At 45.3% G+C, this 72,089-nt stretch overlaps 1 protein-coding gene across 1 annotated transcript in view; it reads left to right on the top strand.

Moving 5' to 3' along the window:
* The window catches only part of PPP1R15B (protein phosphatase 1 regulatory subunit 15B), a 13,947-nt gene extending 12,249 nt beyond the window's left edge, over nt 1–1,698 (top strand). Inside the window, exon 2 of the mRNA XM_077295050.1 lies at nt 1–1,698. This exon is cut by the window's left edge and continues 248 nt beyond it. The gene's annotated coding sequence lies outside the window, so the exon portion shown is untranslated.
* Nucleotides 1,699–72,089: the final 70,391 nt, after the last annotated feature.

Below are 72,089 nucleotides of genomic sequence, written 5' to 3'. Positions count from 1 at the left end.
AGTTCGATACTCTCTCCCTTCTTATCCTACAGAGAGGGGGACGGAGACCCCGGGAAACTACCATTACTGCAACCCAAGCCTATGCCAGGATGAACTGAACGCCCATTGCTGCTTCTAATCTCCCATACCCTCGCTTTGCTTCAAGCCTCCAGAATGACCTAATGAGGCCGTTTTAATTTCCAGACCTCTTTTTTACTAAGAGCATACTCTAGGTCACGGACCCGAATATCCTCAATTCTCATTATTTGCTCATCTAAACATTGTATGGATTCTGGAAGAAAGAACTTGACTAATTAATTTTCCGATCAGTGCTGCTTTTGATTTTAACATTGGGTGTAGGAATGGAATCCTTGTGCTAATCACTATTTCTTTATCTGTTTTATCTCTATGGGTCAGTATTTAGCCTCCTCTTTTTCAGCAGAACTTTGATTTGAACAGTACAGACATTTTTCTGTTGCTTCCTTAAGAATAAACATAGTTCCTGTGTTCAGCCCTGAATGCAAAAAGACGACAAACCTGCTTTTATTTGCAATGCAAATATCTATAGCAATTGTGGCAGGAAGCAAGGCCCATATCATGAAGATTCCTGAAATTATGTACTATGCAAAAATCTTCCCAACATGTTTTTTTTCCTCACGTAAAGCATCATTCTGATTAGCTCCTCACTTTATGCCATTTTTTCATCTTTTCAATTCGGACACATCTTGCTTTTGTTCCATTTTTTTTTTTTTTTTTTAAAGGGAGACAAATTTTGATTGTGGTTTTGTATTGGACTTGTTCTACAAAACACATTTTTTATAGCTGGTTTGGCTTTGCATTCCCACACGTGGCAGCTGTCGGAAATTGCCATTAGCGAAACTGCATGTTTATAATGGGATAAATTCACTTTTTTAAATGACTGCATGCCGTATGTCCATTAACCCTATACAGTGTGGGCCCGCTTGATCAAGGTGTAGTCGTCATCTTTTATGTAAAATACCTTGAAATGGTGCAAAAATAAAATAAAAACTTTTGGCTTTCTTACCCCAGCTTGCCAAAATGGGCAAAGCTTGGCTGAGACATGGTGAAGCCTGCCCAGGGAATTTAAGAAAATTCACCGTTTTAGTGGCATAAAATACCCTGGATATCTTCTCCAGTCACTGTTGGAGGCGCACAGCAGCTGTAAGATGCGCCTAATTCAATGATAAAAGCCTCTTTAATGAATTGGGTGCATGTACTCAAGCAGTGCCTTCGTTAAGATGGGCGTTTTGTACAAAATGTTAGCCTTTATGAATTGGGCCCTACACGTTTCAGTGTGCCCTGGCTGATCTGTATGCTGTGCTGGAGTTGGGACCATCAACTACTGATTGTTCCTCTCTCCCTCTTCTTGGACATCAGGAGAAATTCCAGATTTAAAAAAAAAAAAAAAAATACATTTAACAATAAAAACCTACTTTAGCCAGTAGGTAATTTCCTGATGTCACATTCCCTTTAAGACCTGTTTTCGATATGGAGGTAACAATGTGGCACTAGTAATGCATCTGGCTGGCAGTGATTTTTACTACTCTATAAAAAGTATACCTGAATGTCGTTACTCATGAATGGACCTTTAATTATCATTTTTAATTTTCAACGACACCTATCAAATAATGGAATGTCATGTGTCACCATATACATTAATTCTGTTTTGAGCCATAAACCCATCCCACAAAAAAAGAACATGGCAAAAAAATTGAATTTATTTTTATATTAGCTGTGGTTAATCAAGAGTGACTATTTAATTTAAAAGATCTATTTCTTTGTACAAAAAAATAATCTGTTAATTTTAATAAACATCTGCAAGAGTTTAACTATGTGATTGGTTTACTGTGAATTGCAATTGAATGTACCAAAAAGGCATTCTGGATAGAGGAGCGACTGCTGTGATATTACATCATGGTGGTCTTGAATCCAGCCTGACCCCACCTGAAAGCGGCACATCCATTAAAGGTCTGCTGTCCTCTATTAGCCGCCTGCAAAGATGATATGTGAGTTGGCTTAGTGAGGTCCAAAACACAGGACTGATCTTCCGAGGTGGAACAAATTAATACAATGACATTTGCTATCAACTGGCTTCTTAACAATTGAACACCTTGCACATTTTAAAGGGGGTTGTCCAGTTTATCTTTATTTTAACAAAAATCGTCGGAGACAGAATTTTGTGGCTCTTGCTAATATGTACAATTTTTTACTGCAGCTAAAATGTTGTAGATAAAAGTGCTGGTCCTCCCATAGATGAAATTACTTCTATTTCATCAGAAACTTTTCCTAATCTGATGTTCACACTACACAACATTGCAGAACCAAATAAATACCACCGAATCGCCCACATTGCCCCCATTAGCTTCAGCAAAATGGTAGGAACAATTTCAGCAACATTCTCTAAAAACTTTGGGATCATATTGCGTGTCTATAATTTTGGCTGGTAAATATCTGTTGTGGAGTAACTGTCCCATTTCTGCCGCTGGTTAGCAGCAGGACTGTAACATTAATCCATGTTTGCTATTTTATTTTTTTTAATATGTATTATAATATTCTAAACTATAAAATTAAGTGTAACTTTTAATTATATTTTTTCATCAGCCAATGGACACTGCCATTTTTATTTATTGATATGTGTCCGAGTATGACAAAGAAAACAAATATGGCAGACACAGGCAATATGATAGTAGGGTCCGTCTCTGACCCCTATCTCCTGTGCTTTGGCCGCATCAGCTGAGAACTATGCATGGGTCACAGCTGTGGAGGGAGAATAAGACTTCATTTTATTGCAGCACATTTTCTAAACCTCCCTCTCAGTGAAGCTTGGTGTTCAGCGGTGACAGCAGGTCCTGGCACCAGGGCAGCCTGGCATTGTACTACTGATGCCAGGCTGCCTGACCTGTTTTCACTGCTGGAAGAAATCACCTTTGCGGATTTGGAGCACCGATTTGCTCTTATCGCAAATTACAGCACTTGGAGCGCAGCAGTGAAATCGTTGCCATCTGCTGCACTCTGTAAGTAGCGATGAGTGGCAGCTGTGGAGCGATGTACTGAAGGAGGAGTGATGTACTGCAGTAGGGGACTCCAGTGTTCTATTCTGCAGGTGGGACGGGAAAGAGGAGCGATGTACTGCAGGAGGGGACTGCAGTGTTATATTCTGCATGGTGAGTGCGGGAGCGATGTTTTGCAGGTGGGATGGGAAGGAGAAGCGATGTACTGCAGAAGGGACTCCAGCGTTATACTGTGGGGAAGAGCAATGTACTGCAGGGGACTCCAATGTTATATTGCAGAAGGGAGGAGCGATGTATTATAGGAGGGACGTTGTATTGCTGATAATTTTCCTCACTGATAATTTGATACGACCTGCATGAACATCAGCTCTCATTTACACTACCGTTTAAAAGTTTAGGGTCACTCAGAAATGTTTTTTTTTTTTAACAATGCAACCATTTTTTATTCCATACATCCATGGTTGTCCATCAAATCCTGGTAGATGGCCAAAATGCAATGTCCTCAGTCCACAAGTTCGTAGTCTGAGATCAGTAGTTCTACTGGCTCCGTACCAGGCCATATCCACTGCCTCTCAACTTTTGGTATCTCCAGCTGGCATAGTGTGCAGTCACAGCCTATGTTCCTCCAGATGATGGATATCATGAACTACGGCAAGAAAATGCTAGATTAAAAGGAGAAATAGAAAACCTAAAGAGCCAGACACCACCCCTAACACAGGGGGACCCAGGGAAGGAGATAGGTGAAGACACAATGAGAGCTAACCGCCACACCACCACTAACTTAAATAACTGCCTAAATATTGAGAGCAAAATAGAAAATAACCAAGAACCACAGGATGGGCCAGACCCAAGCACCAAACAAACCCCAAGTCTAGAACAACAGCAGACCACAACAGGACAGAGCAACAAGAAGAACGCAAACAGAAGCTCCCATAGGAGCAGCCAACCAACATGTCCTGATTATAGACTCCAACGGAAAATACCTCAATACAAGGCGACTCTTCCCAGGAAAAAGGGTCTCCAAAATCCGCTGCTCAACTATAGAACAAGCAAATGCCGTAATTGACAATCCATATTTCACCAACCCAAACCACATCATCATACATACAGGCACCAACAATCTCCAGGACCAACACCAGCAGGTAGCAGGGCAATTGTGTCAGCTAGCGTAGACCACACAACAGAAGTTCCCCGGCAGCAAGATCATCCTGTCATCTCTGCTGCCAAGAAAAGATTCCTTCCAATACATCATCCAAGATGTCAACAGAGAACTAGTAGCCAAGATCACTACGATGCTAGACATCACCCTGGCACAACATCCTGTCATAAACCTCCACCACCTGTATGATGACAAACATCTCAACAACCAAGGAGTCAGTTTTCTTGCCAAAGAACTTAAAGACATTGTGCTCAACAGAGTCCCTGGACCAAGAACCCATACAAACCGAAAACCTATAGAAAGAGCACCAACTAACAGTCCTAAAACAGAATATGCTCAACAAACTGGAAACTGCAACCTGTATGCAAAACCAGTCTATGAGATACACAAACCATGGAAGACACCACCCTCCCCACACAGAGTGAAACAGGGCAGTGAGCTGGCAGAAATAAAGACCATGATCAGCTCCATATGCAAGAAACTCACGCGACTGGACCAACTGCCTACAACAAGGTCACCAGTCAGCAACCCAAGACAGGGGTGTCAAACTGCATTCCTCGAGGGCCACAAACAGGTCATGTTTTCAGGATTTCCTTAGCATTCCACAAGGTGCTGGAATCATTCTGTGCAGGTGATTAAATTATCACCTGTGCAATACAAGGAATTCCTGAAAACATGACCTGTTTGCGGCCCTCGAGGAATGCAGTTTGACACCTCTGACCCAAGATGTCCTATGCAGGACAGCCCATTACAAGGTATACAGCTACACAATGTCAACCCTAATCATCAGTAGCTGGAACATCCAGCGCCTGAACACCTCAGCCTTCGGATACTAGACAAACGACCCAGACTTTAACCAAAGACTGAAAGACATTGATATACAGATCCTCCATGAAACATGGACTAAGGCCAATAATGAATCCTATGTCCCCACCGGATACAGGGAATTCTATGTCTTCGCCCTGAAAAACAACATCAAACAGGGCCAGAGCTCAGGAGGAATATTAGTATGGTACAAAGAAGAGCTCCATGAACATATCAGAGCAGTGAAGAGAGGAGACGGCTACATCTGGATAAGAATAAGCCGCTCCATCATCACATCCGGGGCCAACATCTACCTCTGTGCAGTGTACGTAGCTCCTCCAGAGTCTCCATACTTCAACCCAGACAGCTTTGAGTCCCTAAAGACTGAAGCTGCCCATTTCCAGACTCTTGGCAACGATCTCATCTACGGAGACCTCAACGCAAGAACGGGATGAGAAAGAGACTACCTGACCACTGATGGAAACATCTATATACTTGGAGCAGATACCGACTGTGACAACCCCGTGCACACCGACAGGAACAGCTATGATTGCACAGTTAATAAAAGCGGCAGAACCCTGTTGAACCTATGCCGAAGCCTTGGACTTCGTATCCTCAATGGCCGCACCAAGGGAGACTCACTGGGAAGATATACCCTAAACTCCCATGTGGGCAGCAGTGTGATAGACTATGCCATCACAGATATGGACCCTACAAATATTGGCGCCCTTATAGTCACCCCACAAACACATCTGTCAGACCATAACCAACTGCTCCTATACATCAAATCCACAAAGAAATCACCCTCACAAACCTCGCAAAAGACCGGCCTCTTTAGCCTGCCACCATCCTTCAAATGGTCCAAGATGTCAGCCCCAAAATACAAAGATGCCATCAATAGACTAGATATCAAGGAGAAGCTCCAATGCTTCCATAATAACGTGTATGAACTTAACCCAGAAGGAGTACACCTAGCGGGAAGAGACCTCAACGACATTCTATATGCCATGGCAGAAATGTCTGACCTGAAAAGAAGCATCAACAAGAGACCGAGTAAACAATATCCCAACAACTGGTTTGACAAAATGCAAGACCATACGGAAGGCCCTAAGAATGGCCTCAAATAAAAAACACAGACCCAACAACCCCACTCTGAGAGAAGCCTACCACACCGTACAACGAAATTACAAAGCCATCCTCAGAAAGAAAAAGCAAAACGACATCTCTACCAAACTCCTCCAACTCCAAGATGCCCTTGAAGACAACAAATTTTGGGAACTGTGGAATCACCTTGGATCCAATCAGAAAAGCAACAGCCTCCACATCCAGAGCGGCAACATCTGGCTCCAGTACTTCAAGGACCTTTACAATGACATCCCAAGTGAAGACCTGAACCTGGCACAAAAAGAGCTTGTGAAAAAACTGAAAGATATGGAGGAAAAGTTCAAAGATTTCCAAAATCCTCTGGATACACCAATCACACTGACAGAAATAACAGAAAGGATCACACAGATAAAAGGTAAAAAAGCCAGCAGTCCAGATGGGATCCTCCCAGAAATGCTGAAATACAGCCCTCCAGACATCCAGGCTGCGATAACAAAACTATTTAATATTGTACTGAAGGCCGGCTGCTTCCCCAAAAACTGGAACCAAGGCCTCATAACCCCTATACACAAAAATGGGGACAAGTACGACCCAGCAAACTACCGAGGGATATGTGACAGCAGCAACCTTGGTAAACTCTTCAACTGCATCCTGAACAAGAGGATCCTCGCCGAGCACAACGTCCTCAGCAAGAGCCAAGCAGGGTTCATGCCAAACCACCACACCACTGACCACATCTACACTCTGCACAGCCTCATCAAGAGCCACGTCCACAATACAAAGAACGGGAAGATATACACTTGTTTTGTGGACTTCAAGAAGGCCTTCGACTCAGTGTGGCACCCAGGACTATTCCTAAAACTGCTGGGGAGCGGAATAGGAGGCAAAACATGACGTCATCCGAAGCTCCTACACTGAGAACAGTTGCAGTGTGAAGGTCAATATAAGGAGGATGGCCTATTTCCAACAGAGTCGAGGAATGAGACAGGGCTGCAGCCTCAGTCCAACGCTCTTTAACATCTACATCAATGAGCTGGCAGTGGCCCTAGAGTCCTCCTCAGCACCAGGACTCACCCTCCATGACACCCAGGTGAAATTTCTGCTGTATGCAGATGACCTTGTGCTGTTATCACCAATTGAGAAAGTTCTCCAACATCATCTGAAAATCCTAGAGACCTTCAGCAGCACATAGGCACTGCCAATCAACGAGAAAAAAACTAATATCATGGTGTTCCAGAAAAGAAAACAGAAACCCACTGGCCATCCTACCTTTATGATAGACAACCGTCCACTTACAGAAACCAACATGTACACCTACCTGGGCCTAGAACTCAGCCAGTCAGGGAGCTTAAAGCAAGCCATAGAGTTACTAAAAGACAAGGCATCCAAAGCCTTCTATGCCATCAGATGGCGTCTGTACCATCTCAAGGCACCAGTAACCGTCTGGCTAAAAATCTTTTTTTTTTTTTTTTAATTCGTTTATTAAACATAAAAAAAAAACAAGCACACATTGGCATATAACCACATCCTGCATACAAAATGATCATGTTCAGGTTCAGGTTCCATGATCGGTTCAGGATTATACGTGTATACACAGGTATGGTCATGAATAACACAGAATGATACAATAAATTAGATAGGAAAAACTAAAGTTACAACTAAACAACAACCACCTAGCTGCCGAGAACCAACAACCAAATTATTGATGTCCCTTATACTGGAATAAAGTGTGAATCAATGTACTCTATACCACCGCTAATAAATGATATCAGACCACTGCATTTGTTAGTATAGTAAGATGTGATGAATTCCATGCGTCCCATATTTTATTAAACCTCCCCAGGCATCCCCTATTCTGATAAAAGGTCCGCTCATAGGGTATAATGGAATTAACAAGCTCAATCCAGGCTCTACAAGATGGATTCAAACCACTCATCCACCGCAGAGCCAAAATCTTTCTAGCCAAAAAAAGTGTCTCTCGCAGAAATTTTTTTTCGTAATGCCCCCATGTTTCTTCCTCCAGAACACCAAACAAACACACTAATGGATTTAGAGGAACTGGAATATGTATGAGGGAGGTCAACAACGAGATTACTTCGTTCCAATAGGATGATATAACTGGACATCCCCACACCATATGTATGAAATCTGCATCTATTGTATGGCTAAAAATCTTTGACTCCATCATTGCCCCAATCCTTCTGTACGGTAGTGAGGTCTGGGGCCCAGTCTCATACCCAAACTGGTCAAAGTGGGACGCTGGGCCGACAGAAATATTCCACCTAGAGTTCGGCAAGCATCTTCTCCAAGTCCATCGGAGCACATCAAATAGCGCCTGCCGAGCAGAGCTGGGCAGATTCCCACTACACATCGCAATAAAGAAGAAGGCACTGTCATTCAAGGCTCATCTACAAAGTAGCAGTCCCAGCTCCTACCATCACAAAACCTTCCTACACCAGGAAGCCCCAGGAAGCCTCCCAAGAAAAAGTACCCAAAGCCAGTCTGACCAAGCCATCAACCTACATGGCCTGACAAAAGGTGAAATCCAGAAGATGGTACACAAAGTCAAAGAGGAATATCTCAGCATCTGGAGGAACGACATAAACAAATACAAGAAACTGACAATATACCAGAATCTACAGAGGGAGTACAAACTGGCCCCATATCTAGAGAAACTAGAAAACTCCAAAGATCGACAGATCCTGAGCCGGTACAGACTGAGCGCCCACAGCCTACTCATCGAATCCGGGCGGCACCGACAGAACTACAAGCTCAGATAGAGCAGACTCTGCCAGCAGTGCCCCCAGGAGGCCGTGGAGGATGAGGCCCACTTCCTGCTGAGGTGCCCCAAATACTCCGCAGTGAGGGACACTCACTTCAAGAGACTGTCTGATCTCCTCCCAGACTTCACCTCCATGGAGGAGGAAGAGAAACTGCCGATAATACTGGGGGAAGAGGAAAGTGCAGTGGCCGTAGCAGCGGAATATGTCAGTGCCTGCCACAGACTAAGAGGAGCCTGATATGTCATGGACTCCTGTACCCCAACACTGGACATATCCCTATCCCCCGACTAAAGAGCCTGATATGTCATGGACTCCTATACCCCACCCTGGAAACATCCCCTATCCTCTAACAGGAGTCTGATATATCCTGGACCTCTATATGCCTCCCTCCCCCACCCCCCGTATTTTTACCATATGCTTTGGCAATGCTAACATGTTCTTAGTCCTGCCAATAAAGCTCACTTGAAAATTGAATTGACCAAAGCTCATGAATACCCCTCCAGCCAACAATCCATCTCCAAAACTTCATAGTCCATCCATTCATCCCAGCTCAGATCTTCTCATATTGAAGTCACTCCAACAATTGCCTGATTCAACCCATGTGCCTTTTTTCTCCCTCCCCCTTAAACATTTTCGTTAGTTCACAGAACAAAGCATATTCCATCACCTGAGGCTGTTGTGAGACCCCCTGTGGCGACGACTCCCCTGGTTCTACTATCTCCATCCACACGATGGGCCTAGGCTGGTAGAACAATGGATTGATAGGATTGCTTTACATTTACCCTTAGCAACCTACTGTCTAACCTAAAGCTGGAGTTAAGGTACCGTTACACTAAACGACTTACCAACGATCACGACCAGCGATACGACCTGGCCGTGATCGTTGGTAAGTCGTTGTGTGGTCGCTAGGGAGCTGTCACACAGACAGCTCTCTCCAGCGACCAACGATCAGGGGAACGACTTTGGCATCGTTGAAACTGTCTTCAACGATGCCGAAGTCCCCCTGCAGCACCCGGGTAACCAGGGTAAACATCGGGTTACTAAGTGCAGAGCCGCGCTTAGTAACCCGATATTTACCCTGGTTACCATTGTAAAAGTAAAAAAAAAAACACTACATATTCACATTCTGATGTCTGTCACGTCCCCCGGCATCCACAGGGTTAAAACTGCTTTCGGCAGGAGCGCTGGTAATGCACGCGCTGCTGCCGAGAGCTTCCCTGCACTGAATGTGTCAGCGCCGGCCGTAAAGCAGAGCACAGTGGTGACGTCACCGCTGTGCTCTGCTTTACGGCCGGCGCTGACACAGTCAACCCTGTGGACGCCGGGGGATGTGACAGACATCAGAATGTGAGTAGGTACTGTTTTTTTTTTTTTACTTTTACAATGGTAACCAGGGTAAATATCGGGTTACTAAGCGCGGCCTTGCACTTAGTAACCCGATATTTACCCTGGTTACAAGTGAACACATCGCTGGATCGGCGTCACACACGCCGATCCAACGATGACAGCGGGTGATCAGCGACCAAAAAAATGGTCCTGATCATTCCCATCGACCAACGATCTCCCAGCAGGGGCCTGATCGTTGGTCGCTGTCACACATAACGAGATCGTTAGCGGGATCGTTGCTTACGTCACCAAAAGCATGACGTTGCAACGATATCGTTAACGATATCATTATGTGTGACTCAGCCTTTACACTAAACGACTTACCAACGATCACGACCAGCGATACGACCTGGCCGTGATCGTTGGTAAGTCGTTGTGTGGTCGCTGGGGAGCTGTCACACAGACAGCTCTCTCCAGCGACCAACGATCAGGGGAACGACTTCGGCATCGTTGAAACTGTCTTCAACGATGCCGAAGTCTCCCTGCAGCACCTGTTGTGAATTTGCTTTTTGCTCCCTCTAGTGGTTACTAGTTTTTTGACTCTGGTTTTTCTGTCATTCCTTTTATCCGCACCTGGGTCGTTAGTTAGGGGTGTTGCTATATAAGCTCCCTGGACCTTCAGTTCAATGCCTGGCAACGTAGTTATCAGAGCTAGTCTGCTGTGCTCTTGTCTACTGATCCTGGTTCCAGTTATATCAGCTAAGTCTGCCTTTTGCTTTTTGCTATTTGTTTTGGTTTTGTATTTTTGTCCAGCTTGTTCCTAATCTATATCCTGACCTTTGCTGGAAGCTCTAGGGTGCTGGTGTTCTCCCCCCGGACCGTTAGACGGTTCGGGGGTTCTTGAATTTCCAGTGTGGATTTTGATAGGGTTTTTGTTGACCATATAAGTTACCTTTCTTTATTCTGCTATCAGTAAGCGGGCCTCTCTGTGCTAAACCTGGTTCATTTCTGTGTTTGTCATTTCCTCTTACCTCACCGTCATTATTTGTGGGGGGCTTCTATCCAGCTTTGGGGTCCCCTTCTCTGGAGGCAAGAAAGGTCTTTGTTTTCCTCTACTAGGGGTAGCTAGATTCTCCGGCTGGCGCGTGTCATCTAGAATCAACGTAGGAATGATCCCCGGCTACTTCTAGTGTTTGCGTTAGGAGTAGATATATGGTCAACCCAGTTACCACTGCCCTATGAGCTGGATTTTTGTATTCTGCAGACTTCCACGTTCCTCTGAGACCCTCGCCATTGGGGTCATAACAGTTTGCCAGGCCAGTATTAAATGTTTAATGCATTGCAGAAGAGGGATTATAAGAAAGAAGATTCTGAGTTTTTTTTTTTTTTTCTTCTTCCCCTTTACCTCAGAGTGGCTATGCTTGCTGCAGACATGAATGTCCAGACCTTGATTACAAGTGTGGATCAGCTGGCTACTCGTGTGCAGGGCATACAAGACTATGTTATCAGAAATCCTAGGTCAGAACCTAAAATACCGATTCCTGAACTGTTTTCCGGAGACAGGTTTAAGTTTAGGAATTTCGTGAATAATTGTAAATTGTTTTTGTCCCTGAGACCCTGTTCATCTGGAGATTCTGCTCAGCAAGTAAAAATTTTTATTTCGTTCTTACGGGGCGACCCTCAGGATTGGGCTTTTTCGCTGGCGCCAGGAGATCCGGCATTGGCTGATCTTGATGCGTTTTTTCTGGCGCTCGGTTTACTTTATGAGGAACCCAATCTTGAGATTCAGGCAGAAAAGGCCTTGCTGGCTATGTCTCAGGGGCAGGACGAGGCTGAAGTGTATTGCCAAAAATTTCGGAAATGGTCCGTGCTGACACATTGGAACGAGTGTGCACTGGCCGCTAATTTTAGAAATGGCCTTTCTGAAGCCATTAAGAATGTTATGGTGGGTTTTCCCATTCCCACAGGTCTGAATGATACCATGGCACTGGCTATTCAAATTGACCGGCGGTTGCGGGAGCGCAAAACCGCAAATTCCCTCATGGTGTTGTCTGAACAGACACCTAATTCGGTGCAATGTGATAGAAAAACCGCAAATTCCCTCATGGTGTTGTCTGAACAGACACCTGATTTAATGCAATGTGATAGAATCCTGACTAGAAATGAGCGGAAAATTCATAGACGCCGGAATGGCTTGTGCTACTACTGTGGTGATTCTACACATGTTATCTCAGCATGCTCTAAACGTATAGCTAAGGTTGTTAGTCCTGTCACCGTTGGTAATTTGCAACCTAAATTTATTCTGTCTGTAACTTTGATTTGCTCACTGTCATCTTATCCTGTCATGGCGTTTGTAGATTCAGGTGCTGCCCTGAGTCTCATGGATCTTTCATTTGCTAAGCGCTGTGGTTTTACTCTTGAACCATTAGAAAATCCTATTCCTCTTAGGGGTATTGATGCTACACCATTGGCAGCAAATAAACCGCAGTATTGGACACAGGTTACCATGTGCATGACTCCTGAACACCGCGAGGTGATACGTTTCCTGGTTTTACATAAAATGCATGATTTGGTTGTTTTAGGGCTGCCATGGTTACAGACCCATAATCCAGTCCTGGACTGGAAGGCTATGTCAGTCTCAAGTTGGGGCTGTCGTGGTATTCATGGGGATTCTCTGCCTTTTTCTATTGCTTCTTCTACGCCTTCGGAAGTTCCGGAGTATTTGTCTGATTATCAGGATGTCTTCAGTGAGTCTGAGTCCAGTGCACTGCCTCCTCATAGGGACTGTGACTGTGCTATAGATTTGATCCCAGGCAGTAAATTTCCTAAGGGAAGACTGTTTAATCTGTCGGTACCTGAACATACCGCTATGCGTTCATATATCAAGGAGTCTCTGGAGAAAGGACATATTCGTCCGTCTTCTTCCCCTCTTGGTGCGGGATTCTTTTTTGTGGCAAAAAAGGACGGATCTTTGAGACCTTGTATTGATTATCGGCTTTTAAATAAGATCACTGTCAAATTTCAGTATCCTTTACCGCTGTTGTCTGACTTGTTTGCCCGGATTAAAGGTGCCAAGTGGTTCACCAAGATAGACCTTCGTGGTGCGTACAACCTTGTGCGCATTAAGCAAGGTGATGAATGGAAAACCGCATTCAATACGCCCGAAGGTCATTTTGAGTACTTGGTGATGCCTTTTGGGCTCTCCAATGCGCCTTCAGTTTTTCAGTCCTTTATGCATGACATTTTCCGGAAGTATCTGGATAAATTTTTGATTGTTTATCTGGATGATATTTTGGTTTTTTCTGATAATTGGGATTCGCATGTGGAGCAGGTCAGGTTGGTCTTTAAAATTTTGCGTGAAAATTCTTTGTTTGTCAAGGGCTCAAAGTGTCTCTTTGGTGTGCAGAAGGTTCCCTTTTTGGGGTTCATTTTTTCCCCTTCTGCTGTGGAGATGGACCCAGTCAAGGTCCGAGCTATTCTTGATTGGACTCAGCCCTCGTCAGTTAAGAGTCTTCAGAAGTTCTTGGGCTTCGCTAACTTCTACCGTCGTTTTATCGCTAATTTTTCTAGCATTGTGAAACCTTTGACGGATATGACCAAGAAGGGCTCCGATGTAGCTAACTGGGCTCCTGCTGCCGTGGAGGCTTTCCAGGAGTTGAAACGCCGGTTTACTTCGGCGCCTGTTTTGTGCCAGCCTGACGTCTCACTTCCCTTTCAGGTTGAGGTGGATGCTTCGGAGATTGGGGCAGGGGCCGTTTTGTCGCAGAGAGGCCCTGGTTGCTCTGTTATGAAACCTTGTGCCTTTTTCTCTAGGAAGTTTTCGCCTGCCGAGCGAAATTATGATGTGGGCAATCAGGAGTTGTTGGCCATGAAATGGGCATTTGAGGAGTGGCGTCATTGGCTCGAGGGTGCTAAGCATCGTGTGGTGGTCTTGACTGATCACAAAAATCTGATGTATCTCGAGTCTGCTAAACGCCTTAATCCGAGACAGGCCCGCTGGTCATTGTTTTTCTCCCGCTTTGATTTTGTTGTCTCGTATTTACCAGGTTCTAAGAATGTGAAGGCCGATGCTCTTTCTAGGAGCTTTGTGCCTGATGCTCCTGGAGTCGCTGATCCTGTTGGTATTCTTAAAGATGGAGTTATCTTGTCAGCTATTTCTCCAGATCTGCGACGTGTGTTGCAGAGATTTCAGGCTGATAGGCCTGAGTCTTGTCCACCTGACAGACTGTTTGTCCCGGATAAGTGGACCAGCAGAGTCATTTCCGAGGTTCATTCCTCGGTGTTGGCAGGTCACCCGGGAATTTTTGGCACCAGAGATCTGGTGGCCAGGTCCTTTTGGTGGCCTTCCTTGTCAAGGGATGTGCGGTCATTTGTGCAGTCCTGTGGGACTTGTGCTCGAGCTAAGCCTTGCTGTTCTCGTGCCAGCGGTTTGCTCTTGCCCTTGCCTGTCCCGAAGAGACCTTGGACACATATCTCCATGGATTTCATTTCTGATCTTCCGCTATCTCAGGGCATGTCCGTTATCTGGGTGATATGTGATCGCTTCTCCAAGATGGTCCATTTGGTTCCTTTGCCTAAGCTGCCTTCCTCTTCCGATCTGGTTCCTGTGTTTTTCCAGAACGTGGTTCGTTTGCACGGTATCCCTGAGAATATTGTGTCAGACAGAGGATCCCAGTTCGTTTCCAGGTTCTGGCGATCCTTTTGTAGTAGGATGGGCATTGATTTGTCGTTTTCGTCTGCTTTCCATCCTCAGACTAATGGACAGACGGAGCGAACCAATCAGACTTTGGAGGCTTATTTGAGGTGTTTTGTCTCTGCTGATCAGGACGATTGGGTGACATTCTTGCCGTTGGCTGAGTTTGCCCTTAATAATCGGGCTAGTTCCGCCACCTTGGTTTCGCCTTTTTTCTGCAACTCTGGTTTCCATCCTCGCTTTTCTTCGGGTCATGTGGAGCCTTCTGACTGTCCTGGGGTGGATTCTGTGGTGGATAGGTTGCAGCAGATCTGGAATCATGTGGTGGACAACTTGAAGTTGTCACAGGAGAAGGCTCAGCGCTTTGCCAACCGCCGCCGCGGTGTGGGTCCCCGACTACGCGTTGGGGATTTGGTATGGCTTTCTTCCCGCTTTGTTCCTATGAAGGTCTCCTCTCCCAAATTTAAACCTCGTTTTATTGGGCCTTACAAGATATTGGAAATCCTTAATCCTGTATCTTTTCGTCTGGATCTTCCTGTGTTGTTTGCTATTCACAATGTATTTCATAGGTCCTTGTTGCGGCGGTACATTGTGCCTGTAGTTCCTTCTGCTGAGCCTCCTGCTCCGGTGTTGGTTGAGGGCGAGTTGGAGTACGTGGTGGAGAAGATCTTGGATTCTCGCCTCTCCAGGCGGAGGCTTCAGTACCTGGTCAAGTGGAAGGGCTATGGTCAGGAGGATAATTCCTGGGTGGTCGCCTCTGATGTTCATGCGGCCGATTTAGTTCGTGCCTTTCATGCCGCTCATCCTGATCGCCCTGGTGGTCGTGGTGAGGGTTCGGTGACCCCTCACTAAGGGGGGGGTACTGTTGTGAATTTGCTTTTTGCTCCCTCTAGTGGTTACTAGTTTTTTGACTCTGGTTTTTCTGTCATTCCTTTTATCCGCACCTGGGTCGTTAGTTAGGGGTGTTGCTATATAAGCTCCCTGGACCTTCAGTTCAATGCCTGGCAACGTAGTTATCAGAGCTAGTCTGCTGTGCTCTTGTCTACTGATCCTGGTTCCAGTTATATCAGCTAAGTCTGCCTTTTGCTTTTTGCTATTTGTTTTGGTTTTGTATTTTTGTCCAGCTTGTTCCTAATCTATATCCTGACCTTTGCTGGAAGCTCTAGGGTGCTGGTGTTCTCCCCCCGGACCGTTAGACGGTTCGGGGGTTCTTGAATTTCCAGTGTGGATTTTGATAGGGTTTTTGTTGACCATATAAGTTACCTTTCTTTATTCTGCTATCAGTAAGCGGGCCTCTCTGTGCTAAACCTGGTTCATTTCTGTGTTTGTCATTTCCTCTTACCTCACCGTCATTATTTGTGGGGGGCTTCTATCCAGCTTTGGGGTCCCCTTCTCTGGAGGCAAGAAAGGTCTTTGTTTTCCTCTACTAGGGGTAGCTAGATTCTCCGGCTGGCGCGTGTCATCTAGAATCAACGTAGGAATGATCCCCGGCTACTTCTAGTGTTTGCGTTAGGAGTAGATATATGGTCAACCCAGTTACCACTGCCCTATGAGCTGGATTTTTGTATTCTGCAGACTTCCACGTTCCTCTGAGACCCTCGCCATTGGGGTCATAACAAGCACCCGGGTAACCAGGGTAAACATCGGGTTACTAAGTGCAGGGCCATGCTTAGTAACCCGATATTTACCCTGGTTACCATTGTAAAAGTAAAAAAAAAAACACTACATACTCACATTCTGATGTCTGTCACGTCCCCCGCCGGCGTCCACAGGGTTAAAACTGCTTTTGGCAGGAGCGCTGCTAATATGCATGCGCTGCTGCCGAGAGCTTCCCTGCACTGAATGTGTCAGCGCCGGCAGTAACAGCGGTGACGTCACTGCTGTGCTCTGCTTTACGGCCGGCGCTGACACAGTCAGTGCAGGGAAGCTCTCGGCAGCAGCGCATGCACATTAGCAGCGCTCTTGCAGAAAGCAGTTTTAACCCTGTGGACACCGGGGGACGTGATAGACATCAGAATGTGAGTATGTACTGTTTTTTTTTAACTTTTACAATGGTAACCAGGGTAAATGTTGGGTTACTAAGCGCAGCCCTGCGCTTAGTAACCCGATATTTACCCTGGTTACAAGTGAACACATCGCTGGATCGGCGTCACACACGCCGATCCAGCGATGACAGCGGGTGATCAGCGACCAAAAAAAGGTCCTGATCATTCCCATCGACCAACGATCTCCCAGCAGGGGCCTGATCGTTGGTCGCTGTCACACATAACGAGATCGTTAGCGGGATCGTTGCTAAGTCACCAAAAGCGTGACGTTGCAACGATATCGTTAACGATATCGTTATGTGTGACTCAGCCTTTAGCTATACATAAGATCTAGCCTGCTCCTCTTCCTCTGCTTACTGTCAGTTTATGTAAACATTGATTCCTGAGGATGAACTGACGAGCAAGCAAATATTGAATAAAACACAACAAAACCGGTGCTCAATGCTGGAAAAAGTCTCATCTCTACGTCCATTTTTCCTATAGTCTTTAGTAAGTGGCCATATCCTCATCCTTATTTTTGAAAGAAAAGCACAGTTTTTTCCAATGAAGCTAACATTAAATGATTCAGAAATACACTCTATAGATTGTTAATGTGGTAAATGACTATTCTAGCTGCAACCGTCTGGTTTGTAATGCAATATCTTCATAGTTGTATAGAGGCCCATTTCGAACAACCATCACTCCAGTGTTCTTATGGTACTCTGTTTGCTAACTGTGTAAGAAGGCTAATGGATGGTTAGAATACCCTTATGCAAGTATGTTAACACAGCTGAAAACAGTTTGGCTGATTAGAGAACTTATAAACCTGACCTTCCTTTGAGCTAGTTGAGAATCTGGAGCATTAGCGTATGTGCACACGTTGCGGATTTGGCCCTGCAGATCTGCAGCAGTTTTCCATGCGTTGTACATGTAAACGTATGGAAAACCAAATCCGCAGTGCACATGCTGCGGAAAATTAAGAGCGAAAAAGCTGCGGTTTATTTTCCGCAGCATGTCAATTCTTTGTATGGATTCCGCAGCGTTTTACACCTGTTCCATAAATGGAATCCGCAGGTGTAAAAATGCAGGTGAAAACCGCACAAAATCCACGGTGAATCCACAGGTAAAACGCGGGGCATTTTATCTGCGGATTCTGTAGAATCCGCACGGAAAAATCCACAATGGAATCCGCAACGTGTGCACATACCCTTACATTTGTTGGTTCCATTAAACTCTCAAAATGGCCAGAAAAAAAGAACTTTCATGTGAAACACGACAGTCTATTCTTCTTCTTAGAAATGAAGGCTATTCCATGAGAGAAATTGCCAAGAAACTGAAGATTTCCTACAACGGTGTGTACTACTCCCCTCAGGAGAGCAGAAACAGGCTCTAACTGGTGATGAGCGAGTGTACTCGTTGCTCGGGTTTTCCCGAGCACGCTCGGGTGATCTTCGAGTATTTGTTATTGCTTGGAGATATAGTTTTCATCGCCTCAGTTGCATAATTTACGGCTTCCAGATACGCTGAATACATGTGGGAATTCCCTAAACAACAGGCATTCCTCACATGTATTCAGCGTATCTGGAAGCCGTAAATCATGCAAATGAGGCGATGAAAATTATATCTCCGAGCAATAACAAATACTCGGAGATCACCCGAGCGTGCTCAGGAAAACCCGAGCAACGAGTACACTCGCTGATCACTGCTCTAACCAGAGTAGAAAGAAGTGGGAGGCCCCACTGTACAAGTGAGCAACAAAACAAGTACATTAGTCTGTAGTTTGAGAAATCGACGCCTCACAGGTCCTCAACTGGCAGCTTCATTAAATAGTACACGCAAAACGCCAGTGTCAACGTCTAGAGTGAAGAGGAGACTCCGGGATGCTGGCCTTCAGGGCAGAGTGGCAAAGAAAAAGCCATATCTGAGACTGGCTTATAAAAGGAAAAGATTAATATAGGCAAAAAAGAACACAGACATCGGACAGAGGAAGATTGGAAAAAAGTGTTATAGACAGACGAATCCAAGTTGGAGTCAGAAGAACATTTGTGAGATGCAGAACAACTGAAAAGATGCTGGAAGAGTGCCTGACGCCATCTGTCAAGCATGGTGGAGGTAATGTGATGGTCTGGGGTTGCTTTGGTGCTGGTAAAGTGGGAGATTTCTACAAAGTAAAAGGGATTTTGAATAAGGAAGGCTATCAATCCATTTTGCAACGCCATGCCATACCCTGTGGACAGCGCTTGATTGGAGCCAATTTCATCCTACAACAGGACAATGACCCTAAGCACACCTCCAAATTATGCAAGAACTATTTAGGGAAGAAGCAGGCGGCAGGTATTCTATCTGTAAAGGAGTGGCCAGTGCAGTCACCAGATCTCAACCCCATTGAGCTGTTGTGGAAGCAGCTTGACCGTATGGTACGCAAAAAGAGCCCATCAAGCCAAACCAACTTGTGGGAGGGGCTTCTGGAAGCATGGGGTGAAATTTCTCCAGATTACCTCATCAAATTAGCTGCTAGAATGCCAAAGGTCTGCAATGCTGTAATTGCTGCAAAGGGAGCATTCTTTGACGAAAGTAAAGTTTGAAGGAGAAAATTATTATTTCAAATAAAAATCTTTTTTTCAAACCTTGTCAATGTCTGGACTAGATTTTCAATTCAATTGGCAACTCCTTTGATTAATAAAAGTATGAGTTTTCATGGAAAACACAAAATTGTCTGGGTGACCCTAAACTTTTGAACGGTAGTGTATACCCTGCGACGCACGAATGGGTCATCATGGCAGGCGGGTGTCTGCTATAGGCCTCTGTCCCTGCTATTTATCACTCTCCTGTGAAGCTTATTCACTGCCTGCTTCATTCAAGACTGACTTGTCCTATATATTGAAGTATACACTCACTGGCCACTTTATTAGGTACACCATGCTAGTAACGGGTTGGACCCCTTTTGCCTTCAGAACTGCCTCAATTCTTCGTGGCATAGATTCAACAAGGTGCTGGAAGCATTCCTCAGAGATTTTGGTCCATATTGACATGATGGCATCACACAGTTGCCGCAGATTTGTCGGCTGCACATCCCTGATGCGAATCTCCCGTTCCACCACATCCCAAAGATTTCATGTTGTTTACGCCAAATTCTGACCCTACCATCCGAATGTTGCAGCAGAAATCGAGACTCATCAGACCAAGCAACGTTTTTCCAATCTTCTACTGTCCAATTTCGATGAGCTTGTGCAAATTGTAGCCTCAGTTTCCTGTTCTTAGCTGAAAGGAGTGGTACCCGGTGTGGTCTTCTGCTGCTGTAGCCCATCTGCCTCAAAGTTCGACGCACTGTGCGTTCAGAGATGCTCTTAGGCCTACCTTGGTTGTAACGGGTGGCGATTTGAGTCACTGTTGCCCTTCTATCAGCTCGAACCAGTCTGCCCATTCTCCTCTGACCTCTGGCATCAACAAGGCATTTCCGCCCACAGAACTGCCGCTCACTGGATTTTTTTTCTTTTTCGGACCATTCTCTGTAAACCCTAGAGTTGTGCGTGAAAATCCCAGTAGATCAGCAGTTTCTGAAATACTCAGACCAGCCCTTCTGGCGCCAACAACCATGCCACGTTCAAAGGCACTCAAATCACCTTTCTTCCCCATACTGATGCTCGGTTTGAACTGCAGGAGATTGTCTTGACCATGTCTACATGCCTAAATGCACTGAGTTGCCGCCATGTGATTGGCTGATTAGAAATTAAGTGTTAACAAGAAGTTGGACAGGTGTACCTAATAAAGTGGCCAGTGAGTGTATAAAACAAATTAAGATGAATAAAAGTTCAGGTCCCAAAGGGACTAAAAAATGAAAGTAAAAAAATTGCTAAATTTGGATTCAAACCTGCATTAAAAATGAATAAATTGAAAACATAAAGTAGACATACTAAGGACTGTCAAATTGTAATATAAATAGAAAAATAATCAAAATGACAATTGTTTAGTTTTTTTAATCTCCGGAGGAAATACAGCCGACGATCGTTTCGTGCTTACATTGCGCTTCAACAGGTCATGATTGGGTTGTCATTATGATTTAAAAAAGAAAACACAGTAATTTAACAATAAATCGCTTCACCCAATCACTAGCCATGAGTGGAGAAAAAGATTTGGTGTTATCTATATATATAATTGTCTAAGGGTTTTTCTGTCTGTCTGTCTGTCTGTCTGTCCTGGAAATCCCGCGTCTTTGATTGGTCGAGGCCGCCAGGCCTCGACCAATCAGCGACGGGCACAGCATGGCGACGATGATGTCATAAAGGTTGCCTCGACCAATCAGCGACGGGCACAGTCTGCCGCGAATTCGCCTCGACCAATCAGCGACGGGCACAGCATGGCGACAATGATGTCATAAAGGTTGCCTCGACCAATCAGCGACGGGCACAGTCTGCCGCGAATTCGCCTCGACCAATCAGTATCGACGTAGATGTCATAATGGTTGCCATGGCGACGATGATGTCATAAAGGTTGCCTCGACCAATCAGCGACGGGCACAGTCTACCGCGAATTCTGGAATCATCATTGTCCATATACTACGGGGACATGCATATTCTAGAATACCCGATGCGTTAGAATCGGGCCACAGTCTAGTCATTCATATTCTTTGAAAAAGGCCAAGAAAGCAAAAAGTCTGTCAGGGTATGTAAACTTTTGAGCACAACTGTATCACAGCGGTTCTCCCAGCCTCCAACTGAAGAATGTGGGATACAGCTCTTGTCAGTTGAGACACAGATTTCAGGAGCTGTATGTCTTCAGTCTGCAGCCCATACTGACATGTGGCTTGGATGGACTGAAGCTTGATTACACTGTGTTCCAAATTATTATGCAAATTGGATTTAAGTGTCATAAAGATTTAATTGTTTTGTTTTTCAAATAAACTCGTGGATGGTATTGTGTCTCAGGGCTCAATGGATCACTGAAATCAATCTTAAATCAATCTTAAACATGTGATAATTCGTTTTCCAGGTGATTCTAATTAAAGGAAAACTACTTAAAAATGATGTTCCACATTATTAAGCAGGCCACAGGTTTCAAGCAATATGGGAAATAAAAAGGATCTCTCTGCTGCTGAAAAGCGTTAAATAGTGCAATGCCTTGGACAAGGTATGAAAAAATTTGATATTTCACGAAAACTTAAAAGTGATCATCCAACTGTGAAGAGATTTGTGACTGAAACAGAGCACAGACAGAGTTCATGCAGATAAAGGCATAATGAGGAAGGTTTCTGCCAGACAAATTCATTGGATTAAGAGACAATACCATTACAAAGCAGCAAACAGTTATTTGAAGCTGCTGGTGCCTCTGGAGTCCCTCGAACCTCAAGGTATAGGATCCTTCAAAGGCTTGCTGTGGTGCATAAACCTACTATTCAGCCACCCCAAAACAGTATTCACAAGCAGAAACGGTTGCAGTGGGCCCAGACATACATGAAGACTAATTTTCAAACAGTCTTGTTTACTGAGGAGGGTCGAGCAACCCTGGATGGTCCAGATGGATAGAGTAGTGGATGGTTGGTGGATGGTCACCATGTCCCAACAAGGCTGTGACGTCAGCAAGGAGGTGGAGGAGTCATGTTTTGGGCCGGAATCATGTGGAAACAGCTGGTAGGGCCCTTTAAGGTTCCTGAAGGTGTGAAAATGACCTCTGCAAAGTATATAGAGTTTCTGACTGACAACTTTCTTCCATGGTCTAAAAAGCAGAAACGTGCCATCAGGAGCAAATGATCTTCATGCATGACAATGCACCATCTCATGCTGCAATGAATACCTCATTGGCTGCTATGGGCATAAAAGGAGATAAACTCAGGGTGTGGCCACCATCTTCCCCTGACCTCAACCCTATAGAGAACCTTTGGATTATCATCAAGAAAAAGGTCTATTTGAGGGTGGGAGGCAGTTCACATCAAAACAGCAGCTCTGGGAGGCTATTCTGACTTCATGCAAAGAAATACAAGCAGAAACTCTCCAAAAACTCACAAGTTCAATGGATGCAAGAATTGTGAAGGTGATATCAAAGAAGGGGTCCTATGTTAACATGTAACTTGGCCTGTTAGGATGTTTTGGAGTTAAATAGCTTTTTTTGTTCAAATGTGACCTCCTAATGCTGCAAATTCCACAAATGAGCATTTTCAGTTCTTTAAAACATATCAAATGTTTAGACATTCTACTGTTCCTAATAATTTGGAACAATACATTTTGAGTTTTTATTCATTTTGGAGAATATATTGTTATCGATGGGAGGTTTCTTCAATAAAATTCAATGTATACTCTAACGGGTGATTACTTTTATTAGACTGACTGTCATTTGCACTGACCATTTAGAAAAATCCGAGAAAAATATCATTTGCGTAATAATTTGGAATATGGTGTATATCAGGGACTTCATTTTATCTCATTCTTCAAGAACCCCTTTAAGTGAAGTGCAAGTTCCACCACATTGCATTCCAACACAATGTGCATGACCGCGAGTAAGATAAAACATAAAGCGACGTCAGCGCATACTGACATCATGGTCCGGAACAGAATTACTGTGCAGCTAGCCAAATATAAAGCTTGGTGTGTGTTCCATCACACTGTTACTGCGTTCCACCATCACACATAGAGGAACGGCGCCATTATGGAGAACAATACTGTAGAATCACAAATGAGTAATTACATTTCAAATACCAGTGTAGAGAACAATAATAGTAACATATAGAATCTATGATATATGATTATACTGTGTCTATGCCAATTGATAAAAAAAAGGTCTGATCAATAGGATCATTATTAGCCCCAAAAGACCATCTCATAAACCATCACTGGTCTTCAATAGGTTGAAGTATTTAACAGAAGATAAATCAGTAAGATTTTTTAAGAATCGGGAGCTTTACATTGTGACTTGTTCAATTTTACTTACATTGATCCTCTGGCTGGTTTGTCATATCTTTTTGCTTTGAGGACCACGTTGGTGTGTTTACACCAATTTTTGCTCATAATATTTCCCTATACATTATCTTGTTATATTTAATGATGCATCTGTTTTTGATAAATAGAGTTAGTTGTTTTTAGTTTTGTTTTCCTATTCTACTCAGATTACTAACATACATGCGTAGAATTCCATTGTTAAAGGTAATTTGTTATTAAAGATGTGGTCATTAAACCACCACCAGGATGCTATAAATACCTTTGTAGACACCTTACTACTTTTACAAGGGTGCAGAAATAGATGTTATATAACCACTTTATGTATAGACATCTGGGAGGTGCTGCACTAATGCTTTGTCACTGTCTCCTTGATGTTAGCGCACTCGCTTTGCCTTGATTGACAGCTTGGCATAGCTAACTTCAAACATCATCAATTTAGGTGTAGTAGGAATGTTAAGAGCGAGAGAAATACATTTACAGGGGGTCTGTGATCTCCCTTTCAGTTGTTTTTCTATGACACCTGGTAGAAAAATCTTTATAATTTATTTACTATGTGAGTAAGGCCCATACATATCAATCTGCATGTAATGACAAAAGTATAAAGGACAGGAGGACTCCTTTTTTCCCCAAAGACAATACTTACTGTACATAGGTTTAAAGGAAATCTGTCAGTTGCTTCATGCTGCCAAAACCATGCACAATCAAGCACAATTGCAGCAAGGTATCTCTTTTTCTGAAAAGCGCTGACATTTCAGGGAAACATAGTTTAAAGACCCTCAGCCCGGCCTCTCCTTGCATTGCTCTATATGATTTCTGTTTCAGCTTTCTCAATTTCTGGAACACAATAGAGAAATAGAATTCAAAATGCAGGTGTGAACAGAACGGGCAAAGTGGAACAGGACTCGCTGGAAGCCAAAGAATCAGGAGTGAAGACAAACACAGGAGCTGGAGATTAAGTAGACCAGGAATTGCTGCAACATAAGGCAACATGTTCAGGTTCAGTTCGTTATGCTTGCAACAGATGAAGGGTTAAATAGGATGTAAATGTGGGTGGTAGAAGCAGGAGTTTGCAGAGATAATTGCAGTGTAATGTAAATTGTCTCTAGATAACACTTCATGATGCTCACAGCAGACGATGGGTTAAGATGCAGGTCTGAGGCCCAGTAGATGCAGGTTGTAGAAACCTTGGGAGTTTGTAAAGAGGCATCTTGTGAAACCTGATGTGGATCACTGCAAAGGATGGCGGCCATAGTGGAAGTGATCTGATCCTGTCTCTGGAGTCGAGATAGTTGCATAAAAGGGCCCCTACCGGACGAGTCTGCAACAGAAGAAAAAGGATGCTTTATATGAAATCGCTTGAGCATTAATGTCCTTTTTGGGCACACAGCATCTTCCTTGAGACTGGTTCTCTTCTAGCACAGGAGCATCTAGTGGTTCAGCTCATGGGGGAGCAAAACATCTGAATGGGCCCCTAACTGGTAAATTTGATTACAACTATGGTGGCAGCGTTGGACTGGAGCACCTTGGGCTCTCCAGAGAAAGTCATTCTTGGGGCCCACTATGTAGCTACATAGAAATAAATACAAGACCACCAGTTGTTTGGTAAAACACGCTAATATCAGGTTACAATATAAAATAGTACACTTCCTAATATAGAAACAGCTGGAGCCCACATTTTGGTGCAGACTCAATGATGAATGTCCCCTGATGTATATTAACCACAAAACCAATGTTTTATAGCACCAGCGCTGTGGATTTGACATGAACTATTTGTCAATTCATGCTGCGGATATTCACCACCAGTTTCAGCCCGTGCAATACAAAGGATCAGGTTAGTGGTAAAGGTGCACCATTGTGTAGTAGTAAGCACAGCAATATCTGCACAATATCTGTGTGAATATTACCACTGTTAACTTGCTGTGGGATTTTCATTGTATAAATTCTGCAGCAAATACATTATGTGAATGTGCCCATTAATAGTGATGGGGGCCCTACATCGCTTACGTATGGCGTTATTAGACATCGAAAAAGAGCATTCCCTCACATCCCCCCATACACTTTTTTACAGAAATCTCTCTGCCAGCTATAAGGCCATAATTTTTATGAAGAGCCTCATTTACTTAGTAGTGTGGGAAAAAAACTTTAGTCAGTCAGGGGTGATACAGGGAGAGGGGCTCATTCAGCCAGGGGTGATACAGGGAGAGGGGATTTAGTCATAGAATGATAGAGTTGGAAGGGACCACCTGGGTCATCTGGTCCAACCCCCTGCTCAAAGCAGAATTCACTAAATCATCACAGACAGATGTCTGCCCAGCCTCTGTTTGAAAACTTCCATTGAAGGAGAACTCACCACCTCTCGTGGCAGCCTGTTCCACTCATTGATCACCCTAACTGTCAAAAGGTTTTTTCTAATATCTAATCTCCTCCCATTCAGTTTCATCCCATTGCTACTAGTCTTCCCTTGTGCAAATGAGTCAGGGGTGATAAAGGGAGAGGGGACATAGTCAGTCAGGGGTGATACAGGAGGTGGGGGCGATACAGGGAAAGGGGGCTCAGTCAGTCAGGGTGATAGAGGGAGAAGGGATTCAGTCAATCAGGGGTGATACAGAGGGAGGGGGTACAGTCAGGGGTGATACAGCAAGAAGGGTTCATTCAGTCAGGGGTGATACAGGGGACGGGGACTGAGTTGGGTGATACAGGGAGAGGGGGCTCATTCAGTCAGGGGTGATACAGGGAGAGGGGCTTAGTCAGTCAGGGGTGATAAAGGGATTGGGGGCTTTGTCAATTTGGGTGATATAGGGAGAGGGGGCTCACTCAGCGCTGATACAGGGAGAGGGGGCTGTCAGTCAGGGGTGATACAGGGATAGGGGTTTCTGTCAGTTTGGGTGATACAGGGAGGAAGGGCTCAGTCAGGGGCAGTCAATCAGCGGTAATACAGGGATAGGGGCTTAGTCAGTTAGGGGTGATACAGGGGATAAGGGACTCAGTAAGTCAGGAGTGATAGAAGAAATGAGAGAATGGGGCCTTCGTTCATCACTAAGTGACTAAGCCCCCCTCTGTCACCCATGACTAAAGCCCCCTCCATTTTTAGTCACTCACTGTTAGGTTTGGCAGGAGGCCCTCAGTTGTTATATGTGATGCTGAGGTAGTCGGGTACGTAGATCAGACTCACTTTTGTTCTGCACCACCAAGGAGCGGTGTATCTCCCTCTTTTCCTTACAGTGTGCAGTGATGCGGGGGAGGAGAGAGGAGTACTCTATAAATCACAGCATGGCTCTTTACTTGAGCTGTGCTGTACAGCAGAGGAGAAGACACGAACAAGACTAAATCTTATTGGCCACAGCGCAGCCAATCAATGTTAGATTTATCAACAGCAGCACCGCTCTCCCTGCTGGTTGAATGCAGGGAAGAGCACTGAGCGGTGACATGAAGACATCAGGATGGAACAGCGCTCTGTTATATACAAGTAGTGAGCCGCAGCCTGCAGCAGGCGAGCGTGTCAGCTGTGATGCGAGTGGAGCGCCCCCACACCGCCGCAGGGCCGAGGGGTACCCGGAGCCGGGCCTCTGGGATCTCAGTCCTGGGGTTGTCACGGTGGCTAGACCCGGTCCGTGGCCCTGTCTGTCAGTGGGGGACGTCCGTTGCAAATAGGTACTGTTAGCGGTGGTATAGCGGTGCAGTTGTGGGGTGCAGGTCGCGGTAAATAACGAGGACACCAGGTTGCAGTCTCTTTACCTCTTTACTGGAGATCTCTCGGTCCTCAGTCCAGAATCCGGTCCACCAGGCTGCGCAAGTCCGGCCGGTCCAATGGCACTTCCAGAGTTCTCCTCACAAGTGGAAATCAGTGCCTTCCTTCTTAGCGCTTTGTGTTGTAGTCCTTCCCTGCTGTGCTTACGGAAAGTACCCCACAACTGTTGTGTCTGTTTCTTAAGTTCCCTCACAACTCGATTAACTGATCTTCTGCTAATCTTCCGTCCCTTCCTGATGTTACAGTAAGAACGGCACCCGTTTGTCAGGTAGGCCTGGAGTTCTTCCGGGACCCTAGAGACGCCCCCTCTCCCGCAATTGCCCCCCAAGACTTCATAGGTGATATGTGGTAGACAGCCCGCCTGAGACTGACTGTCCTGCCGCTGTTTGGAGTATGGCTTAAAGCTGTATCTTATTCCACTCCCTCGGCGTTCCGGCCACCGGTAATGTGCCTCAGCAAGGTGCTGCCTCTTTCAACAAAACCCCTGCTGGTATTCTCCTTCTGCTTGATTTCGTTTCTCACTCAGCACAATCTATCTCGCTTCTAATCCTTTCTTAGGGCACCGCCGCTATTCTGAGCAGGCACGGTCCCGTTACGTTCTTTCAATGCCAAGCCTCTGCCAGGATCCCACCCCTGGCAGAGACCCTACTGTCTCTTCCTCCACAACACCCTCTCTCACTAGGTGTTGCTTCGTTTGATCCAGTCAGCTTTCTCTACTAACTTCCTGCCTGACCCCCAGTTTACCCACTATGGTGGGGAGTGGCCTAATGAATAGCACCCTTAGCTCCCCCCGGAGGCCCAGCTGTGAAACATATTGGTGTCTGTGATACCTGATTGGAGGAACTCCTTCAGTGCCATCGAACGCACCATGGCTCCCCTTAGTGGCGGAGCCACAGTACTGCAACGACCAGGACTCTGGGGCGCTGCACTCCCCCCTGGTTAAACACAGTACTCCGGGACTGGGAAGAAAACAACAATACAGGTTAGCAAAAAGACATACAAATTTGTTGAGTGCAAAACAATAAGCATACTTGAACAGGCTTCCCTTTATGGGAGGTGAGGACACTTGAACGTTACAAACCATAATCAAATATCATAGCAACAGGCTACAATTAACTCTCATTACCCAACCGGGTATTCTACTAAGTGCAAATGCTGGAACAATAAATTAACATTGCCTTTAAGAAACATACACTCTTAGTTTATCAAAGGCCTTCCTATAATCACATTACAGGGCAAGGTAACTTCACATTCTCCTACTTTGAACCTGCAGGACCGCCTGTCCCTATGGCACCAGACCTACTGCCTCTCCTTTCTTTTACAGGACCGCCCCGTTCAGCCAGGGCCTACTGCCTTTCTCTACTATACATGGTATAGACATAACATTCCTTTCAATTTGAGAGCATGGAGCACACTCTGCTTGGCTCCTATAAGGACTCACTCACTAACCCCTACGGGTCTACTTTCTGTCCTTAGTAACGAACTAACTTTCTATGGGGACGCAGGGTTTACCTTCTATCCTCACCTTCGTTATTACTTCTTTACTTTCAGTTAAACGGAACTCTACATCTACCCCTACGGGCTTTCTACATCTTTCTCTTCAAAGAACATTATCTAGGTTTCACATTTTAAACAAATTAAACACACATAACTTTTCCATGAAAAACAGTTACATTTCCTTCAAAGCATTATCTTGACATTACTGTTCTAAAACAGTATCACTTTCAAGTTCAATTCTAACCTCCCCTTTAAGAGGAGATCAAGTCTTTCTGAGGTAGCTCTTCTTCTCAGCCTACCAGTCCATGCAAAGGCTCCGGAATGGTATCTTCGCAAAATGTCTTTAAACAAAACCAGTAGGAAGCGCCTTTAATAAGGTGCAAACTATATACAGGAAGTTTGTATCATGCATTGTTCATGATTCAGCAGTTTTTATAACATTGTGGAACACAAAGCAAAAATGAAAGTGAAAGCAAAAATAAAAAGCAATAGGGATCCCGGGTAAACAAAGGGATCCCTTTAAGAGTTAACCCAGGACGGGTTTTAGCAGCAAAACAGCAAGGAAATAAACAGTTAACTATTTACAGTTTCAGGTTTCCGAGGCTTAGTTGGACGGCTTCCAGGGCAGCACCTGGCACTTAACCCTTCTTGGCCTGGGCAAAGTGAGGTCCAGGGTTACACCCAGTGCTGGACAAACGCCGTTAATCCGTCTTTCATGTACGATTAAATCATGCGCAGCGATGGAGGTCTGCGCAGCTTGAGTATGGGCATCTGCTGCAGCAGAGGTAGCGGCTGCTGCAAGATCAGTCACTGGAACGGAGTCAGCAGCTGTGGCACTAGCAGTCGCTGAGGTGGTGTCGGTCGTCAGGGCAGGGTGGCTCTTCCTACCTGCTTCAGATGCGGTTCCTCCGGTGCCGGTCTGCTCCGCCTCCGCTGGGGTCTGGAACGCTGGCTGCGGGGCCTTGTTCTGCGACGCTGTCATCTCTGCTTGCAGCACCTCGCTTTCCGGCAGGGCCTTGCTTTCCAGCTTCGGAGCGCTGGGACTTCTTCCCTGCTCCGGACCAGATGAGGCTGCCGACAGATGTCCGGTGAGGCTCCTGATGATGGCCTTCTTCCACCCGGCCTCGGTGCTCAGCTGCGTCCGCCGGGGTCGGTCGCTGAGCTCGTCCACTCCGGCCTGCAGGAATTCAGCATCAGCGGTGGAGGCCTGGTTGCGGTGCCCCCCCGGGTGGCTGGGGGAGTCCTCTGCTCCGACCCCACGCTCCGGCTCCGGGCGGCTCGCCATGGCGTCCTCCATGTCGCTCGCTCCTTCTTCCTGGTCCTTTTCCCGCTCTCTCCTTCGTGGGCGGTTTCGTTTTCTCTGTCTCTGCCCACCATTGAGGATCAGGAGGCGGATCTCGGCTGCTGACGGACACGTCCTCAAGGGGCCGAGATATTTAGACTGGGCGGCCATTGTCTTTCGCGCTCTTCAGCTTGTTCACGCCCACTTCCACGCCCTTCTTCTTCTCCTGCGCTCTCCTTAGCGCTGTAATGGCGGCGGTTTTGGCGGGAACTTCTGGCGGCAAGTGGCAACACACAGTCCTTGTAATAAAGCACAGTCCAAGCACGATAAATCACAGTTCCAAGGCACACATGACCTGATTCTTCAGGCTTAAGTAGATCCTGTTCGTGACGCCAAGATTTGGAGCGCCCCCACACCGCCGCAGGGCCGAGGGGTACCCGGAGCCGGGCCTCTGGGATCTCAGTCCTGGGGTTGTCACGGTGGCTAGACCCGGTCCGTGGCCCTGTCTGTCAGTGGGGGACGTCCGTTGCAAATAGGTACTGTTAGCGGTGGTATAGCGGTGCAGTTGTGGGGTGCAGGTCGCGGTAAATAACGAGGACACCAGGTTGCAGTCTCTTTACCTCTTTACTGGAGATCTCTCGGTCCTCAGTCCAGAATCCGGTCCACCAGGCTGCGCAAGTCCGGCCGGTCCAATGGCACTTCCAGAGTTCTCCTCACAAGTGGAAATCAGTGCCTTCCTTCTTAGCGCTTTGTGTTGTAGTCCTTCCCTGCTGTGCTTACGGAAAGTACCCCACAACTGTTGTGTCTGTTTCTTAAGTTCCCTCACAACTCGATTAACTGATCTTCTGCTAATCTTCCGTCCCTTCCTGATGTTACAGTAAGAACGGCACCCGTTTGTCAGGTAGGCCTGGAGTTCTTCCGGGACCCTAGAGACGCCCCTCTCCCGCAATTGCCCCCCAAGACTTCATAGGTGATATGTGGTAGACAGCCCGCCTGAGACTGACTGTCCTGCCGCTGTTTGGAGTATGGCTTAAAGCTGTATCTTATTCCACTCCCTCGGCGTTCCGGCCACCGGTAATGCGCCTCAGCAAGGTGCTGCCTCTTTCAACAAAACCCCTGCTGGTATTCTCCTTCTGCTTGATTTCGTTTCTCACTCAGCACAATCTATCTCGCTTCTAATCCTTTCTTAGGGCACCGCCGCTATTCTGAGCAGGCACGGTCCCGTTACGTTCTTTCAATGCCAAGCCTCTGCCAGGATCCCACCCCTGGCAGAGACCCTACTGTCTCTTCCTCCACAACACCCTCTCTCACTAGGTGTTGCTTCGTTCGATCCAGTCAGCTTTCTCTACTAACTTCCTGCCTGACCCCCAGTTTACCCACTATGGTGGGGAGTGGCCTAATGAATAGCACCCTTAGCTCCCCCCGGAGGCCCAGCTGTGAAACATATTGGTGTCTGTGATACCTGATTGGAGGAACTCCTTCAGTGCCATCGAACGCACCATGGCTCCCCTTAGTGGCGGAGCCACAGTACTGCAACGACCAGGACTCTGGGGCGCTGCACGAGCACTCCTCTCCCTGATTGTACATGGCTGGGAGGAGTCATGTGTACTGCTTGCCGCTCCTCCCAGCGTGAGACAAACAGGGAGAGCACTGCGCGCATCACAGCAGACTGCGGATCACTATTTGTATATAACAGAGCAATGTTCCATCCTGATGTCTTTTTGTGTCACCGCTACTCTCAGACAACTGGGAAAGCAGTGTATGCGTGATCGTTGACACACTTCGTCATGCCAGCAGGTACCAGTGGCTGGGCCCACCGGAGAATCCTTCGGTCCTCCAGTGGGCCAGTCCGACCCTGTTTGCAATGCAACAGATTACCTGTTACGGCACAGAGGGAGGATAACTATTCAGGATAGTGGTTCATTCTGATGGTGCTGCTGTTAGCTGTAAAATCATCTGGGTGTCTTCACTGTGTGCAGGGCATCATGAAAACTGAAGATCAACAAAGGATTTTGGGTCGCAATGTAGTGCCTAGAGTCAGAAAACTGTCTTTGTGTCCTAGGTCTTGGGTCATGGGTCTTCCAGCAGTGCAATGACCCCAAACATTTTTCAAGAAGTACCAAGAAATAGATGGAAACAAAGCGCTGGAGAGTTCTGAAGTGGCCAGGAATTATACTGGATCTAAATCCCATTGAACACCTGTGGAGAGATCTTAACATTTCTGTTGTCAGAAGACACCCTTCAAATATGAGAGACCTGGAGTTGTTTGCAAAGAAGAGTGGTCCAAAATTCCAGTTGAGAGGTGTAAGAAGCTTGTTAGTGATTATCGAAAGCGATTGATTGCAGTTATTAATACCAAAGGGTGTGCAACAAAATATTAAGTTCAGGGTGCCAACAATTTTGTCTAGCTCATTTCTGGGGTTTAGTTTGACATTATCTCCAATTTGCCATTTTTTCCTGTTTTGTTGTGTTGTTCCAATACATACAAAGGGAATAAACATGCAGTGTATGAGACAGCAATCAAAATAAAAATTATAGGGACTAAAGTGAAAAAATAAAAAAGTAAAATAACATGTAAAAAGGTAGAAAAAAAACACTAAAAAGTGTACACAAATCACAAACATTTGGTTTGCCACTCAAACCACAGCATTTGTGATAAAAGAAAAATAAACCAAAAAAGTACACATAATTGATATCGCTGAGTCCGGAAACTATTTTAGAAAAATCTAGCTCCAAAAGTCAAATAGTGCTCCTTCCTAGTTAGCCCTGACGTGTGGCCTAAGGCCGGCGTCACACTCAGCGTAGGGAAATACAGTCCGTATTTTACATGTGTAATACGCAGAAATTATCTCAAAACAGTGATCCGTATGTCATCCGTAGGCAGGGTGTAGGCAGGGCCGCCATCAGGGCATTACAGCCATGACTGGCATACGGGGCCCGGTGGGCAGAGGGGACCTGCATCAGGCCCCGTCTCATCTGCTCACCGGGCCCCCCCTGCAGGCGCTGCGGCACGCTATTGACGTGCGGGCCCGCACCCGCACGTCAATAGTTAACAGCCGCCAGCCAGTCGGAGGCTGGCAGCTGAGTTGAGCCGCAGTGTGCATGTCGCCGGCGTCTGACATCATTGTCAGCCGCCGGCGAGTGCGTGCTTCACCTGCGTGGAGGGAGTGAGCTTCGCCCGCCGCAGGAGCACGGCCAGGTAAAAACTCGTGGTTTTTTTTTTTTTTGAGAGCGGCGATCCAGGGGGCCCCGGGGCACAATGCTGGACACGCTGGGGCAGAGATGGTGGACACAGGGGCAGAATGCTGGACACGCTGGGGCAGAGGTGGTGGACTGTTGTGAATTCTGCTCTTGGGCTCCCTCCGGTGGTTGTTAGTGGTAGTGCAGTGGTGTCTGGATTATAGGCCAGGGCAGGTGTTTCTGCTTATTGCAGCTCTATTAGGTATTTAGGTTTGTAGGATCCATCAATCCCTGCCAGTTGTCCATTGTATCTTGGAGGGATTGCATCTCTGTCTGGCTCCACTGCCCTGCTGTCATTTCAGCTAAGATAAGTGCCTTGTTTTGGTTCTCTGTAGCACGCATGCAGTGTGCTTTTATGTGCAGTGCAATCTATTGTGTTTTTGTCCAGCTTGACTTGTTTGGATTTTTCTGTCATGCTGGTTTCTCTGGAGATGCAGATATACATCCTATGTCTTTAGTTAGATGTAGTATATAGTATTTTCTGCTGTGGAATTTTCTAGCGTTTTAATACTGACCGCTTAGAACTCTGTCCTATCCTTTCTATCTAGCTAGAAGGGCCTCTTTTGCTAAACTCTGTTTTTTCTGCCTGTGTACGTATTTCCTCTTAAACTCACAGTCAATATTTGTGGGGGGCTGCCTATCCTTTGGGGCTCTGCTCTGAGGCAAGATAGGATTTCCCATTTCCATCTTTAGGGGTATTTAGTCCTCCGGCTGTGTCGAGGTGTCTAGGCCTGGTTAGGTACATCCCACGGCTACTTCTAGTTGCGGTGTCAGTATTAGGATTGCGGTCAGTACAGGTACCACCTACTCCAGAGATAGTCTCATGCGGCTCCAGGGTCACCGGATCATAACAGTACAACTGGCCAACAATGAGTTAAATGCATCTCAGAAGAAGGGAAGAAAAGTCCTGAGCCATTTTTTTTTCTGCAGTCTGTTTTGTCTTTCCTTCCCTCTTTTCCTCTGGGTGACTGAGGAGCTGTGTGCTAGCATGGATGTTCAGGGATTAGCTTCTCGTGTAGACCAACTAGCTGCTAGGGTACAGGGTATTTCCGATTATATTGTTCAGACTCCGGTTTTAGAACCTAAGATTCCTACTCCTGAGTTACTTTTTGGGGACAGGTCTAAATGTTTGAGTTTTAAAAATAACTGTAAACTGTTTTTTGCTCTGAAACCTCGTTCTTCTGGTGATCCCATTCAGCAGGTTAAAATAGTCATCTCCCTGCTGCGTGGCGATCCTCAGGATTGGGCATTTTCCCTGGAATCTGGGAATCCTGCCTTGCTTAATGTAGAAGCCTTCTTTCAGGCTCTAGGGTTATTATATGATGAACCAAATTCTGTGGATCATGCTGAGAAGACCTTGTTGACCCTGTTTCAGGGTCAAGAAGCGGCAGAATTGTATTGTCAGAAATTTAGAAAATGGTCTGTGCTGACTAAATGGAATGAGGATGCTTTGGCGGCAATTTTCAGAAAGGGTCTTTTTGAATCTGTTAAAGATGTTATGGTGGGGTTTCCCACGCCTATTGGTCTGAGCGATTCTATGTCTCTGGCCATTCAGATTGATCGGCGCCTGCGTGAGCGCAGAGTTGTGCGCGCTGTGGCGTTGTCCTCAGAGCAGATACCTGAGCCTATGCAGTGCGATAGGATTCTGTCTGGAGCTGAACGACGGGGATTCAGACGTCAGAATAGGTTGTGTTTTTACTGTGGCGATGCTTCTCATGTCATTTCGGTCTGCCCTAAGCGTATTAAGAGAATCGCTAGTTCAGTTACCATTGGTACCGTACAACCTATATTTCTGTTATCTGTGACATTGATCTGCTCATTGTCGTCATTTTCTGTCATGGCGTTTGTAGATTCTGGCGCCGCTTTGAATTTAATGGACTTTGAATTCGCTAGACGTTGTGGTTTCCCCATGCAGTCTTTGGAGAACCCTATTCCTTTAAGGGGCATTGATGCTACACCTTAGGCTAAAAATAAACCCCAGTTTTGGACACTGGTGACCATGTGCATGACGTCAGCCCATCGGGAGGATTGTCACTTTTTGGTGTTGCATAATTTGCATGATGCTATTGTGCTGGGTTTTCCATGGTTGCAGGTACATAATCTGGTGTTGGATTGGAAATCTATGTCTGTGACTAGTTGGGGTTGTCAGGAAGTTCATGGTGACGTTCCTTTGATGTCAATCTCCTCTTCCCCCCCTTCTGAAGTTCCAGAGTTCTTGTCTGATTTTCAGGATGTGTTCAATGAGCCCAAGTCCAGTTCCCTTCCACCGCATAGGGACTGTGATTCTGCTATTGACTTGATTCCAGGTTGTAAGTTTCCTAAGGGCCGAGTTTTCAACCTGTCGGTGCCTGAAGATACCGCTATGCGGAGTTATATTAAGGAGTCTTTGGAGAAAGGGCATATTCGGCCATCGTCTTCACCATTGGGAGCGGGATTTTTTTTTGTTGCCAAGAAGGATGGCTCCTTGAGACCTTGTATTGATTATCGCCTTTTGAATAAGATCACGGTCAAATTTCAATACCCTTTGCCTTTGCTTTCTGATTTGTTTGCTAGGATTAAGGGGGCTAGTTGGTTTACTAAGATTGACCTTCGAGGGGCATATAATCTTATTCGTATTAAGCAGGGTGACGAATGGAAAACTGCGTTTAATACGCCCGAGGGCCATTTTGAATACCTTGTGATGCCCTTCGGGCTCTCTAATGCTCCATCTGTATTTCAGTCCTTCATGCATGATATCTTCTGGAATTATCTTGATAAGTTTATGGTTGTATATTTGGATGACATTTTGATTTTTTCCGATGATTGGGAGTCTCATGTGAAACAGATCAGGATGATTGGGTGGCTTTCTTGCCACTGGCCGAGTTTGCCCTTATTAATCGGGCTAGTTCGGCCACCTTGGTTTCGCCTTTTTTTTGTAATTTTGGTTTTCATCCTCGTTTTTCTTCAGGGCAGGTTGAGCCTTCTGATTGTCCTGGTGTGGATTCTGTGGTGGACAGGTTACAGCAAATTTGGGCTCATGTGGTGGACAATTTGGTGTTGTCTCAGGAGGAGGCGCAACGTTTTGCTAATCGTCGTCGGTGTGTTGGTTCCCGGCTTCGGGTTGGGGATTTGGTCTGGTTGTCTTCTTGTCATGTTCCTATGAAGGTTTCTTCCCCTAAGTTTAAGCCTCGGTTTATTGGTCCTTATAGGATGTCTGAGATTATCAATCCGGTGTCTTTTCGTTTGGCCCTTCCGGCATCTTTTGCTATCCATAATGTTTTCCATAGATCTTTATTGCGGAAATATGTGGTGCCCGTTCTTCCCTCTGTTGATCCTCCGGCTCCTGTGTTGGTTGATGGGGAGTTGGAGTATGTGGTTGAGAAGATTTTGGATTCTCGTTTTTCGAGACGGAAGCTTCAGTACCTTGTCAAATGGAAAGGTTACGGCCAGGAGGATAATTCTTGGGTTTTTGCCTCTGATGTCCATGCTGCTGATTTGGTTAGGGCCTTTCATCTGGCTTGTCCTGATCGGCCTGGGGGCTCTGGTGAGGGTTCGGTGACCCCTCTTCAAGGGGGGGTACTGTTGTGAATTCTGCTCTTGGGCTCCCTCTGGTGGTTGTTAGTGGTAGTGCAGTGGTCTCTGGATTATAGGCCAGGGCAGGTGTTTCTGCTTATTGCAGCTCTATTAGGTATTTAGGTTTGTAGGATCCATCAATCCCTGCCAGTTGTCCATTGTATCTTGGAGGGATTGCATCTCTGTCTGGCTCCACTGCCCTGCTGTCATTTTAGCTAAGATAAGTGCCTTGTTTTGGTTCTCTGTAGCACGCATGCAGTGTGCTTTTATGTGCAGTGCAATCTATTGTGTTTTTGTCCAGCTTGACTTGTTTGGATTTTTCTGTCATGCTGGTTTCTCTGGAGATGCAGATATACATCCTATGTCTTTAGTTAGATGTAGTATATAGTATTTTCTGCTGTGGAATTTTCTAGTGTTTTAATACTGACCGCTTAGAACTCTGTGCTATCCTTTCTATCTAGCTAGAAGGGCCTCTTTTGCTAAAGTCTGTTTTTTTCTGCCTGTGTACGTATTTCCTCTTAAACTCACAGTCAATATTTGTGGGGGAATGCCTATCCTTTGGGGCTCTGCTCTGAGGCAAGATAGGATTTCCCATTTCCATCTTTAGGGGTATTTAGTCCTCCGGCTGTGTCGAGGTGTCTAGGCCTGGTTAGGTACATCCCAAGGCTACTTCTAGTTGCGGTGTCAGTATTAGGATTGCGGTCAGTACAGGTACCACCTACTCCAGAGATAGTCTCATGCGGCTCCAGGGTCACCGGATCATAACAGTGGACACAGGGGCAGAATGCTGGACATGCTGGGGCAGAGATGGTGGACACAGGGGCAGAATGCTGGATACGCTGGGGCAGAGATGGTGGACACAGGGGCAGAATGCTGGACACGCTGGGGCAGAGATGGTGGACACAGGAGCAGAATGCCGGACACAGGGGCAGAGATGCTGGACACGCTGGGGCAGAATGCTGGACACAGGGGCAGAATGCTGGACACGCTGGGGCAGAGATGCTGGACACGGGCAGAGATGCTGGACACGCTGGGACACTATACACTGTATACTATATACAGAGGTCCTGTGTATAATGTCACCGGTGATCACTGTATAACCTGTACACAGACACTGCATACTAAGTACACATCTCCTGTGTATAATGGCACTTATGGTGATATTAGTATTGTGCTTTTTTTTTTTAATTACTGATCAGTATTGTATTCCGTCACTATGTGGTGGTAATATGTGGTCTGGACATGGTGTGGTGGTATTTGTTCCTTGTACACTGTGTTTCAAATTATTATGCACAAAGAGTTTAGGAGTGATAAGGTTAGAATTTTTTTGTTTGTCATTTAAACTCATTGATGGTGATGTGTGTCAGGGTATGTGCACACGTCAGGATTTCTTGCAGAAATTTCCTGAAGAAAACCGGAAATTTTCTGCAAGAAATCCACATTTTTTTTTTTGCTTTTTTTTTCCGTTTTTTTCGCGTTTTTTTTAGCATTTTGCAAGCGTAATTAGCTTGCAGAATGCTAAAGTTTTCCAAGCGATCTGTAGCATCGCTTGGAAAACTGATTGACAGGTTGGTCACACTTGTCAAACATAGTGTTTGACAAGTGTGACCAACTTTTTACTATAGATGCTGCCTATGCAGCATCAATAGTAAAAGATAGAATGTTTAAAAATAATAAAAAAAATGGTTATACTCACCTGCAGGCGTCCGTTCCTATAGATGCTGTGTGTGTTCAGGACCTTCGATGACGTCGCGGCTTGTGATTGGTCGCTGAGCGGTCACATGAGCGGTCACGCGACCAATCACAAGGCCGTGACGTCATCGCAGGTCCTGAACACAGACCATCTAAAGGAACGGAAGCGGCAGCATGCCTCCGGGGCCATCGAAGGTGAATATATCACTATTTTTTATTTTAATTCTTTTTTTTTACCAATTATATGGTGCCCAGTGCGTGGAGGAGAGTCTCCTCTCCTCCACCCTGGGTACCAACCGCACATAATCTGCTTACTTCCCGCATGGTGTGCACAGCCCCGTGCGGGAAGTAAGCAGATCAATGCACTCCTAGGTGTGCAGAATCCCTGCAATTCCGCATTTTTAATGAACATGTTGCTTTTTTTTCCGCGATGCGATTTTTTCGCGGAAAAAAATGCAACATTTGCACAAGAAATGCGGAATACACTGTAAATAATAGGAGGCATATGTAAGCATTTTTTTCGCGTTTTTATAGCGAAAAAACGCGAAAAAAAATACTGAACGTGTGCACATGGCCAGCGGGCTCTTTATATCACTGAAAGCAATTGCAGATACCTGTGCAAATTAGTTTGGCAGGTGTGTCCAAATAAAGGCAAGACTACTTAAGAAGGCTGTTCCACATTATTAAGCAGCCTACATTTTTTTGCCACAATAGGAAAGAAAAAGGATGTGTCGGCTGCTGAGAAGCAACAAATTGTGGAGTATTTAGGTCAAGGCATGACTACAATCAACATTGCCAAGACACTTCATCGTGATCATCGCACAATCAAGAAGTATGTAGCTGATTCCCAGCACACACGTGTGCGTGCTGATAAGGAAAAATTGAGGACGCTTTCCAACAGGCAATTGCATAAGGTTAAAAGAGCAGCTGCAAAAATGCCTTGTCATAGCAGCAGACAAGTTTTTGAAGCTGCTGGTGCCTCCAACATCTCCAGAACAACAAGATGCAGGGTCCTTCAGAGGTGCCTAATCCATCCTGTCGACCAACTCTATCCACTGCACACGAGCAGAAACGGCTCCAGTGGGCCAAATGATACATGAAGACTGACTTCCAAACTGTTTTGTTCACCGATGAGTGCCGTGCAACGCTCGATGGTCCAGATGTATGGAGTGGAGGATAGCTGGTTGATGGACACTCCATGAAAACACGGCTAAAGCGCCAACAAGGAGGAGGTGGAGTAATGTTTTGGGCTGGAATCATGGGGAGAGAGATTGTCGGCCCCTTTATGATCCCTGAAGGGGTAAAGATGAACTCCATAATCTATGTGGAGTTTCTAAAACAACACTTCCTGCCATGGTTCAAGAGGAAGAACCGTGCTTTCCGCAGCAAGATCATTTTCATGCATGATAATGCACCGTCTCATGCTGCAAAAAACACATCTGCATCTCTGGCTGCCATGGGCATAAAAGAGGACAAACTTATGGTGTGGCCACCATCTTCCCCTGACCTCATCCCCAATGAGAACCTCTGGAGCATCATCAAAAGGAGTGTCTATGATGGCGGGAGGCAGTTCACATCTAAGCAACAGCTCTGGGAGGGTATTCTGTCCACATGCAAAACAATTGAAGCAGAAACCATCCAAAAACTGACAAATTCAATGGACGAGAGAGTTCAGAAGCTTCTTTCGAACAAGGGGTCCTATGTGCAAATGTAACATCACCTAGAATAAAGTTTTCACTTGAAAACTGTTTAATTTCATTTTGTAATAAGCTGATAATGCTTATAACTTCACAATTGACCATTTTTTTGGTTCAAAATAATTAAAAAAAAGGCTGAAAACTCTGCTGTGCATAATAATTTGGAACATGCATTTTGAGTGTTTATTTTTTTTAAAAAGATACTGTTTTCATAGGCAGTTTGTTCCAAAACAGTGCAATTATACTAGAATAGTAGATGACTGGAAAATAACAATGACTGCAATTCAGATAGGTAATTTAGAGAAAATATGAGGAAATATTATTTGCAAAATAATTTGGAACACAGTGTATATGCTATTATTTGGTCACTATGTGGTGGTAATATGTGGTCTGGTCATGGTGCAGTGGTATTTGTTCCTTGTATGTGATATTATTCGGTCACTTTGTGGTGGTAATATGTGGTCTGGTCATGGTGCGGTGGTATTTGTTCCTTGTATGTGATATTATTCTGTCACTGGTGGTAATATGTGGTCTGGTCATGGTGTCGTATTTGTTCCTTGTATGTGATATTATTGGTCATTTTAAAAATTGAAAAATAATTAAAAATATACCTAAATTGTATTGCATATTTTAACAAATATTTAGTAGGCTACAGTAGAGTAGGGCCCGGCCAAAAGTGTCTACCGTGTTATGGTGGTGGCTTAAAAAACCTTTTGGTTAAAACAAAAGCTGCCAGCTATATGTGTGATCTGGTGATGGGAACTGTTAATGTGTGATAGGTGAGAAGTAGAGTTTTTCTAAGAGTGAGCGGTGGGACTGTGGACAGTTCGAGGGGTGGAGGCGGGGCTGGGGTGGAGCCTGGGTGGAGTCTCAAGGGGGCCCCGAAAATTTTGCCAGTATGGGACCCCGAAATTTCTAGTGGCAGCCCTGGGTGTAGGCAGGATGTGGCAGCGTATTTTACGCATGTCATCCTCCGTATGTAATCCGTATGGCATCCGTCCAGCGAGATTTTCTCGCGGGCTTGCAAAATGGACATAGAATGGATCCATGGGCTCAAATATTCGTGAAAACATATATACAGTCTAAAATATATATATATATATATATATATATATATATGTCAGTGAGACACATATATATACATATATTTATATTTCATACAGCGCTAAAGAGCAGAAAAGCCGGTAATTCAATTGCCGGCTTTTGCTATCTCCTTCCCAAACCCGACATGATATGAGACATGGTTTACATACAGTAAACTGCAATTTTCTCCACCAGAGTGGGAAAGCCAGTGACTGAGGGCAGATATTAATAGTCTAGAGAGGGACCATGGTTATTGGTCCCCCCCCCCCCCCCCCCCGGCTACAAACATCTGCTCCCAGCCACCCCAGAAAAGGCACATCTGGAAGATGCGCCTATTCTGGCACTTGGCCACTCTCTTCCCACTCCCGAGTAACGGTGGGATATGGGGTAATGAAGGGTTAATGTCACCTTGCTATTGTAAGGTGACATTAAGCCTGGTTAATAATGTAGAGATGTCAATAAGACACCTATCCATTATTAATCCAATACTAGTAAATGGTTAATAAAACACACACACATTAGGAATAAAGTATTTTAATGAAATAAAGACACAGGGTGTTGTAATAGTTTATTATACTCTTAATCCAAATAACGACCCTCGTTCTGTAAAAAAGGAAAAATAAAAAAAACACCAATATCCCATACCTTTCCGCCGTACAGTCATGTCCCACGATGTAAATCCATCTGAAGGGGTTAATTAATTTTACAAGCAGGAGCCTGCTAATGCAGCTGTGCTCCTGACTGTAAAATCTGGGGAATGAATTGAAAGCAGGGGAACGTAGCTACCTAGACTTGCGGTGCTGTGCCCCCTGCTGGCATAACCTCATATGAACTCGAGCGTGGGAATTTTTCTGAATATTGACGCCTATGCAGCGTCAATAGTAAAAACATCTAATGTTAAAAATAATAAAAAAATAAAAAATCATTATATACTCACCTTCCGCCGCATTCCCCGCTCCTCGCGACGCTCCATGCAAGCGGCAGGTTCCGGTGCTAAGGATGGTATGCGACAAGGACCTGCCATGACGCCATGGTCATGTGACCGCGACATCATCACAAGTCCTGCGCGCCTGCGCGAGAAGGACCTGCCATGACGTCACAGTCATGTGACCGCAACGTCATTACACCCTGGGACCGAAAGCTGCCGCCTGCACCGCACACAGGCGACAGAACTACAAGGGGCCCTTCGGAAGGTGAGTATATGTTTATTTTTAATTTTTTTACCTGTGACATACGTGGCTGGGCAATATACTACGTAGCTGGGCAATATACTACGTGACTGGCCAATATACTACGTGGCTGGGCAATATACTACGTGGCTCTGTGCTGTATACTACGTCACTGTGCAATATACTAAGTGGATCTGTGCTGTATACTACGTCGCTGTGAAATATACTACGTGGCTCTGTGCTGTATACTACGTCACTGGGCAATATACTACGTGGCTGGGCAATATACTACGTGGGCTGTGCAATATACTACGTCGCTGGGCAATATACTACATGGCTCTGTGCTGTATACTACGTCGCTGTGCAATATACTACGTGGCTGGGCAATATACTACGTGGCTGTGTGCTGTATACTACATCGCTGTGCAATATACTACGTGGCTCTGTGCTGTATACTACGTCACTGGGCAATATACTACGTAACTGCGCAATATACTACGTGGCTGGGCAATATACTACGTGGCTGGGCAATATACTACGTGGGCTGTGCAATATACTACGTGGACATGCATATTCTAGAATACCCGATGCGTTAGAATCGGGCCACCATGTAGTATATATATACTGTATATATATATATGTCTCACTGACATATATATATATATCTCCCTATACTATGTGTAGACATTAATTTTATCTGTTCTATTCTAACCTGTCAGTGTGATTTTACTGTACACCGCACTGAATTGCCGGCTTTTCTATAGGACACCAGTGCTATTTCTCGCAAGTCATACGCATGGTCTGTGTGTAATCTGTATTTTTCTTGCCCCCATAGACTTTCATTGGCAGATTTTTTGCGCAATACGCTGACAGACTCAGCATGCTGCAATTTTCTACACCCGTAAAATACGGCTGTGAAATATACGGCAGATAGGAGCTGCCCCATAGAGAATCATTGGTCTGTGTGCAATGCGTAGTTTTTGCGCCTCTCATACGTCCGTAAAACTCTCTAGTGTGACGCCGGCCTAACAGTAATGTCTGACAACATATAGGGCATCACTGTGTTCCGGAGAAATTGTGCAATACATTGTGGGGTCTATTTTCACCTATTAACCCTTGTCTACCTGACTAATTTGCAGCAAATACAAAAATTACATTTTTACCACTGAAATCTTATATTTCCACGTCTCAATGTTATGAAATTCTGTGAGGCATCTATGGGTTCAAAATACTTACTACACCCCTAAATGAATTCCTTGAGGGGTCTAGTTTCCAAAATGAGATTACTTGTGGGGAGTTTCTCATGTTTTCACATGTCAAGGGCTCTTCAAATGCGACATGGCATTCACTATTCCATGCAAATAGCCCTCTATCCTTTCCTAGCCCTGCTATGTGCCCAAGCTGAAGTTTTTGACCACATATGAGGTATCGACGCATACGGAAAAAATTGTGCACCAAATTATGAAGACTGTTTTCTCCTATTATTCATTGTGAAAATTACAAATTTGGGGCTAAAACAATATTTTCACGAAAAAATGAAAATTTTCAATATGAGGACCTAATGTTATCAAAATCTGTGTAACACCTGTGGGTTGAAAATGCTCACTGTACCCCTGGATAAAATCCTTGAAGACTGTAGTTTCCAAAATAGGGTAACGTGTTTTTTTCACTGTTTATGCACATCAGGGGCTCTCCAAATGCGACATGACAACCACAGACCATTCCATCAAAGTCTGAGTTCCAAAATGCTCCTCCTTCCTTCCCGAGAGCTGCTGTGCGTCCAAACAGTAGTTTTCCTCCACATATGGGGCATTGGCGAGCTCAGGAAAAATTGTACAACAAATTTTGAGGTCAATTTCTCTTATTATCCTGTGGCTTCAACGAGCTCACCACACATCTAGTTACAATCCTTGAGAGATCTAGTTTCCAAAATGGGGTCACTTGTGGGAGTCTCTACTGTTTAGTTAAATCAGGGCCTCTTCAAACACTACATGGCATCCGCTCTCGATTCCAGCCATTTTTTGCATTCAAAAAATCAAATGGTGCTCCTTCCTTTCCAAGACCCAAATAGAAGAATTCCCGCACATATGGGATATCAGCGTACTCAGAAGAGGGGAGTAGTTTTTAGAATGGTATCATTTTGGGGTATTTTATGTCATATAAGCCTCCCAAAGTCACTTCAAAAATTGTTGACCAACTTTTAACTCTTCTAACATAAAGAGAATGTTTAAAAAATGATGTAGATGTAAAGTAGACATGTTGGAAATGTTATTTATTAACTATTTTGTGTGACAGATGTAAATCATTCAGCTGAGGCGATGAAAACGAAATCTCCGAGCACTAAAAAATACTCGGAGGTCACCCGAGCGTGCTCAGGAAATCTCGAGTAACAAGTATATTCGCTCATCACTGGTCATAAAGTGACACTTGCCAGATTTCAAAAATTTGGCCTGGTCATTAAGGTAAAAAATGGCTCAGTCACTAAGGGATTAATCAAGTGCACTAACATAATTCGTACATTCCTGTGTCGAGAAGACAAAACACAGTCAGTTTTTTTATGGACTCACCACCTTCACCTTCATTCGATGTCACCTGTGTATTGGCTGTAAATGTATGCACGTGAACTGATGGGAGTAATACATGCACGCATCAGATACTGCGCGGGCGGCCATGGTAAAGAAAATCTATGTCTATGTTTTTTTTTAACCCCATCTGAGAGCAGCATAATATAGGGGTAGAGATTACAGTGATGTGTCACTTAATGGCCTTGTTGCATCAGTTTTGATGAAATTTTTGTTTTATGTGCCTCATATCTACCTACCAGTACTCTGAAAACTGAGCTCTGTATAACTCTGCCCACGCCACTGATTGACAGCTTTCTATATACACTATGCATAGGCAGAAAGTTGCCAATCAGGGGTGGGAGGAGTGTCGTACAGAGCTCATGAATATGGAGGGCTACATGACAGCAGGTTTACTAGGCCTCTTGTGATAATCTCTGCTGAAAAAAATGTGATTTTATCAAAATTACAGCAAGTAGCCCAGTAAGTTACACATTGCTGGAATCAAGATCTCTGTCTCTACATTATGGTGCTTTCAAAATAGGTAGCAAAAACCTAGTTACATTTCCTCAGATTCCCTTTAAAGAAGGCCAGGGCATACCAATAATTGACTCAGTTAATAACAATTACCACTAGAGGGCGCCCAATTCATATGCATTTAGATAAATTAGTGGCACGCCACTCCATAATTAATCAGAGCAAGGTAAATGTGTGACAAATAGAATCCGATGCCATTTTGATCAGTGAGGATAGATGCTCACATAAAAGAGCCTATTTATCAATAAAAAAGGCGTTTATTATAAAATTATGTCTATTATTGTAAGAATAAATGCAGCACAAAAAATATCTAAATAAAGTGGGAGAGGCATACTGGGATCTCAGCATCATTGGGTGAGTGTAGAGCATCCAGTAAATAGCCTTGCAGTCAGGTAGGCTGAGGATTCAAGGATCACTCAAGACATCTTTCCTCACAAGGTGCCAACTAGAGATGAGCGATGATGTTCACAAAACGTTCGACAATCTCAAATTCGGCACAAATGTAGCACATTTGGACATGTATTCGGTTTCCCGAGCATTTTTACTCAAAGACGGCAAAATTCGGTCACAGTTCAGTAAACCATGCTTTTGTTATGACTTTGGCTAGAATATTGGTGCTGTATGATGAGTAGGAAGGGGGGAACGTGTTTTATGAGGGGAGGGGGTGTATAGGTCAGAGTAGCAGCGGAGCGTAATTTTTTTTTTTAATAAGTCAATGTGTGTACATTCCGGCAGCCAATCAGTGCGCAGAAACTATTCACATCATCATGACACATGGGCTTCTGTCATTGGTTGCTGAAGACACATGTCTCTGTCCATATAAAAAGCGGGCATGTTGTTTTGCTGGCACCATTTTCTCAGTGTAACACTGTAATAGAGTGCAGGGTATACTATGTCACCACGGAACAGACAGACCAACTGTTGAGGGGGGTTTATTAACAGGGGTGATATTCTCCTCGCAGGGAGAAAACAGTAGAATATAAACTGCAGAAATAACGGTGCAAAATATATGGGAAGCAGTATAACAAAAGTAAACGGAAGTTCTTGGGAAAAACACTTATCAGTCTGATGAGGACTTGCTTGTAGGATCGTCTTCTCCAATGTAGGCGCCGGGAACAGCGGCACTTGTGGTCCCTCTGTTATCTGTGAGCTGTGTAGTCTCTGGGAACCCGCAACCTGGGGTTTGAGGGGTTACTGTGGTGAGTAGAGGGGATGCTAGGCAAACGGGGTCCCCTGTGCTCTGAGTCTTCTGCCTCAACAGTGCAGCCTATCTCAGGAGAACGATGCTCAGTCTATTATTGGGTCTCCCAACAGGAATCAGGGGCTCTGCACTAATGCCGTGGGTGCTAGGGGCCACTGTCTCTGCACGGGTCACTGTCTTTGCACGGGTCAATGACTTTGCACGAGCATCAGGGCGCACCTCTCCAGTCACAGCAGAGTCCGCTTTCACGTAATCACAAGATGCAGTCTTTCTGGACAATCTTCCTGTCTCAGTCCTCTGACCGGGAGCTCTCTCTCCTCCCCGGAGCGAAGCTGCGTGCTGTTCTGTCTGCTGTATCCGCTGCTCTCTCTGCTGCACACGCTGCTCTCTCTGCTGCACACTCTGCTCTCTCCACTGTGCATGCTGCTCTCTCTGCTGTGCACGCTGCTCTAGCCCTGGAAAGCATGCCTCTTTTTTCTCTCAGCCTGGCTTCCTTCCTGTCCTGGCCTCTAAGTCTGCCCCCAGGGAAACCTGCTGCACAGCTAAGTGGTTCCAGGCATGGAGCAGAGAAGGTAACCCCCTTACAACACCGCAGAAAGGCCGCTCCTGCGGCTGCTGCAAGGTCACTTGTCATATTGTTAGATAGGATCCTGCCCTGTGTGAAATCGACCTTCCAGCATCTAACTAGTTTGTGCTAATAGTGTTGTGCAGGCTGGAATCCACATTTCCTACTCAAAATTGTTTGGTCTAAAACTGTGTTGCAGTCAGGACTCAGTAGACAACATTTGCTAATCAAAATTGTTAGGCTTAATTTTGTGGTTCAGCCAGGAGGCCCCATTTTCTAATCCAAATCTTTAGGGCTAATAGTTGTACAGGCCAAGAGCAGGGCCGCCATCAGGATATTCCTGTCCTTACTGGCGTATGGGTGCCGATGAGCAGAGGGGGCCTGTTTTTGTCTGCTCACCGGGCCCCATCGGCAGGATGGTGCCACTTCAGTAACTGATTGTGCGTCCTCAGACGTCAATGTCATATGCCGGAATGATGCTGCGTGCCTCAGCTTATTCGTAGGGGAGGACACCTCTGAACCTTGGCCAGGTAAGGAGAAACTTTATTTTCGTAAAGCTGCAGTATGCAATTCATTACACTGTGTTCCAAATTATTATGCAAATTGGATTTAAGTGTCATAAAGATTTAATTGTTTTGTTTTTCAAATAAACTCGTGGATGGTATTGTGTCTCAGGGCTCAATGGATCACTGAAATCAATCTTAAACACATGTGATAATTCGTTTTCCAGGTGATTCTAATTAAAGGAAAACTACTTAAAAATGATGTTCCACATTATTAAGCAGGCCACAGGTTTCAAGCAATATGGGAAATAAAAAGGATCTCTCTGCTGCTGCAAAGCATTAAATAGTGCAAGCCCTTGGACAAGGTATGAAAACATTAGATATTTCACTAAAAACTTAAGAGTGATCATCATACTATGAAGAGATTTGTGACTGAAACAGAGCACAGACAGAGTTCATGCAGATAAAGGCATAATGAGGAAGGTTTCTGCCAAATTCATTAGATTAAGAGAGCAACTGCCAAAATACCATTACAAAGCAGCAAACAGTTATTTGAAGCTGCTGGTGCCTCTGGAGTCCCTCGAACCTCAAGGTGTAGGACCCTTCAAAGGCTTGCTATGGTGCATAAACCTACTATTCGGCCACCCCTAAACAGTGTTCACAAGCAGAAACGGTTGCAGTGAGCCCAGACATACATGAAGACTAATTTTCAAACAGTCTTATTTACTGATGGGTGTCGAGGTGGATGGCCACCATCTCCCAACAAGGCTGCAACGTCATCAAGGAGGTGAAGGAGTCATGCTTTGGGCTGGAATCATGAGGAAACAGCTGGTAGGGCCCTTTAAGGTTCCTAAATGTGTGAAAATGACCTCTGCAAAGTATATAGAGTTTCTGGCTGACAACTTTCTTCCATGGTGTAAAAAGCAGAAACATGCCTTCTGGAGCAAAATCATCTTCATGCTGACAATGCACCATATCATGCTGCAATGAATACCTCCGAGTCATTGGCTGTTATGGGCATTAAAGGAGATAAACTCATGGTGTGGCCACCATCTTCCCCTGACCTCAACCCTATAGAGAACCTTTGGAGTATCGTCATGAGAAGATCTATGAGGGTGGCAGGCAGTTCACATCAAAACAGCAGCTCTGGGAGGCTATTCTGACTTCATGCAAAGAAATACAAGCAGAAACTCTCCAAAAACTCACAAGTTCAATGGATGCAAGAATTGTGAAGGTGACATCAAAGAAGGGTCCTATGTTAACATGTAACTTGGCCTGTTAGGATGTTTTGGAGTTAAATAGCTTTTTTGTTCAGTGATTGTGACCTCCTAATGCTGCAAATTCCACAAATGAGCATTTTCAGTTCTTTAAAACATATCAAATGTTTATACAGGAAAGAAATATATCTTGGTACCGTGTTAGCCAGTAGATAGAAAAATATTTAGAATTGAGAGTCCTCAGTGGTTGATACCTTTTAATGGCTAACTGAAAAGATGGTAACAAATTGCAAGCTTTCGAGACTACATACGTCTCTTCATCAGGCAAAGACTAAAACAAATTCTGAAGAATCACATATTTATGCACAACATAGTATAGAGAAAAAAAAAAAAGGAGGGGAAAAAAAACATGGATAAGCTAGGTGACATGAAGCAGAATTACCATGGGTGATAAACAGTTACGTCCATAAATATTGGGCCAATTCTTAGATAAGGATTGTTTTATTGTCCTGTGATTAGGGTCTCATTCTGTTGTGATGACCCCACATGGTCTGAGGGGCAAGTTCATTAGTTGATGTAAAAAGACATAAATCCGTGTGACACATTCATTCCTGCATTTAGAGTGTCAAAGGTCGTCATCAGTTTATATTCCCAGACTCTTCTGTCTCTCTGAGTTTTGAAGTTACTTTTCAATACAAGTAATTTCATGTCCATAATGCTATGATTTGGGAGACAGAAATGTATTGCCACAGGTATATCCATTCTTTTTTCTTTTATTGTATGGCGATGAGAGTTCATCCTTGTTCTCAGTTTCTGCCCTGTCTCCCCCACATACAGACCCCCAGTTGGACATTTAGTACAAATAATTAGGTACACCACATTAGAAGTGACGCAGCTGAAAGTACCTAGTATCTTGTAGTCCTGGTGTGAATTGGGGATCTTTATCTTGTCCGTGGTCATTATAAATGGACAGGTTTTACATTTTTTCTGATTGCAGGGAAAGGTACCTGCAGCTGTTGGAGAGGACAGGGAGCTTCTGACAATGATGCTTCTTAGATTTGGGGGCTGCCTAAAACACAGTAGTGGGGGGTCTGGAAAAATGGATTGTAATCGGGCATCTTTTTGCAGTAAAGGTTGTAATTTCTGTGCAGCTCCCCTTAGCGCCTCCAGATTTGGATTGTAGGTGACCACTAGAGGCACCCGGTTATTTTCTTCTTTAGTTTTGTAATGTAGCAGGTGATTCCTTGATATTCTGGTGGCTCTTGTAATCTGATTTTCAATTGTTCTTGGATGGTAGCCCTGATTCAAAAAGGTCTTTCTGAGGCGACCCAGGTGTTCATCTCTATCCATTGGGTTGGAACATATACGATTGTATCTGATGGCTTGGCTGTAGACAATGGAGTTTTTTATGTGTTTTGGATGGAAACTGTCCCATTTAAGGTATGTTGGACGGTCGATTGGCTTCTGATACAGGGGAGACATCCCCATGGCCAAGCTTGAAAGCGACTTTTTGTCCTCATGTCCCATCAGGCCTCTGGCGTACTACCGCTACATTGATGACATTTTAATCATCTGGACGGAGTCTGAGCCACAGCTAAAGTCGTTCCATGAACAGTTTAATCAATTTCATCCTACCATCAACTTGACACTCAACTACTCCTGCACTGAAATTAACTTTTTGGACACCATCATTAAGCTGCAGAACAATAAAATAGAGACATCCCTGTATCAGAAGCCAATCAACCATCCAACATACCTTAAATGGGACAGTTTCCATCCAAAACACATAAAAAACTCCATTGTCTACATCATCACTTCTACTGCATCAACAGGGGTCCAGTTAGAAAATGATGAAGAATGATTTTGTGACTAATGTGTCTTGGCCACCATGAGGTTTACAAAATCCTCAGAGAAGAAGACTTTGAAAAAATCTATTTCTGTGAGGCCAGTGGTGTCAAATTGGATTCCTGATTGCACCACAAAATTAGGAATCTGTGGCTCATAGTCTTCGGGGGGTGAGGTCCATACGGGTTCAACAGCAGTGGACGCTGGTTCATTTTCTGTCCTGCAGCGGTTACGTGGTGGGTCGGTGTCACTTGAAGAAGAGAATTGGGCTATGTGCACACGTTGCGGATTGGTGTGCGGATTTTTCCCGCACTGTTTTTGCAAAATCCGCAGGTAAACCGCACTGCAGATTACCCGCTGATTTACAGCGGTTTTTGTACGGATTCCATCTGCGGTTTTACACCTGCGGATTCCTATTGAGGAGCAGGTGTAAACAGCTGCGGAATCCGCACAAAGAATTGACATGCTGCGGAAAAAACAGCGCTGCATTTCCGCACATTTTTTTCCGCAGCATGTGCACTGCGGATTTTGTTTTCCATACGTTTACATGGTATTGTACAACGCATGGAAAACAGCTGTAGATCTGCAGCGTGGATCCGCAGCAAAATCCGCAATGTGTGCACATAGCCTTGATAGGAAAAATAAAGGAAGGTGGGTTCCTCGCCCTCACTGTCAGTGTTGAATGCCTCCTCTGCTGAATACCGGGTTTGAGATGAGTGGGAAGACATTTTTTCACGTGTGTTTGTGTGTAAAATAATTTTTTTATTCAGGTGTATGTGTCTGTGTGAGTGTTTGGTGTAAACTTTTCTTATTTACTAGAAAAAAAAATCTAATCCTAGCAACTACTCAAAATAATGTTTTTCTGACGCACATCAGTGATCAGCGTTCGACGGCTGTTGGATGGATGCATGGATGATTCTTTTTTTCAGCACTGATATTCAATAAAAAATATTATAGTAGACGACTATTACTGCGGTATATTTTTACTGTTTACTAACTCTAAGTCACTTTAGTAAAAAAATACTGTAATAGATGACAATTACTACAGTATATTTTTACTGTCCCTAATCTAGTCCTATCAAATATTCTAAATGATTTTTTTAAATTCTTTTTTCACACACAAAAATGAACCCAACAACCGGAGACCAGTCAGTGATATTCGTCACCGACCAGCACTAGACGGCTGTAGGACACATGCACGGATGTGGTGCGCAAATTGGAAAAAAAAAATAGACAGGAAAAAAAGGCCTTGTCAAAAGAGAGCATGGAATGATGTAAAGGTGGGGGGGGGGGGAGAAAAAACGGTAAAAAAGTTGTGGAAAACAGCGAGCACAAGTGTGGCTCAGTCACTTGTGTGACTGATCAATGTTCGGCAGCTTCAGGATGCACGCACAAAGTTGGTGGAAAGAGAGGGGGAGAGAATAACATACATGGCCAAAATAGTCCTTGAAAACAGTAAGCACGGACGTTAATCAGTGATTTACATCACTGATCAACGCCCGGCAGCTGCAGGATGCACAAAATGGAAAAAAGTTGCCAAAAATCGAGAGATTAAGTACTCGTACAGCTGCCGATGTACAGTACAGTACAAAGTACAGCGCTCGATGGTAGTGGGGAGGGGGGGAGAGATAAAAGGGGAAAAGGCGGGGGTGATGGGAAAGAGAGGGATTGAGGTGGATTAAGAAAGATCAGGTAAGGATCAGGGATCAGGAGCTATTCTTTATTTTTCTTTTCAGCAGGAGCAGTCACAGGCAGCAGCAGCAGCAACAGCTGTGATAGTGAAGCGCCCCAGAGTCCTGGTTGTTGCAGTACTGTTGCTCCGCCACTATGGGGGGCTATGGTACGTCTGATGGCACTGAAGGGATTCATCTGACCAGGTATCACATACACCAATACATTTCACAGTCTGGCCTTCAGGGGGAGCTAAGGGTACTATTCATTAGGCCACTCCTCACAGTCTGGTAAAACTGGGGGTTAGGCAGGAAGTTAGGAAGAAAGCTGACTGGGTTGGAACCAGGCAACACCTTGTGGCAGAGGGTGTTGTGGGGGAAGATTCGGTAGGGTCCCTGTCAGGGGTGGGATCCTGACAGAGGCCTGGCAATTGGAAAGAACGTTACGGGACCGTGCCTGCTCAGTATAGCGGCGGTGCCCTAAGAAAGGATAAGAAGCGAGATTTATTGTGCTGAGTGAGAAACGAGATCAAAGCAAGAGGAGAAATTCCAGTAGGAGTCGTGCTGTTAGACCGAGGCAACATCCTACTGAGGCGCAATTTACCGGTGGCCGGAACGCCGAGGAAGTATAGAGTTCCAAGCCATACTTCAAACCAACGGCAGGACAGTCAGTCACAGGCGGGCTGTCTCACATACATCACCTATGAAGACATGGGGGGCACACTAGGAGAGGGCGACTCTAGGGTCCCGGAAGAGCTCCGAGCCTACTCGTCATACAGGTGCCGTCCTAACCAAACCATCAGGGAGGGACTGAGGAGAAGAACATCATCCGAACGAGTTGTGAGGGAACACGAGAAACAGACACAACAGTTGTGGGGTGCTATCCCGTAAGCCCAGCAGGGGAGGACCACAACACACAAGCGCTAGCAGGTAGATACTGATTTCCACCTGCAAAGGGAATTCTGGAGGTGCCATCGGACCGGCCGGACTTGCGCAGCCTGGTTAACCGTATTCCGGATTGAGGACTTGAGATCTTCAGTAAAGAGGTAAAGAGACTGCACCCCCGTGTCCTTGTGATTTACTGCGACCGGCACTGCACCGCACCATAATATCATCACCATCCACATCGAACTGTTGCACCTTTCATTGCGCGCCCCTCAGCAGGGTCACGGACCGGGTCTAGCCACCGTGACAACCCCAGAGCAGAGACTCAGAGGCCCGGTACCGGGTACCCCTCGGCCCTGCGGCAGTAGGGGCGCTGCAAACTTGGCGTCACGAACAGGATCTACTTAAGCCTGAAGAATCAGGTCATGTGTGCCTTGGAACTGTGATTTACTGTGTTTGGACTGTACTTTATTGCAAAGACTGTGTTATTGCCATTTGCCGCCAAAACCGCCGCCATTACAGCGCTGAGGAGAGCGCAGGAGAAGAAGAAGGGCGTGGAGTGGGCGTAGACAAGCTGAAGAGCGCGAAAGACAATGGCCGCCCAGTCTAAATATTTCTGTACCTTGAGGACGTGTCCGTCAGCAGCCGAGATCCGCCTCCTGATTCTTAATGGTGGGCGGAGGCAGAAAAAACGAAACCGCCCACGAAGGAGAGAGCGGGAAAAAGACCAGGAAGCGACCCACGTGGAGGACGCCATGGCCAGCAGCTCAGGACACGAATGTGGGGTTGAAACAGAAGTCTTCCCCGACTACCCGGATGAGCACTGCAGCCAATTCTTCACGTACAGCGCTGATCTCTCGCAGGCTGAGATGGAGGACTTGATCCACCAGCTTCTCCAGCTGAATGTGAAACCCCAGGCGCCGCACCAGGCAGCGCCGGAAGAAAGCCCCCTGGCATTGGATACTGTACCGCTACCGGAGCTACTGCTGAGGTCCTCGCCGACACCACCAGCGGAACCCGCCACGGAGGAGGGGCACGCACCTATCGGTGAGTCCGCCGACCCTGTCCCGCAGCATGAGAGTCTGTTGATAGGCCCAGTTGCAGCGCCACCTTCCCCGGGGACCTATCGGCTCCAGCGCCTCCTTCCCTGGGATCGGGCCACGGGCATGGAACACTTCCTAAAACCCCCGATCTCGCCAGTCACACAGCCGGGCGTAGTCCATGCGGAGCGCACGGTGTGCCACTGGGTGAACCCCGGGACCAACCTGATGGGGTTCCCCGGGGTGGCGACCCAGGAGGGTGAGATGGTGCAGGCCCTGAGCTGGGAGGAATACCAGACCCAGCTGGCGCAGCAGTGGAAGAAGGAGGAAAAGGCGTACCAGGCCGGGCTGGAGGCCCACCATCAGAAAGACTTGGCGGTCAAGGACCGGGCCCGCAAGGACCCCACTGCTCACCAGGCCCCGCGCAGGCAGGGCATCATCACCACCTTCAAGCTCCGCGGAGGCTGGGGCTTCATTAAAGAGCCGGGCCTGTATGCGGAGGTGTTTGTAAACCGAAGGGATGTTGAGTCACATCTCAGAGAGGGCCACCCAGACCGGGATCTCTACCCGGGAGACGAAGTGAGTTACACCAGGCACTTTGGGGAAAAAGGGTGGTTTGCCCTGAATGTCCACAAGAGGCAGAACCCTGTGACACCCTCGATTAAGGTGCCAGAGAAGCCGACCCCAGTAGCCAAGGTGCCCCCTTGTGATCAGCCTATGATCACCACCAAGACCACCGTGGTCACTCCAACATGCACGATTGTCAAGACTACGACCTGCAGCATCGCCACCTCCACCACCATCGTGGCCCAGGGGGCGTCTCCTCGGGTGACCGGTGTCTCTGCTGCCCCAGAACGGAAGACAGTGGGTACACAGACCCCCAAGTGGGACAACACTCCCCCTTACGCAGTACCAGGCGGTGCGCAATATCCAAAGGGATTGCCTCCGCCGGTGCTGCCTCCTGAGTGGTTCAAGTAGATGCTCTAATCTGCTGAAAATGTAAATAGTTAACTGTTTCCTGTTATGCTGCTTTAAACCCGTCCTGGGTTAACTCTTAAAGGGATCCCTTTGTTGACCCGGGATCCCTATTGCCTTTTGTTTGTTTTCTACTTTTTGCACCAGTTATCAAGAACTGCTGAATCATGAACAATGCATGATACAAACTTCTTGTAAATAGTTGCACCTTCTTAAAGGTGCTCTCTACTGGTTTTATATGAAGAAAGGACACTTTGCGAAGAAACTGTTTTGAAAACATCACTGGAGTCCTTATTGCAAACAGACTTGCAGCTTGAGAAGTTGCACTACCTCATAGAGACTTGGTCCCCTCTTAAAGGGGATGTTCACTGATGGTACTTAGAGAATGATGATGCTCTAAAAGGAAAAGTAATAATGCTGATATGTGAAAGTTAAATGTGACCAGCTAGTTAATCGTAAGAAATGTTTGATGATGTGTTAAAGAATGAGGACAGGAAGTGAACCCGTAGGGGTTAGTGGTGAGTCCTCCTAGGAGCCATATAGAGATGGCTCAGTGCTCTTAAACTGAAAGAAAAATGATATGTTCTATACTGTGTATAGTAGTGGAAGGACAGTAGGCCCGGGCAGAAAGGGGCGGTCCTGTAACAGAAAGGAGAGGCAGCAGGCCTGGAGCAGTTAGGTCAGGCGGTCCTGCAGATGTAAAGAAGGAGAATGCAAAAACGTTAAGTAGCCTTATAATGTCTTATAAGAAGGTCTTTAGTGGATTTAGCGAGTACGTCCTTAAAGGCAAAGTTAAATTATTGTTCAAAAATGTTGCACTTAGAAGAATACCCGGTTGGGTAAGAAAAGTATTTATAGTAAGTTATTTATAGTATTTAACCATGTTTGTAACGTTCAAGTGTTCTCACCTCCCATAAAGGGAAGCTCTGTTAAAAAGTTTACTTGTACTTGCATTTTCAAAATTGCTGTCTTTTTTTGCTAACCTGTATTGTTGTTTTCTTCCCAGTCCAGGAGTACTGGATTTAACCGGGGGGAGTGCAGCGCCCCAGAGTCCTGGTCGTTGCAGTACTGTTGCTCCGCCACTATGGGGGGCTATGGTACGTCTGATGGCACTGAAGGGATTCATCTGACCAGGTATCACATACACCAATACATTTCACAGTCTGGCCTCCAGGGGGAGCTAAGGGTGCTATTCATTAGGCTACTCCTCACAATCTGGTAAAACTGGGGGTTAGGCAGGAAGTTAGGAAGAAAGCTGACTGGGTTGGAACCAGGCAACACCTTGTGGCAGAGAGTGTTGTGGGGGAAGATTCGGTAGGGTCCCTGTCAGGGGTGGGATCCTGACAGAGGCCTGGCAATTGGAAAGAACGTTACAGGACCGTGCCTGCTCAGTATAGCGGCGGTGCCCTAAGAAAGGATAAGAAGCGAGATTTATTGTGCTGAGTGAGAAACGAGATCAAAGCAAGAGGAGAAATTCCAGTAGGAGTCGTGCTGTTAGACCGAGGTAACATCCTACTGAGGCGCAATTTACCGGTGGCCGGAACGCCGAGGAAGTATAGAGTTCCAAGCCATATTTCAAACCAACGGCAGGACAGTCAGTCACAGGCGGGCTGTCTCACATACATCACCTATGAAGACATGGGGGGCACACTAGGAGAGGGGCGACTCTAGGGTCCCGGAAGAGCTCTGAGCCTACTCGTCATACGGGTGCCGTCCTAACCAAACCATCAGGGAGGGACGGAGGAGAAGAACATCATCCGAACGAGTTGTGAGGGAACACGAGAAACAGACACAACAGTTGTGGGGTGCTATCCCGTAAGCCCAGCAGGGGAGGACCACAACACACAAGCGCTAGCAGGTAGATACTGATTTCCACCTGCAAAGGGAATTCTGGAGGTGCCATCGGACCGGCCGGACTTGCGCAGCCTGGTTAACCGTATTCCGGATTGAGGACTTGAGATCTTCAGTAAAGAGGTAAAGAGACTGCACCCCTGTGTCCTTGTGATTTACTGCGACCGGCACTGCACCGCACCATAATATCATCACCATCCACATTGAACTGTTGCACCTTTCATTGCGCGCCCCTCAGCAGGGTCACGGACCGGGTCTAGCCACCGTGACAACCCCAGAGCAGAGACTCAGAGGCCCGGTACCGGGTACCCCTCGGCCCTGCGGCAGTGGGGGCGCTGCAATAGCACAGGCTTCTGTGACACCACAAGGCCCAGCACAGTGCACAGAGTGACAAAGTGACCTCCTTGTACAAATCCGTAGCTAGCGTTAGAAGGAAGGACACCCCCTGGGATGACAATGCCGTGTGTCCAACTCCAAGATGGCAGCGGCAGATGAATGCGATCACCGCAACAATCGTCACTCAATTTTAGCCCCTCGACAATACGCCTGAATGAAGGATCCATGTAAATGTATTATTTTGTGATTACTATTACCCAAGTGACTCCCAACCCATATGACATTTTGTCTGCCCTATTGGTTAAAATTAGGTGTAGAAGTTAGTAATATTAACTGTATACCTTTTTACGGGTCCATGCACTGCTGGCCTTTATTTTGCTCTCTGTCTGAGGCCGGGGTCACACATGCGAGTTTTACGGACGTAAGAGCGCAGAAACTACGTCCGTAAAACTCGCATTACATACGGCACAATTATTCTCAATGGGGCTGCTCCTATCAGCGTATATTACGGTTCAGTATTATACGGCTTTCTACGGCCGTACAAAATCGCAGCATGCTGCGTTTGTCAGGCAGTTGTGGTTTATCGCAGCTCCTGCCTGTAATATTAGTTAACCCCTTCAGATGGATTACTTCGTGGGACGTGACGTTTCAGCAGAAGGTATGTATCTTGTGCGTTTATTATTTTGCCAAGCGAGGGCCTGGAAATGGATTGAGAGAGCAATAAATTATTTAAACAACCTGTGTGTTTATTTCATTAAAATACTTTTAAATCATGTGTGTGTGTGTTTTTTAACCCTTTCAAACAATTGGATTAATAATTGATAGGTGTCATAATTGACGCCTCTCCATTATTAATCTGGCTTAATGTCACCTTACAATAGCAAGGTGGCATTAACCCTTCATTACCCCATATCCCACCGCTACACGGGAGTGGGAAGAGAGTGGCCAAGTGCCAGAATAGGCGCATCTTCCAGATGTGCCTTTTCTGGGGTGGCTGGGGGCAGATGTTTGTAGCCACGGGGGGGCCAATAACCATGGACCCTCTCCTGGCTATTAATATCTGCCCTCAGTCACTGGCTTTACCATTCTGGCGGAGAAAATTGCGCGGGAGCCCACTCCAATTTTTTCTGCCATTTAACCCTTTATTTCAGCAGCTACAGCGCTGAAATTTTGCACATACACACTACTAACATTAGTAGTGTGGAATATGCAAAAAAAAAAGGGATATGAGATGGTTTACTGTATGTAAACCATGTCTCATATCCTGTCGGGTTTGTGCAGGAGAAATGAAAAGCCGGCAATTGAATTACCGGCTTTTCACAGATATCGCGCTGAATGAAATCTAAATACAGAATATATATATATGTGTCTCAATGACATATATATATATATATATATATATATATATATATATATATATATATATATATATATATACTGTATATATGTTTTCCCTAACATTTGAGCACATACATCCATTAGATGTCGGTTTTGCAAGCCTGCGCGAAAATCTCGCAGTACGGATGCCATACGGATTACATACGGAGGATGCCATGCGCAAAATACGCTGAAACACCCTGCCTACGGATCAATATTTTGGGAACATTTCTCCGTATTACGGCAGTAGTACGGACGTATAATACGTGGCGTATTGTCTTACGCCAAGTGTGACTCCAGCCTAAATCCTACTGCTGCTAGTTTTTTTTGCCTTAGTGCCAACTTCAGCATTCTACGCTCCTCTACAGACTCTTTGTTGCTGCAGACACTGGAACTGTATTTTCATGGTTCATCAAATTTTGATTACACTGACTCTTTTGAACAGACAGTAAGATCAGAGACCTGAGTTAAATCACATTTTGTGCTCTTCTCTCTTCTGCTGTCATCTGAACATGACATGCTGTGTGCCTCCATTGCCAAAATAAAATCAAATTTTGCCCATATCTACAATCTATTGTACGGGCAAAATATTTCATGTTTTCAAACATTTTTTATTGGAAAAACAGTTTTAAGTGCTGTATGTAACACAATCAAATAATATTATAATCATCACTTAAAAACATATTTGAGACTTTATTTTTTATTTATTTTTATAAAAAATAATACAAGATAAATGACTAATCATATCGTAATAATTATACAATTCAGTTCAACAGATCAGCAATAAAAAGAAATTTGAAACATCCAAATTCTCGTGAGTTGACTTGGGGAAAATATAAAATGAAAAGGTGAAAAACAAGATAGACCAGGGGAAAGAAGGAGCGATAGGGAGTCTATGGAGCTGGTAGCAAGACTCTGCTCACACACACCCCTACAAGCTTATGGATGCAAGTGGAACATCGGACTTCGTACCGATGCCATTCCACTGCAGTCCGATATACAGTGTGTCTGTAAAGTCATGGTGCACTTCTGACCAGTCACTGGAAGGCAATAAAAACACTAGAAATGTAAAAGCTGCTCCAAATAAAAGAAAAACTCTCCCAGTTTCATACCTATTCAGTGCAGTTCGGTGTGGGCTCCATTTGTTGCCCTACACACATCCAAATGATAGTGAAATTCTTGCCACACACGGGTAAGGACGTCTGGTGTAACAGAGTGAATAACGCCTGTGATTTTCTGTTTTAAGTGATTAATGTCGTTGTTACGTTCAATGTACACATGTTGCTTCACATAACTCCTAAAGTAAAAGTCTAAGGGCGTCAGATCTGGGGATCGTTGTGGCCATGGCTTGACAGAACCCCTGCCTATCCACCGCCGGGGGAATGTTCTATTCAGAAACTCACGAACAATGGTGGCGTAGTGTGGAGGAGCGCCATCCTGTTGAAACATGACACCTTCTGGAAATGGTGGCACTGCATACAATTCCAACATGTCAAGATACGTGTTTGCGGTCACAGACCACTCCGCAAAAAAAAAGGGCCTATCACCTTATCATGCATCAGGCCACATAACACGTTCACTTTAGGGGTGTTACGTTCGTACGCAATGTAGGCATGAGGATAGTCAAATTAGTAATCCCCAGTAATAGGACGCTCAATTAATGCAAACCATATACTAGGAGAAAAGTTTAGGAAGGCTATAGCATCCAAACAGGATATAAAGTAGACAACTGTTCGGCACTAAATTACCAAAAGCATATAAACAAAAGTGTATGATGAACAATACAAATAAGAGAGATACTTTATTAAAATACATTAAAAAACATGAATGATAAAAAAGTAGCCAATAGTGCTTACAGATGAGCCAAGAAGTTGAAGTGGCACCACCGGAAGGGCAGGCAAGACAAAATATTATGAAAAAAATTCGCACTACAGAGTACAGATAAGTATAGCAGATCAAAAATTCAATATATTACAACAGATCCAAGTATATAATGCAAGGACACTCATACTATACTATATTGTCCTCAATAGGAAAGACTGGATTATATAAATACAAAAATATTCATTGTAGAGCAAGAAAAGGTAAGTATAGCAAATATTCCATATTATAACAAATCCAAGTCTTAATGCATGGACACTCATAATATACCATGTTATATCAAGTCATTAGAACCATATAAAGTGCCCCTATTCCATTACTATACACAAGTACCCATGAGCATAAATATTAAACCAATATTAACCTCAAAGCAAAGAATCAAAGTAAATATATCTTACCAATGCCCAAGCGATGGTGCCACTACTCCTAGGCGCGTTTCGGCGGCGTGCCTTCCCCTGATGAAGCCAAACGCAGAGACCTTCTGCAGCTAGATGCAGTACGACTGTCTGCAGCTTCTGACATATTCGTGACATTCACATGTTCCCACAGCACATCCACAGTGGTGATAGAGCTTCAAATGTCCCCACAGCACATCTACAGTGGTGACAGAGCTTCCCATGTCTCCATATCTCACCTGACATATGAGTACTGTGAAGTGAAAAGTCTATAGTGATGTGTATCTACATATGTACACTGGGGAAAATAAGTATTTGATACACTGCCGATTTTGCAAGTTTTCCCACCTACAAAGAATAGAGAGGTCTGTCATTTTTATCATAGATACACTTCAACTGTGAAATACAGGATCTAAAAAAAAAACCAGAAAATCACATTGTATTATTTTTAAATAATTAAATTGCATTTTATTTTATAAAATAAGTATTTGATCACCTACCAACCAGCAAGAATTCTGGCTCTCACAGACCTATTAGGCTCCCTGCGTGCTTCCCTGAGACCCTCGGTACAAGGCGATGTGCTCACCTTGTACCGAGCGTCTCCTCCCTGCAGGCCCCGGATCCAAAATGGCCGCGGGGCTACATCCGGGTCCTGCAGGGAGGTAGCTTACCAGCGCCTGCTCAGAGCAAGCAGTGGTAAGCCTGCAGCCCTGCATGTCAGATCGCTGATCTAACACAGTGCTCTGCAAAGTGTCAGATCAGCGATCTGACCCTATAACATGATGCCCCCCCCCTGGGGCAATGTTATAAAGTTAAAAAAAAAAATATTCACATGTGTAAAAAAAAATAAAAAATTCCTAAATAAAAAAAAAACTGTAAATACATTTCTTTAAATAATAAAAAAACAATAAAAGTACACATATTTAGTATCGCCGTGTCCGTAACGACCCCACCTATAAAACTGTCCCACTAGTTATCCCCTTCAGTGAACGCGGTAAAAAAAAAAAAAAAGGCAAAAAACAACACTTTATTATCATACTGCCGAAAAAAAACTGGAATAACACGCGATCAAAAAGATGGATATAAATAACCATGGTACCGCTGAAAACGTCATCTTGTCCCGCAAAAAACGAGCCACCATACAGCATCATCAGCGAAAAAATAAAAAAGTTATAGTCCTCAGAATAAAGCGATGCAAAAATAATTATTTTTTCTATAAAATTGTTTTTATCGTATAAAAGCGCCAAAACATAAAAAAAGATATAAATGAGGTATCACTGTAATCATACTGACCCAAAGAATAAAACTGCTTTATCGATTTTACCAAACGTGGAATGGTATAAACACCCCCCAAAAAGAAATTCATGAATAGCTGGTTTTTGGTCATTCTGCCTCACAAAAATCGGAATAAAAAGCAATAAAAAAATGCCACATGCCCGAAAATGATACCAATAAAAATGTCAACTCGCCCCGCAAAAAACAAGACCTCACATTACTCTTTGTGGACCAAAATATGGAAAAATTATAGCTCTCAAAATGTGAAGACGCAACAACTATTTTTTGCAATAAAAAGTGTATTTTAGTCTGTCAATCATAAAAATCCGCTAAAAAAAGCTATCAATAGTAAATCAAACCCCCCTTCATCACCCCCTTAGTTAGGGAAAAATAATAAAATTTAAAAAATGTATTTATTTCCATTTTCCCATTAGGGTTAGGGCTAGGGTTAGGATTAGGGATAGGGGTAGGGTTAAGGCTAGGGTTAGGGCTAGGGTTAGGGCTAGGGTTGGGGCTAGAGTTAGGGTTAAGGTTGGGGCTAGGGTTAGGGTTTCAGTTAGAATTGGGGGTTTCCACTGTTTAGGCACATCAGGGGTTCTCCAAACGCGACATGGCGTCCGATCTCAATTCCAGCCAATTCTGCGTTGAAAAAGTTAAACCATGCTCCTTCCCTTCCGAGCTCTCCCGTGCGCCCAAACAGGGGTTTACCCCAACATATGGGGTATCAGCGTACTCAGGACAAATTGGACAACAACTTTTGGGGTCCAATTTCTCTTGTTACCCTTGGGAAAATAAAAATTTTTGGGGCTAAAAAAACATTTTTGTGGGAAAAAATGATTTTTTATTTTCACTGCTCTGCGTTATAAACTGTAGTGAAACACTTGGGGGTTCAAAGTTCTCACAATACATCTATATAAGTTCCTTGGGGGGTCTAGTTTCCAATATGGGGTCACTTGTGGGGGGTTTCTACTGTTTAGGTACATTAGGGGCTCTGCAAACGCAATGTGACGCCTGCAGACCATTCCATCTAAGTCTGCATTCCAAATGGCGCTCCTTCCCTTCCGAGCTCTGCCATGTGCCCAAACGGTGGTTCCCCCCCACATATGGGTTATCAGCGTACTCAGGACAAATTGGACAACAACTTTTGAGGTCCAATTTCTCCTGTTACCCTTGGAAAAATACAAAACTGGGGGCTAAAAAATAATTTTTGTGGGAAAAAAATAATTTTTATTTTCACGGCTCTGCGTTATAAACTGTAGTGAAACACTTGGGGGTTCAAATATATCACAACACATCTAGATAAGTTCCTAGGGGGGTCTACTTTCCAAAATTGTGTCACTTTTGGGGCGTTTCAATGTTTAGGCACATCAATGGCTCTCCAAATGCAACATGGCATCCCATCTCAATTCCAGTAAATTTTGCATTGAAAAGCCAAACGGCGCTCCTTCCCTTACGAGCTCTGCCATGCGCCCAAACAGTGGTTTACCCCCACATATGTGGTATCAGCGTACTCAGGACAAATTGCACAACAACTTTTGGGATCCAATTTCTTCTCTTACCCTTGAGAAAATAAAAAATTGGGGGCGAAAAGAACATTTTTGTGAAAAAATATGATTTTTTATTTTTACGGCTCTGCATTATATACTTCTGTGAAGCACTTGGTGGGTCAAAGTGCTCACCACACATCTAGATAAGTTCCTTAGGGGGTCTACTTTCCAAAATGGTGTCACTTTTCGGGGGTTTCAATGTTTAGGCACATCAGTGGCTCTCCAAACGCAACATGGCGTCCCATCTCAATTCCTGTCAATTTTGCATTGAAAAGTCAAACGGCACTCCTTCCTTTCCGAGCTCTGCCATGCGGCCAAAAAGTGGTTTACCCCCACATATGGGGTATCAGAGTACTCAGGACAAATTGCACAACAACTTTTGGGGTCCAATTTCCTCTCTTATCCTTGGAAAAAAAATTGGGGGAGAAAAGATCATTTTTGTGAAAAAATATGATTTTATATTTTATGGCTCTGCATTATAAACTTCTGTGAAGCACTTGGTGGGTCAAAGTGCTCACCACACAGCAAGATAAGTTCCTTAGGGAGTCTACTTTCCAAAATGGTGTCACTTGTGGGGGGTTTCAATGTTTAGACACATAAGTGGCTTTCCAAACGCAACATGGCATCCCATCTCAATTCCTGTCAATCTTGTATTGAAAAGTCAAACGGTGCTCCTTCCCTTCTGAGCTCTGCCATGCACCCAAACAGTGGTTTACCCCCACATATCGGGTATCAGCGTACTCAGGACAAATTGCACAACAACTTTTGGGGTCCAATTTCTTCTCTTACCCTTGGAAAATAAAAAATTGGGGGCGAAAAGATAATTTTTGTGAAAAAATATGATTTTTTATTTTTATGGCTCTGCATTATAAACTTCTGTGAAGCACTTGGTGGGTTAAAGTGCTCACCACACATCTAGATAAGCTTCTTAGGGGGTCTACTTTTGAAAATAGTGTCACTTGTGGGGGGTTTCAATGTTTAGGCACATCAGGGGCTCTCCCAACGCAACATGGCGTCCCATCTCAATTCCAGCCAATTTTGCATTGAAAAGTCAAATAGCGCTCCTTCCCTTCCAAGCTCTGCCATGCGCCCAAACAGTGGTTTAGCCCCACATATGGGTATCGGCGTACTCAGGACAAATTGTACAACAACTTTTGGGGTCCATTTTCTCCTGTTACCCTTGGTAAAATAAAACAATTTGGAGCTGAAGAAAATTTTGTGTGAAAAAAGTTAAATGTTCATTTTTATTTAAACATTCCAAAAATTCCTATGAAACACCTGAAGGGTTAATAAACTTCTTTAATGTGGTTTTGAGCACCTTGAGGGGTGCAGTTTTTAGAATGGTGTCACACTTGGTTATTTTCTATCATATAGACCCCTCAAAATGACTTCAAATGAGATGTGGCCCTTAAAAAAATGGTGTTGTAAAAATGAGAAATTGCTTGTCAACTTTTAACCCTTATAACTCCCTAACAAAAAAAATGTTGGTTCCAAAATTGTGCTGATGTAAAGTAGACATGTGAGAAATGTTACTTATTAAGTATTTTGTGTGACATATCTCTGTGATTTAAGGGCATAAAAATTCAAAGTTGGAAAATTGCGAAATTTTCAAAATTTTCGCCAGATTTCCGCTTTTTCACAAATAAATGCAAGTCTTATTGAAGAAATTTTACCACTATCATGAAGTACAATATGTCACGAAAAAACAAAGTCAGAATCATCAGGATATTGAAGCGTTCTAGAGTTATAACCTCATAAAGGGAAAGTGGTCAGAATTGTAAAAATTGGCCCGGTCATTAACGTGCAAACCACCCTTGGGGATTAAGGGGTTAAGCAGCCCTCCTACTCTGCACTCATTACCTGTATTAATTGCAGCTATTTCAATTTGTTGTACCTGTATTAAAAACATCTGTTCATACACTCAATCAATCCAACTCCAACATCTCCACCATGGCCAAGACCAAATAGCTGTCTAAGGACACCAGAGACAAAATTGTAGACCTACTCAAGCCGGGTTGGGCTACAGGACAATAGGCAAGCAGCTTGGTGAGAATGCAGCAACTGTTGGCACAATTATTAGAAAATGAGAGAAACACAAGATGACTGTCACTCTTTCTTGGTCTGAAGCTCCATACTGAGACAGGTCAGGAAACAGCCTAGAACTACACGGGATGATCTGGTCAATGACCTGAAGAGAGCTGGGACCATAGTCTCAAACATTATTGTTACTAACACACTACGCCGTCATGGATTAAAATTCTGCAGGGCATGCAAGGCCCCTATGCTCATGCCAGAACATGTCCATGCCCATTTGAAGTTTGCCAATGACCATATGGAGGCATCGGAGAAGGTCATATGGTCTGACGAGGCCAAAATAGAACTTTTGGTATCAACTCCAGTTGCCGTGTTTGGAGGAATATGAAGGATAAGTACAACCCCAAGAATACCATCCCAACCGTGAAGTGGGCGCCCGCTAGAACCGTGGGGTACTCGGGCCGGGTCCGTCAGTGGGGTGGTCACAGTGGCAGTGACCCGGTCCATGGCCCTGAGTGTCCAGTAAAAGGGGGTGAATGAAAGTGAAGAATAAAGTCTATAAAGTATAATTCGTGATGCCACCTGTGATATTCGGCCAGGGATGGCCAGCACTGCTTAAATGAGTCCACTGGGGCTGATGGAGTTGCAGAAGAGTTGGTATAGCGCCACACAAGTAGAGCTTAGTCCCCAGGGCTACCGATACAGTTGGTAAGAGAGATGATTGACGGTGGGGTGCAGGACTGAGGGTGTAGGAAATAATTGAAGGACACAGGGATAGCAGTTTCCTTTACCTTTTACTGATGAAATGCAGGTACAGTCCAGGGTACAGGTACAGGTAGCAGGTGGTGATGGGGTCTGGGCAGCCTGGAATGAGCTTGGGATCCACCTAGCCAGGTGGGTTCGGAGGCCTTCCTTCTGCACTGTATTCTCTGACCCTTGCTGCCTGAAGCTCTGCACAAGTCCTCTCAGTGTCTGTACTCCCAACCTGTATGGCTGACAGCCTGTACCTTTCCTGGACACTGTCTTCTCACTGGCAGCCCCAGGCTCCTGACTTGCTGTGGTACCTGCAGGTGTTAGATGGGATAGAAGACTTGCAATCTCCTCCCCTCCAGTTTCAGTGGCTGGGTATGCAATTCCCACACCACCACGGACTCCGGTGTCCAGTCTCTTGGGGCTTTCTTCTGGTGTAAGCCCAGTCGCAGTTCCAGACCCCAGGCTCCTCTCCTTTGCCTCTCACTGTCCCTGCACACACTAACAGACTGCCTAACCCCGCCCCCTGGACAGAATTTTATAGAGAAGCTCCCCTGAAACCGGGTTTAGAGCTCCCCCTTCTGGTCTGGAGTCAGGACTGTGTTGCATGTCAGTATTACCTGATTAGGGGATCCCTCCTTGCTTCCAGGCATGACATCACCCCCCATGAGGAAGGCAATGCCATTGTGGCAACAGGACTTCTGTGGTGCCACAGAAGCATGGTGGGGGAAGCATCATACTTTGAGGGTGCTGTTCTGCAAATGTGACAGGATGACTGCCCTGTATTGAAGGGGGTATGGATGGGTCATGTATTGCAAGATTTTGGCCAACAACCTCATTCCCTCAGTAAGAGAATTAAAGATAGATCATGGCAGGGTCTTCCAGCATGACAATGACCTGAAACACAGCCAGGGCAACTAAGGATTGGCTCCATAAGAAGCATTTCAAGGTCCTGGAGTGGCCTAGTCAGTCTCCAGACCTGAAACCAATAGAAAATTTTTGGAGAGAGCTGAAACTCAATGCTGTCCAGCGACAGCCTCAAAACCTGTGAGATCTGGAAAAGATTTGTATGGAGGAATGGATGGATGAGGAAGGGATGAATGGATGAGGGAGGGAGGGATAGATGAATGAGGGATGAATGGCTAAGGGAGGGATGCATGGATGGATGGATGAGGGAGGGATGGATGAGCAAGGGATGAATGAGGGAGGTTGGATGGATGAGGGAGAATGGATGGATGAGGGATGGATTGAGGGAGGGAGGGATGGATGAGAGATGGATGGATGAGGGAGGGATGGAAGCACACATCACATTATACTCACCTATGTAGAAGCCTTTACCTTCCTGGATGGTCCAGTCAGCTGAGTCATTCCCCTGCTGTCTTGCACTGTGTGCTGCACAAGGAGGCTGGAAGCAGGGAGAGGATCTGGCAGACACTGCAGTGTGATGTCTGTTGTGACGTTTACAAACAGTCTCTGCCAGACAGGAAAATTCTAGTCGGGAAGTGAGCAGCTCCTTCAGAATCAGGAAACAGCTGCTCACATTGTAGGGAGGAGAGCCAAGCTAACAGTCTCTCTTGCATGTCTGGGCTGGAACTGTCGGGGCTGTCACTATTGTTGCAGGGGGAAGAGATTTCTGACTGGAGCAGTTCAAGACACCTGACTGATGGGGGCGGGTCTGACTTAAATATCAGTTTGAGCAGGAAGACGGGAAACTTGGTGGGAAACGAGATTGTGAGTAGTGAGATGGTTGACTCCCTCTCCACGGACCCACACTCGCTAGCTGTGCCTATACCCCCAGCTAGCCAGACTGCCGACACATACTACCCTCAGCCCAGAGAGACTTCCGCACCAGGTAGTGACCTGGATAGAGTACTACCTTGGTTCCGCTCACCATCGCGGACGCACCGCTTAGTCCCATCCTTGTAGTGCCTGCTAAGGACCGGCCTATAACTGTGGCTGTGTCCGCTGGACTGTGTGCTTCTACTGTGGCCTTGCTTACTGAACTTTCTGCTTCTTCTTCTGTGCTGCCAACCATCACCTCTACTTCACCGTGTGCATGGATCAGGAGATCACGTGCCGAAGAACCCAGAGAATTAGTCGTCGCGAGGAGAAAGTGCATCGCTCATCTGCGGAACCGGATCGGAGACATCTCGCACCGCCTGCGGCGCCGCCGAGGGATCTACCAGCCACCTTCCTCCACCGCACAAAGTCTGATAAGTTAACCTGTTAAATTCTATTGCATTTGACTTTCCCCCATCCTCCAATCACATCCCTTACCCCCCTGCTTGTACCATTACCGTTTCTATATATAAAGAACCTGTTAACCCTTGCTCTGCCTCCTGTGTGTCACTGCATCCTACATACCTGCTAGCACCCTACAAAATGACTAAGTGTGATACCTAGGACACCATGCAGAATGCTGACAGGGAGTATATTACAAACTGTCAGCATTCTGCAACCTAGATGCACATGTAAGCAGGTTGCGGGATGCAGTAACGGACCGGAGGCAGAGCAAGGGTTAACCAGTTTAATAACAGGCGAATACTCCACACAGGGAGGCAATGGGTTCAACAGGGGAATAAACGGTTCAGTTTTCAAAGGATAGTATCAGTATCAGAAAGTATCAGTAAACGGCAGTTCCTGTGAAGCAATTGGGTAAGGAGTTCCTTAAACTGTCACTCCTGCTGGGAACTCAATAGCACCGGCAACGGCTTGCGCGGTGTCTTTTCCAAGAAGGTTCTGTGGGCAAAAAATGCCTCGTCTTCTGGTGACAGTGGTCGGTCTCCGGTACCTTCCACTGAGCCTAGTCCATATACTGCAGTGGCTGATAAGGGTACAAGCCACAGTACTGTACGAGCCCAACTTGGCTCTGCAAATATACACTGGCAAAGTAAGAGTCTCCCGTGAGTGGGACAGTATTAGCTGATAATGTGGGTTACGCAAGTCTATCCAGCACTTGGTTCTCTCTTTGCGGCACGTGCGCTGTACTCATGGTCATGAAGCACGGCTCCCCTCAGCGCACCGATTCCTCTCTCTGGACTGCTGCAGAACGCCCATCTTCTTTCCTGGCAGTGGTCTCTCTGTAGACGGTGGAGCCCGGTTGCAGCGCCAGTGCTCAGTGGGGAGGGGAAGCGGAGTGCGCCCCTCGCCTGACTGCGTGCTGCCCTCCGTTCACGCCAAACTCCTCTGCTGTACGCTCTTTCCCCTTTTATATCCCCGCCTCCTTGGTCAGGAAGAAGGTCCAGCTTACTATTGCTTCTCCCCAGGAACAGGGAATGCAGCCTCAACAGTTCCGGACCCGGCTTAATACAGATACTTGCAGCCTGGTTCTCTTCCTCCTTACACTCCCACTCTCCTTTAGCTCGCCATTCCACGGGCGAGACCTCTTCATGCTCCTTTTTGTTTTTCAGAGGTGGGCCGAGAAATTATTCCTCTTTATAATCCACAGCTGCAGGAGGAGATATCTTAGGTACACTTTGCATCTGTTCTATTTGGTCAGGATCCCTTGGGCTAGTGGGCAGTGAACTCTCCATCTCTGGGAATGAGGCAAGTGGTTCTTCATCATCACCATCGGTAACTGTGAGAGTAAGCATTTCAGGGACACTTGACCCATTCTCCCTTCCTTCGGGATCTTGTGGCAGGCAAGGTCGCGATATACTTCGGTGGACTACTCGGGTAGGCGTCCCTTCTTCCTTGTCAGGTTGAATCTCACAGAAGGGACTATTGAATACAATTTGGCGTTCCACCTGATTTGCCTCCACATGCCTGAGTATGGCAGACTCCTCACTGTAGACAGTCGACATATTCTCCCTCTCTTCTTGGCATCTGACGTGGCTCTGTCTTGCTCTGGGTGAGATTCCCCTTCGCTCACCGTACCATTTCTTCCAGGTGCAGCGTTCTCTCCAGTTATGAAACACCAGCGAAAAAGGGAGCATAGACACTGAAGTTACATAGAATATGGTAGATATTTTATTAATAACAAATATCAAAAAGGTGACATACAAATAATCAACATGACAGAATATTAAAAAGTTCCACCATGTGGAGAGGAGGAAAGCCAGCCAGTACACTGAAGGTAAGGCACACCAACACAATATGACCTGGGTAAGTATCACATACAAAGGTTCCCTGGGATAACAGTATTCCTACAATGAGGGATCGTCTCCCAGGTGCCAAAAAAGAGCCCCATGTTTTACCAAAAATCATATGATATAGTATCAAGCCATGTCACAGAGGTAATAGGAACTTACCTATCATAAGTCAGAGTGATGAACATCCCTCCCCCTTTGAGAAAGCGATTACACGAAACACGCGTCAGGGGTGGTGGGAAGGCTACACTAAGAACTCTGACTTATGATGGGTAAGTTCCTATTACCTCTGTGACATGGCTTGATACTATATCATATGATTTTTGGTAAAACATGGGGCTCTTTTTTGGCACCTGGGAGACGATCCCTCATTGTAGGAATACTGTTATCCCAGGGAACCTTTGTATATGATACTTACCCAGGTCTGAGCGTCTCCACAAGATAAATAGACATGCTGCAGTCTAGAAAGACACGCCGCATGTCCGGTTACGCAGGGACACTGAAGGCATCCCTGCACGCATAGTGGAGATGTGATTTCATAAAAACCCATCCACTATGCCGTAACATCTGGCCGCTGCGGATTGGACCCTGCGGCTGTATGCAGCATCCAATCCGCAGCGAATACTGACAGTGGAAACATTGCCTTAAGGTTCCATATACCTTCTTTTAGTAATGCAGCTCCCAATAGTTTTTAAGCCACTACATATTCTTAAAATATTTCATTCCCCTTTAGTAATAAAGCTATCTGTGCCTTTTGTAACAA

This window comes from Ranitomeya variabilis, chromosome 3 (assembly GCF_051348905.1).
Source record: "Ranitomeya variabilis isolate aRanVar5 chromosome 3, aRanVar5.hap1, whole genome shotgun sequence".
In the NCBI taxonomy this organism is placed as follows: Eukaryota; Metazoa; Chordata; class Amphibia; order Anura; family Dendrobatidae; genus Ranitomeya; species Ranitomeya variabilis.
This window is presented reverse-complemented; position numbering and strand designations above follow the sequence as displayed.